The sequence below is a fragment of the Schistocerca cancellata genome, chromosome 9 (assembly GCF_023864275.1).
Source record: "Schistocerca cancellata isolate TAMUIC-IGC-003103 chromosome 9, iqSchCanc2.1, whole genome shotgun sequence".
Classification (NCBI taxonomy): domain Eukaryota; kingdom Metazoa; phylum Arthropoda; class Insecta; order Orthoptera; family Acrididae; genus Schistocerca; species Schistocerca cancellata.
In genome coordinates, this window is record NC_064634.1 from 170,694,582 (window position 1) to 170,766,670 (window position 72,089).

A 72,089-nucleotide genomic window follows, 5' to 3' on the forward strand; every position below is an offset into this window, starting at 1 on the left:
TTTTTTCAAAGATGTATTTTTCACGTGAATGCATAGATTACCTTGGAGTACGTTTTAAATATGTCACAAATGTTCACTTTATCCTAGACTGAACGCACGACAAACAACCAGATAATAGTCAATAGTCACACTCGTCCTAAGCTTTTGCAGGTATGTTTAGAGATACTGTACTCAGTGCTATTGTTACGTGACATCGCGGTTTACTCAAAGTTCGTCACAAATATTTTAGCATATAACCACTAATATTATTAACTTAATCCAAAGCTCCGGGTTTCGTGAGTCAAGCTCCCTTTCTCTGGCTGTCTAAGTCAATCCTACACAAAATGCACTTCAAAAGAAGGTTTTATTTGTTTTTATATTTTGACCTTGATCACTTTTAAAGCGCATTTTATGTAGGATTAACTTGCCAGATGATGGCAGCTTGACTCCCAAAATGTGTCGCTGTGAATTATGTTTCTAATATTAGTGGTTGTATGTTAAAATATTACCTTCATACTCGCAATCCCTGTTCCTTAAGATGGCCACTGTTAGACTTACTCAGAGTTGTTGGAAGGAGACACACAAAGACAGTCTACAACACAACTACTATAAAAATCATATGAAACTGTGGATCAGTTAACTTTGCAGTTCGATGGTGCAGTACGTGATCCGTGCGTTCCTAGCGGCCGACCCATCGTTCACGCAGCTCGCTCGCCACGCGAATGTAAGTGAATATCACTGGTTGAAGCGGAGGTCGCATAGTGCCATTTGTTGCTGGTTGCTGTGTTATCGCTATCTCGACTCAACTCATACTGGGTAATGAATGAGCGAGCGAGTCATCGATCAATCGAGCGAGAAAGGTAGCTGCACCACGGACAGCCTTTACCGCAGCCACATGAATCAGCAACTTATAACTGGCGCTCATTGTTAATAAAGGCTCTTGCATGGAGGTGTCACAGCGGTGGTGGTGTATCCTGTTTGAAACATGAATTTTTCGGCAAGTTGTCTCAGTTGTTACTAAGGCCGGATTTCCACCATGTCAAGGTATGTGATACCTACCTCTTCCATTAAAAAAGACTGTCCAGCGTATACTGTTTCTTGGCAAATGGCACAAAACACATGAAGCTTTGAAGTGTATATGTCGTGATCGTCTATGCTAATGTTGCCGTTCACACAGTCCTACGGTTCAAAAAATGGCTCTGAGCACTATGGGACTCAACTTCTGAGGTCATTAGTCCCCTAGAACTTAGAACTAGTTAAACCTAACTAACCTAAAGACATCACAAACATCCATGCCCGAGGCAGGATTCGAACCTGCGACCGTAGCGGTCTCGCGGTGCCAGACTGCAGCGCCTTTAACCGCACGGCCACTTCGGCCGGCACACAGTCCTACGTTTTGTCGGTCCACATATGCATTTAAATGACACACAGCGTCTTAACTCTAAAGGATATTATCTTGGATCTCTAGGCTCTAGAAAGAAATTACAACAGCCTTCATGCGGTGTTTGCCAACATCATGAAGAGCTTGTAGCAGTTCAATCTTGTGTAGTTTTCAACAAAAACATCGCTGAAAAACACGCCATATAGATATCTGGTGGACGAGCTCTACCACTTAAATCAGCACTCGGGAGCGATCTGTGGATTTCCCACTGAATTGACATTCAGAGCCGGCCGTTGTGGCCAAGCGGTTCTAGGCGCTTCAGTCCGGAACCGCGTGACTGCTACGCAGGTTCGAATCCTGCCTCGGGCATGGATGTGTGTGATGTCCTTGGGTTAGTTAAGTTTAAGTAGTTCTAAGTCCTAGGGGACTGATGACCTCGGATGTTAAGTCCCATAGTGCTCAGAGCCATTTGAACCATTTGACATCCAGACTCTTGAAACTGCTGTCGTCGTCATGGTATTCTTTGACCTTTAAGAGGTGCAATAACCGCTGTCGTCGTCATACAATTCTTTGTCTTCTAAGAGGTGCAGTAACGTACTCTCGACGAAAATCACGCCGCATAGTTGCAACTGAATTGCGCTTGTGGAAACGGAGAACACCAACACGCTTTGTTGATAAGTTGTTGCCACCCTCTGCTCAACGCACATTGTGTGATGAACAAACGAGCGAATTACTTGCACCAGGAACACCACTATGCAACCACAAGAACCTGCAGCTTACAGTTGGAATCAACGAAACTTTAAGTTTCGAATCGTTAGTTAAAATTTACGTCAAGTATTCGTCTTCATTTATGTGTACGATTAAGATACCATCTTCATATGGTAAGGCTACTGATCTTCTTCAGTGCTGATCATTGCTCAAACTCTTACGGGAATCGGTAGATTGACTACTGTGAGTAAAGAGTATAGTGGGCAGGGGCATTAAAAATGTAGTGTGTGGACAGTAAGTTGGAAATGTGGGTCTCGCGGGGAGCGTACCAGAGATAACTCCCTGCAGTCGCACTATCCTCTGTGTTCTCGATGGCTCAGTCGGATAGAGCGTCTGCCATGAAAGCAGGACATCCCGCGTTGGAGTCCCGGTCGGGGCACACATTTTCATCCGTCCCCACTGGTATTTATTAACGCCTGTAAGCAGCTGATGGTCTGGATTTCATTGTAATTTGATTCAAGATATAATATTGTGGAATCGGATGAATCTCTTTGAAACACCCTCTGTCATAGCAATAAAAGTTGAAACGACGTAACTATAAAATATTACCTTCAACTTTCATTAACTGACAAAAGTAACCGTAGTAGTTGTGTCAACAGTGACAGCGGAAGAATATCTCGTAACGACAAGCAGTATGAACGTTTGGTTGTTAAAGGTGCAGTGTACTACTAAAGCTTGATACCTTAATTCCAAGCCGACTTCGGCAGTGGCTGTTTCTACAAGACTACCAAAAATTACCTTTATTCTTCCACTTAGTTTTCTCATACATCTGTAGCTTCTATACTTCCCCACATTTGCTATACGAGTATGCTGGGTGTTTCTCTACTATAGGTAGAAGCTAAACGGACGAGCAGAGGATAATGAAGCAGGAAAATAATCCTAATAAACCTAGGTCTGGCAACCAAGGGTTTGCCCCTTACATCATATGTACAAATGCAGTCGGGTCAACGTTACAATCCTGATAGTGTCTAATGTTATGAGTATTTCGTAAAAGTGCAAATGAAGCGTAAATTACAAAACGATATGATTTATATCATAGCTCCAGATACCTATATAAGGGTTAATAACGTTTCGAAAATAAGTGTGTTACTCGTCGCTTGCCAATACCACGGACTCCCACATCCCACGACTTGAACCCGCCGGGTTGTTTTCTCGTGGAAATTTAAAAGCTGTGGTGGATGCCAGCTCTCACTGAACTACGGAAAGCAGTGTAGACGGATATTTGATATAAATTTCAACTTTATACCTGTATTATTCCCTGAGAAAAAGGGGTCGTCACAGACTGACAGACACAGAAAACGAACGGCAAATAAAAAATTTTGTGTGATATAGCTATAAATTAACAATTTACCCATTTTTCCTTTACTTTTACCGTGAAACTTTGCTTTTTCCGAAAGTTCATGATTATAGTTCAGCTTTTTGATAACTCGGTTTTCCAGTATCAAAATATGTGACATATATGTGGTATCGTACAAAAATCGCGGTGCTGTAACAAAGTCGGCACCTCGCGTCGATCCCACAGAAGATAACGATGTGTTGCTACGTACTGAAACAACGAATGGGAGGCGCAGACGGAGCCACGCTCTCGCTTACAGCTCTGCAGCGCCACCGCACAGAGGTTGATATACAGACGAGCAGCGGAAAACTCATGCCTGGTCGTGAACTTGGATCTAGCAAAAAATATCGTCTAGTTAGTTACTCACAGCTTAGACTGAACTGTCATTCTGAACTTTGTGACCTCTGTAAATCAAGAGAACAGTTGAGTAAATGTGTGCATCAAGTGACGCTTTAATATTCAAAGACAGTCGTTAATATTCGGCACATTCTTGTGGCAATGGACTGTATAAAGCTAAGTAAATTTTTTTGTCATTCTTATAATAAAGTAAAACAATATTTCATAGTTGCACTCCACCACCTCCCAGAGCAATCAGAGAATCCACAGTTATACCAGACGATTGTAGTTTCGTCAGGTCGACAACAAAGTCATATTTTTGATTGCATTAACTTAGACGCTTAAACGTTTTACGCCTGCAAGGCACCATAGACCTTAGTATTTGACATAAATTTCGACGTGATAAGTTTTCCCCTACCATTACCAGACACAGGTGAACAAAAAAGTGATCCTGTAAAGGTTCCGTGCTTACTGACTGAGTTATTGAATGCTAAAAGGGGGATATATCACAAATGGGTCAGGTATGTAAATGGTCCTCATAGGAATGATAAAGGACATATCCTAACAAGGTCAGCTACGTACAAAGTGCCTATGTTAGTGTATGTATGGGGAAGGTGATGTAGAAGCTATCCTGGTTTGACCCTGATCATATTTTTTATAATGTGCGATTGTAATGTTTATCTCACTTGAATCATGCAACAGAAAAATCAGCATACAATATCTACATTTATTCATGAAAATATATATTACTGTTTTATTGATGCATTAAGGATTTTATAGAACTGTAACACGAAAGACACAGTCTTGTTTTACACATTCTATTGAAATAATTTATTTCCAAGGTATGATTGATTTGACTGAACCTATTAAAAAAATATATACTTTATAACACGCCGTAAATGCATGGTCCTCACTTTCAATAAAGAATTAAATTTACCAACGCACAGCATGGAATACTTAAGCCTCTATGGACAGTACGTTCAAGTGCAAAGGCCAATGTGGAGTGGGTAGCTCATTTGTCAAAGAAATAGAAACAAAAGTGAGTCTCAACTACTGATAATCACTATCAAGCGTAATTGCATAATCAGCAGAGAAGTTATGGCTGAACCCAGACCGCGCACTGACCTGTGGAAAATGCTTTTAATTACACATCACAAAAGAAAATTAATCTACACCACTAGGTATTCGTCGTACTTCGCAAGTTTGGACGTATTCTATGGTTACAAAAGAAATAACTGTTGATGTACTATGGTTACATGTGGTGAATGTACCCACTGTGCAGACAAAGGAAACCTACTTGTCCTCAAAAAATCTACTTAAATTCGGAAATGTACACAAATATCACCTAAATGTTGTAGGCGCAATTGTTTACCAAAGATTAATGAAGAAATGTACTGTATGCCTACCATTGGTCATATGAAGCCATGGCCAAACGAAGCCATCAACCTTCAGCTTCGTAAAGAACATGAAAAATCCAAAAATTCAGACCGTGTTCTGCACAACTATACCTCATAAATTTATCTTATACGCTAAAATCAGTTCCATCTTTCTACTAGAACGAAGTTTCTTTGTACTCTGCTCTACGTGGAACCCAAGCAACTCACATACGAAGTACTTCCTGCCAAAAACATATGCACACGAAATTATCCGTGCAGTAACTAGGATGATTTTCCCTTGATGTCCAAACAGCTGAAATAAAGGTAAATGAGAACAAATATCACACACTTAGTACATCCAAATACCTCAGTCCACAGAGCACCCGCAAGACATACCTGTTGCTACCAAGTCTCCGATGAAGACTCTACCAAGTCTCAAAAGAAGAGTGTCCCATACCACACGTACAGTGACTGCTCTCGGTTTTTAAAGAAGGAGAAGGTAGCCACCAAAGAGGACCACGGTATCTCCTGGCAACATCACTGAATCTACCAGAGCATGTATCTGTCCTGACGGTACAGTTGCGTCACATTGCCTTTCCGCCTACGCTACTACTAGTTAGCAAAACTGCAGCAGCAGCTTATGGATACCATCCAACCTTTGAAACTCACATTCATTCACCTCAGTTATGCACACAATGTTAAATTTTATCAAAAGAATATGTATGTATGTATGTTAACCGGGGGCCTAGAAACGACGGAGAGGCTCCATCCCCGCCTCAGCCGCAGTGGTCCACAACCCCACGACGACTGCCGCAGTCCACTTTTCACCCCTCTGCCGCACCACACAGAATCACTCTTTCATGGTTATTGAGCGGTTCGGCCGCCAGTGGACCCCTAGGGGACGTATCACACCAGACGAGTGTAACCCCTATGTTTGCGTGGTAGAGTAATGGTGCACGCGTACGTGGAGAACTTGTTTGCGCAGCAATCGCCGACATAGTGTAGCTGAGGCGGAATAAGGGAAACCAGCCCACATTCGCCGAGGCAGATGGAAAACCGCCTAAAAGCCATCCACAGATTGGCCGGCTCACCGGACCTCGACACAAGTCCGCCGGGCGGATTCGTGCCGCGGACCAGGCGCTCCTTCCCAATCTGGGAAGCCATGCGTTAGATCGCACGGCTAACCGGACGGGCATCAAAAGGATATAGGGTAGGAATGACTTGACACAGCATCGAAACATATTAAATGGATAACTATGCATCCGTCTCAATGACACGGAGGTCAAGTGTAATAAACATTTGTTGTAATGAGTTTGTCTCCAAATGCATGTCCACTGTTTGCATCCTCAGGGATTCTGTAACAAGGTCTTCACATACTCAGTCAGTAAATCGTGGTTAGCGTTGCTGACTCTCGATCACCGGGCCCCTAGGTCGATTTCTGGGCGGGTCAGGGATTTTTTCAGCTCGAGACTTCGTGTGTATGTTGTCATCATCATTATCGACGCGCAAGTCGCGGAAGTGGCGTGAAATAAAAGATTTGCACGAGGAAGAGGACTTCCGACCAAAAATGCCATAAGTAACCTTTTTTTCACGTACGCAGTCGTAATACGCCGTATCGGTCAAACCATAGAAAACAACCTGTAGACAAACGGAAACACAAACATCGTAAGCCGGCCGCGGTGGTCTAGTGGTTCTAGGCGCACAGTCCGGAACCGCGGGACTGCTACGGTCGCAGGTTCGAATCCTGCCTCGGGCATGGATGTGTGTGATGTCTTTAGGTTAGTTAGGTTTAAGTAGTTCTAAGTTCTAGGGGACTGATGACCACAGAAGTCCCATAGTGCTCAGAGCCATTTGAACCATTTTGAACCATAAACATCGTATTTCCACTTAATGGTCGCCGATGCTCCTTTCGACCAGAGGGGACGTTGGCAGCGCTGTTGCCAAGGCCATATTTAGTCAGCGCTCTGATAGCAACGTGACTGAAGCAGTCCGCTCCTCTGCGTGCGGGGTCTGTGCCGGTGGTCACCGCTTCGAACCCTGGCGCCGCTGCATGCGCTGCTGCAGCCAGAACTGTTGGGGCCGCCTCCACCCAAGCTATCAACTGAAAAACTAAATAAAATGTATGGCGTCCAATTAAGCTGTCTTCCTCCGTCAGGCATCGCCTGATACAACCCACCCTAGTCACCCACTTGACTTGATCGATAACCTTGTAGTCTACTGATAACGATCATGGCCCTAATGATCGAATCGTATCCTTACTTATGTCTGCCCATCGGTACTGGACGGATGCGAGCGCATTACCGAACATTACTTACATTATTTTCCTCGTCAAGGAAGAAGGCGGTTAATAGGGAGCTAGTTGTGTGGAGGCAGCCATTACAGAGGGTGGCGCTGGCAATAAAACAAGGAAGACGTATTCTATATAGGCCGGTATGAATGATGGAAAACGTACTAATCACCAAGGATACGATTGACTTATTCAAAAACCGATCGATGACAATAGATCTCGTGTCATGTTAAACTGTGTGATAGATCAGTAAATACGAGCAACAGAATAACACAGTTTATTACCATCTGGCACACCACTCCATGGAGGGACAGTTAGACGCTTCAGTAGTATGCTGGATGTTTAAACGACTGTGGTTAACAAATCCTAAAGGATATTTCTTTTTCTTCCATTTCAAGCAGTGGGTGTTGACCCTTTCCGGAACCAAAGGAATTTAACAAAGCTATTGTCTACATTTCTTCATTGGCTGTCCTATATTCCGTTTTATAGCCTTGTAGGAATGTCATGGAAGGCTCTTTAGTGGCATCCTTTTGATGCCATCAAACCATTTTCAGGATTCTGTACCACAGTCGACAGAAACGGAACTCTCTTAAAATAGGATCGGTTTGTTGTCCATCTGTCTGTCTGTGTGTCCCACTGTTAAGACCTATTTTTGTCAGTAACGGGAGGAGGTATCCAGTTGAAATTTATATTACATTCTAAGGCCTGTGGTCCCTTTGCAGTGTAAAAGAATTTAAGATTTTAAGTGAGTGCAATACGGCCATATATTTCACATCTTTTGAAACTGGAAGACTCATCAAAATCTGTTTAATTTGCATGTCTGAAGGAGCAGACATTGCTGACGATTCACACCTGTATGAAAAATTACGAAACTTATTCGTAGATTGTGGATTCATTTGACGTCAGCTGGACTAGGAACCGATATAATCTATCGGCGACACATGAAATTTTGTGGCAGACTGAGACTCGATCCTATATTTCCCGCTTATCACTAGCAGCCACCTTCACCACTTCAGCTCGCTGCCCTCTCTGGTCCAAATTTCCGATCAAAACTTATATATGAACTAAATATATACATGTTGAGCCTGGTGGTCTAGCCATAAGGGCGGCCTGGAATGCGAGAGGTTGTGGGATCCAATTTTGGTCCTAATTTTAACCTAGGCTTCACCTCTCAACGACTTGAGGAGTCACCATGAATAACACACGTTTCAGACTGCACGTTAAACTGTAGGTGCCCTTTCCCCGGTTGCATAAATGGGGTAGGTTACGAACACACAAGTCGACGACGTGGCGTCCAATAGAAGGACCCACTAGACCATTGAGCCCCACTAAATTATTGTTATCTACGTATAACTTTGTACTGGACCCTCAGAGCGCTTGACATATGTTTTTTTTAATGTCTAATCTATTCTGTCATTGTTGTTTTTAAGTCAGTTGGCGCCTTACATCTTCACCCCACACCCCACACCTTGTCTCTTAGCGTTAGTCCAACAAGTGACCTCAGAAACCTCATCTCAGTTGCATCAATTTTTCGTTCATCGGCTCTTATTAGGATCCAGTTTCCATTACCACAAATAAGAGTAGGCTTAGACATCACGTTGTGTAGTCTTAGTGTTATAAATTTCCTCATAGTTCTACCGAAATACCTCCTTATAAATTCTTTATAGCATTATATTTCTGTACATTTTGAACCACACCCGAATTAGTTGTATATTGGTATCCGTTCCGAGATATTTAAGCGAATTTACCAGATTGATTATTTTATGGTTTACCACTATTTTTGCTCTTCTTTTCAAAAATGGTTCTGAGCACTATGGGACTTAACTGCTGAGGTCATCAGTCCCGTAGAACTTAGAACTACTTAAACCTAACCTTAGGACATCACACACATCCATGCCCGAAGCAGGATTCGAACCTGCGACCGTAGCGGTCGCGCGGTTCCAGACTGTAGCGCCTAGAACCTCTCGGCCACTCAGGCTGGCCCGCTCTTCTTTTGTGTTTCCCTTTCACTGCCATTGCTTTTGTTTTATTTATAGATATAACCATTTGATATGTTCTTAAAACGGTATTCAGTTAAAGTTCATTTACTTGTAAAGCGCTTTCACTGTCTCTTAGGGAGAACTTGGTCGTCTGCAAATAAAACAGTGTTAGCAAATTTGTTCTCCATATTGGTGTATAGTTGAGTTGTGTTTTTGCTAAACAATAAAACCCGTTTACTGCTGTCGTATGTTTTATGTCTGTTCGCCTATTCATCACTTTTACATATAAGTTGCAGAACTGCATGTTTCAATAAGAGGACCATACTTCACATCTGGTAAACGGCCAAAAAAGTATCCCAGTGATGTTTGGTTCTCTCTATTAACATCGTGCGTCGTAAACGTCACATCGCCAAAGTTGAAACTAGTCAGTTTTTGGGAACTACATACTAGCAAACGGAAAAGAGACATAAAGTGGTGATGGATGGGGGATGGGGTGTGGAAGGGGGCAGAGCATCAATGGTCCGTTACCAGTCCCACATGACGTTCTGACACACCTATCCAAATTTATGGGATTGCTTAAAAGATGCTTTTTACGGCTTAGTAGTAACCGAATCACTTAAAATTAAATGTGCGTGTATCAGATCAGAGTAGATACGATCTGCTACAGTTGCCTAGAACACAAGTCTTATCTTTAATGTAGCAATCCGGTGATGATAAATTACCGCTGAACGAAGAGGACAAATTCCTGTCGATGGAGGGTACGCAGCCGCGCGGGATTAGCCGAGCGGTCTCGGACGCTGCAGTCATGGACTGTGCGGCATGTCCCGGTGGAGGTTCGAGTCCTCCCTCGGGTTAGGAGAATTTAGGTTAAGTAGTGTGTAAGCTTAGGGACTGATGACCTTAGCAGTTAAGTCCCATAAGATTTTACACACATTTGAACATTTGAGGGTACGCAGTGAATATGCCGGTAGCCGACTGCCTTGCGGAGATCCCGGCTTCCACTTCTTTCGTGCCAAGGTATTTTCTTCTGGAGGACAGAAAAAGAGTCCAGTGTGCCTGTTGGTGACAAGAGAGGAGATAATGGGAGGAGAAGTAGCGGTTTCGAGTCCGAAAACCGACACTGATCGTTGGAAGAACAGAGAAAAGTGTGTCCTACCAGTTCCACTTGGTTCAAATGGCTCTGAGCATTATGGGACTTAACATCTATGGTCATCAGTCCCCTAGAACTTAGAACTACTTAAACGTAACTAACCTAACCGGGAGCGGGAAGTGAGAACGCTACCGCACGGCCGCGAGCTGCGGACACCAGTTCCACTGTGCGGTGATTCTTTGGGCAGAAGATAAATCAGCGATCTGGAGATAGCTTCGCCTTGAGTTCAGTGGTTGGCAACGGAATTTAGTTTTACCTAAAAATTCGGTTCAGTGATTAATGAGTGCAAGTGGAGATGACCAGTTTTCCTTCATTAGGCAATTATTAGCGGTTTTGTACAGATACCTCCGTAGATCATCCGCGTACACAGTAATAACTAACTTGCGAAGAAAAACCCGTGCAGATGCGGTTATGCATGAATACGTATCTAGGCGGGTATTCGCCGTAATAATTACCTTACGGCTAAAACTTACAGCATAATGTCAGATTATTATTTTTGACACAATTCAGTAATGGCTATAACTTGTAACGTCTTAAATTCCCGAAATGGGTTTCAGCAATTGTGACAGAAAACAGTAATTTATGGGACATATCGAGAATACGACCACGCTATGTCGTTTTCAAATGTGATCATGTTCGACGTCTACACTTTTAGCCAATGGAGTATAAACTACGAGGTACAACTTCGGCAGGCGAAAACTCATGCCGAGCGCAACCCTACCTGCAGCGCCCCGGCGCGTCGAACAGACTAAAGTTGCCTATAATCAAAAGATGCTGATGCGGGTAAAAGACTTGCTGATGCATTAGGAGGCGTAACTGGATGCGGTGCGGATGTGAGAACCATTTTTCTCATCCGTGAACACCGCTAACCGTTGTTGCTTTGCTATTCTTCACGTTTTCTGCGGCGTGAATGATAAATCCTTGTACGGCTGTTCGACGGTTCCGCTGTGCGTGCGAGATCCGACTTACCGGTACTGGCCGCTCCTTCCTCTCCCACTCTGGTGTCCAGTGCCATTAGCGTCCGAGTGGCGGACCGAGCAGTCCTTATGGGGAGCGCTACGCACGCTCCTGCGCTTCTGCCAACACTGCAGTACTTAAAAGGACCTCCACAGCGAGCCGGCGTTACGCGCCATACTGGCTCTCCAGCACAATACACGCTCTTAGATCTGTCTATTACGTTCTACCAGTTCTTCCTGCATAGCCTTCGATTTGTGTATTCTGCTTATTATCACAATTTAAATACACTGCTTTCCAAAATTATAGCATCAAACCGAAGTTTGCCACAAAACACTTTGATGAGGTGATAGTAAATTAGAAACAATGTAAAGAATATAGAATGTAAACACCTGCAACATGCGTAACGGTGGACAAAAATCTTCTCCATTTTTCCAACTTAACTGATTTGCACACACAATCCGACAACTGGATAATACAGGGTGATTCGAAAAGAATACCACAACTTTAGGAATTTAAAATTCTGCAACGACAAAAGGCAGAGCTAAGCACTATCTGTCGGCGAATTAAGGGAGCTCTAAAGTTTCATTTAGTTGTACATTTGTTCGCTTGAGGCGCTGTTGACTAGGCGTCAGCGTCAGTTGATGCTAAGATGGCGACCGCTCAACAGAAAGCTTTTTGTGTTATTGAGTACGGCAGAAGTGAATCGACAGTGCATTTCGAACGAAGTATGGGGCACTGAGAATCCGCGGGAAACAGCTCAGTAGGAACGTGACTCGCCTAAGGTGAACGTTTTCTGTGCCATTTCAGCCAATAAAGTTTTTGGTCCCTTTTTCTTCGAAGGTGCTATTGTAACTGGACTACAGTATCTGGAGATGTTAGAGAATTGGATGTTCCCTCAGCTCGAACAAGAAGCACAACAATTCATATTTCAGCAGGATGGTGCGCCACCACATTGGCACTTATCTGTCCGTAACTACCTGAACGTCAACTACCCGAGGCAATGGATCGGCCGCCAGGCAGCCCGTGACAGAGCACTTCATCACTGGCCTCCAAGAAGCCCTGATCTTACCCCCTGCGATTTTTTCTTATGGGGGTATGTTAAGGATATGGTGTTTCGGCCACCTCTCCCAGCCACCATTGATGATTTGAAACGAGAAATAACAGCAGCTATCCAAACTGTTACGCCTGATATGCTACAGAGAGTGTGGAACGAGTTGGAGTATCGGGTTGATATTGCTCGAGTGTCTGGAGGGGGCCATATTGAACATCTCTGAACTTGTTTTTGAGTGAAAAAAAACCTTTTTAAACACTCTTTGTAATGATGTATAACAGAAGGTTATATTATGTTTCTTTCATTAAATACACATTTTTAAAGTTGTGGTATTCTTTTTGAATCACCCTGTATACTGAGCATGGGATGACCACTTCTGGCAGCAATAGAGGCCTGACAACGATGATGCAAACTGTGAACGATGTCATCAATCTCATATATTTTATCCATAGTGGATGCTGTTGAACTCCGCGGCTGTTCCTTTATAGGGTGTAGAAAAATTTCCGCTACCACTCACAATAAAAGGTTATTTATTTGCACACGACCGGTTTCGGGCTTGCGCCCATCTTCAGGTGTATACATTCATGTACATGTTTATATGCTGGAGATCACTGTATAAAAACAAAAAAAAATTATTTGCTGTTGACTAAACAGATACAAGTGGGATAATTGTAAGTGGCAAGGCAGCATTTGTCGAAAATATATCTGTACTTACATAAAGCTGAAGCATAATTATTATAGTTACGCTGTGGTGACAGTTTTTCAACTTAGTTACACACTTATTATTATTTTCAAGTCCATATTTCAGTTTTATAAACTTAAGCTGCATATTTCACTATTACGATGTTCACTCGTGTAATAGACTGTGTTTACATACAAACATGTGGGCTGTGGTCAAAGGACTTAGACGTAGCAGGTGTAAAGATGTTGCTCATACAGAAACATGTAGGTTATGGTCAAAGAACTTAGCAACAGGAAGTTCAAGCGTGTTGCACATATAGATACTTAAAAAGCTATTGTAGACTCCAAAGTTTTTTCATACAAATTATGAAATTTTTTAATCCGCATTTTTGACGCAGAACTTAGATCTAGGAAGTACAATGATGTTATATATATGAAACTACTAAAAGCTATTACAAATTAAAAAATGACAACTAGAACCGTTTTGAGTCACACTGTTGTCAGAGAATTTAGATCTAGGAAGTGCAATGATGTTACACACATGAAATTTAGAAAGCGATTACAAATTATACAATGACAGTTACAGCTTGTGTTTACAATATGACTATTACAAATTACATAACGGCACTTGAACTGTTGTATGACTGCTGCATCGAATTTCCGCAGAATATTACTTTGTTATTATATCAGAGCATAATTAGTTTTTGTTTTTGAATATTTCATTAAATATGTGTAGATAAGATTTGTTTGCAAGCTCCACATGTTCGTTGAGATTAAAGTCTGGTGAATTAGAGCTGTGGATATAAATTTCTAACTCTTCGAGAAGATTCATTTTCTTTCCTTTTTTCACAGTGTGTAGTATTTGTAGGTTGTCTGTAATGGCCGTGGCTGAGTGACCACGGTCTTTTAGATGCATTGCAAAGATGGATTTATCAGACTTATTTAGCCGGAAGGCCGTCCGTATGCTCACGGTATCTTATAGTGAAACTCCTTCCAGTTTGGCCTGTGTAGAACTGTTGGTTGGTTGTTTTGGGGAAGACCAGACAGCGAGGTCATCGGTCTCAATCGGATAAGGGAAGGACAGGGAAGGAAGTCGGCCGTGCCCTTTGAAAGGAACCATCCCGGCATTTGCCTGGAGCGATTTAGGGAAATCACGGAAAACCTAAATCAGGATGGCCGGACGCGGGATTGAACCGTCGTCCTTCCGAATGCGAGTCCAGTGTGTAGAACTGTTCACGAGTGCACATAGTAATAGTGAAATATGCAGCTTAACTTTATAAAACTGAAATATGGAGCTGAAAATGTTAATGAGTGTGCAGCTAAGTGGAAAAACTGTCACCACAGCGTAACTATAATAATGATACTTCAGCTTTATGTAAGTACAGATAAATTTTCGACAAATGCTGCCTAGCCACTTACAATTGTTCCACTTGTATCTGTTCAGCCTCTAGCAAAAAACAATTTTTTTTATTTATACATTGATCTCCAGCGTATAAAAATGTACATGAATGTATAAACACCTGAAGATGGGCGCAAGCCCGAAACCGGTCGTGTGACATATAAATAACCCTTTATTGTGACTGGTAGAAGAAATTTTTCTACACCCCATCAGTCTCATATTTCAGCGTGACGCCCATTCTTCCCACAGAGCTGCTCGTGGTCTTGAAGAGCGATTGGTGGATGCTGACATGATGCAATCCGTCTCCCTAGTGCATCCCAGACATGCTCTATGGGATTCAAGTCGGGAGAGGGAGCAGACCAGTCCATGAGTGCAGTATCTTCCGTTTCCAAGAAAACATCAATCATCCATGCTTTATGAACTCGAGCATTATCGCCCATCACTACGAAGCGTGGACCCACAGCACATCGCAACAACCGTAAATGAGGTCCCAAGATATCCTTACGATGCCTGACAGCAGTTAAACATTGCCGATTTAACCGTACAGTTTCATGAAGTGGTATTCGAGTGGTCAACTGCCCACATCATTAGAGATCCTCCTCGCGGTCTTGGAGAGTGCTTGGTGGATGTTGACATGATCCAATCCGACCGCTTTGGTCCCGAAACTGTCTTACACATTCCCTCCAGATGCGAATTAATCGAGAATCACTCTCCAGACTAAACCGGGACTCATCTGTGAAAACAACATTGGCCCACCGTTCGACCGCCCAGGGGGCTATTGATGGCTCCACTATAGACGTTCCCCTCTGTGAAGACACGTCAGAGGTAGACATACAGCAGGTCTACGACAGTAAAGGCCACTCTGCCGAAGCCTTCTCCAAACCGTTTGCCTCAGTATGCCACGTCCAGTGGATGCTGCGACCTCACATGCCAGTGGCCGACCAGTAGTAAGCCGCTACCGTCGTACCCTTACAGTCGAATAACTGTCCACTCTTCTGAAGTCATACTTGGTCGGCCCTACCCTAGTCTTCCGGATACAATTTCTGTCTCCATACACTGTCACCACATCCGATAAACAACAGATCGATTCACGTTAAGCCATTGGACCGCATCAGTTTGCGACTGTCCTGCTTCCTTTCTTTCTCTGGCCCTCCGCAGCAGAGGGTCTGATAGGCATCTTCTCTGTGTCATACTGCATCGTCTGTGTACGCAGCGACTGTGGATGCTTGGTTACCCGGCAAACTAGTACCTCGTTTCGTAGATATCCTGACGTCATCGTCATCATGGTTGTCCGTTGACCAGAATGCCATCTTCCATGCAGAACGCGATCGTGCGGGCATCTGGTTGAAAGTCTTTATGATTATATTGCGAATTAGACGCAGGACGGAAAAATAGCTGTTTCTTGGTTTAACTTTGGACACCAGTATAAGCTGCATATTGGTTAAGGTCCCATTACCAAACAGTGTGCAACACTTCTCAAGTGAATCTGTAGCACCTTACAGTACCTTACATAACACATATTTACGTACCCATTACTTAAAAGCGGACAAGTATAAGTAGTACTTGCGCCCTGAGGGTTCCGTTGGTTGGTTGACTTGGGGGAGGGATCCAAATAGCGAGTCATCGGTCCCAACGGATTATGGGAGGACGGGGAAGGAAATCGGCTGTCCCTTTCAAACGAGCCCTTCTGTCATTTGCCTGAAGCGATTTAGGGAAATCACGGGGAACCTAAATCAGGACAGACGGACGCGGGTTTGAACCGTCGTCCTCCCGAATGCGAGCCCAGTGAGGGATCCGTACAAACGTAATTATATATATGTAGACAGTTCATCCACCCCACGAATCGAGAATCTCGACGATTTTTACTTGTTATCGATACTGATACTGGCAGGATATCGCTTCCGGGAATTCGTAGATTATCGAGACCGTTTTAATTGTAAGTTTAAATTTCTTGTGTAATTTCGCATGCACTACTGTAATTTCTTATACATTTTATTAATACTGAGTTATATTAACATGCTTCTCTAACTGGGAATTGCAAATTAGTTGATTTAATCCGATCTCGTCCCTGTAGCAATTAGTGGTAAGACTTGACTGAGGTCTCCAGAGACGGAAATGCTACAGTCGGCCATAGGGCTATTGCTGTTATACAGATGTCGAAATTTTCCGTGGAACATTTAAACGCAAATTTTATGCGATACCGAAACCTCATCATAAACAATGGAAATGCAATTTTCCATCATTTGCCAGTACTACTAAGGTTTCAGACATTACGGATGCTGTAGGCGTCGTAGGCATTGACTGTCAGGAGGTTGTTTGTACGTAGAATGAGCAGTTATATAAACGACCTGCATCGCTAGCGCTGACGTTGCACGGTTGTCAGGCGGCCTTAAGCCTACCAATGTCAGATGGCAAAGGCATCGTTTTCATAGCAGCAGGGGACTTCATTTCGTCGTGGTTCAGCCAATTAGCACGAAATATTTGAAAGGCATTCCCCGCGAGTCACTCTATATGTTACTAAAAACCAGTTCACAATCACTACCTCCTACGATTTTTGACATGTTACGAATACAATGTAAGTTTTTAATAACAAAAAAAATATTTTTCATGTGATATGTTTAGAAATCGAGAAACTTCGGATTTCATCCTGTACTTGTTCTGTGAAAGCTTGCTTCTTACTAAATTTTACGAATCTACAGTACCGGAAGTACTCTATATGTTATGATGAGTGGCTTTGCGAGTATCAAAAATGGCAGCATATGTTGATTTCATTGACTCAGAAGCTTAATATACCGCTAACGTGCCGTAGACCTTAGTTTCTGACGTAAATTTCTATTCGATACCTCTACCCTTTCCAGAAAAAATGAGATTTAACAGCCGGCAGATAGACACACAGACTCGGACAACAAAGTGATCCTGTAAGGTTTTCTATATTCACAGTCTGGCGTACCTACACCGGAAATAAACATTGTAATCTCTACAAACGTCTCCGTAATAAAATTTTATTATTATAACCTCTTCGAGAAAAATAATAGTCTCATCGTTAAAAGAACATACCGGTCGATTCGGAGCGCCGTAGCTGGAGTAGAACCGGTACCAAGCGCATTGTATGGATTAACTATCCACTATGGTATTTCCATATTCAAAACACCCTCAAACCTAGTTATTAGGACTCTGTGAAGGACGCTTAAATTATGAACGTAGGTTGAAACGTAACCATCCTGACGGTTTATCTGTGAGAAAATGGGGAAATTTTGAAAATTTGCACCGCCCAGTGTTTGGCTCCGTTAGTTTAATTCCCTCAAGGGAATCTGAAGTGCTGGACTTTCGTTTTGTCTCCTTGTAAATGTAGGTTAACCTTATTAAATTTAGTGAACAGATGTGTTAAACAAGCACAGACTAGATTCTACCTGATTAAATCTTATTTCGAAATTGGATGTTTAGCATCCATAACCTCTAAAGCAGTCTCTAAAAGTGGAAAAAAAAATGTTGTCAGAATAAACCTTTTGATGCCAGCGTTCTTCAGTGCGAAGAAGCAATCGATCAAAGTTCTTGTTATTTTCTTCACATAAATGCGCAAACAACCTAGGATTGGACACTTTGCTTCCAATTTTGTTTACGGTGCTAATGGCAAATTGAAGAGATTTGTGTAATCTGTGAATCAGATTTTTAGCAACTAAATTTTGGCGATGGTTGATGCATTGTATTGCACATACCCCGGGTACATTTTGTTTTAAATGCACTATAGTGCCCAAACTTGAGAGGTCTTCCATCTCATGCCACCGATATCATATAAGCGGCGATCAAAAAGTTTCCGATAGACGACGTTGCTGCAGCACATATGCAACGTAGCGCGACTCCGATGCGGGTCTGTACCTTCATGCAGGCAAGGGATTAGTGTGGCATTAGTTCCTTTCCGACGAGCGTTCCGTAAATGCGGGAACGTGGACTTCGGCGACGTTCTTACCAAATGCTTCCAAAGAGAACCATAATGCTGTTATTCGTTCCTTGTCTGCGGAAGGACCAATACCAGTAGACATCCACTGTAGAACAAAGAGCGTTTAAGGTGCAGCATGTCTGTCGAAAACCACGGTTTTGGAACGGTGCACCAAGCTCAGGTCGATACAAGACGCCGGTCGATCTGAGAGTCAGCCTCATCCATTACGTAGTAGTGGGAGACCCTCGGGCACCTACCGTATAGTCCTGATCTCTCCCAGTGCGGTTACCACGCCTTTGATCCCTTGCAAGAAGCCTTTAAGAGTCGACCAATCCTGTCGGATGAGGATGTGCGGCAGGCAGTCACGAACTTGTATGAATGCATGGTGTCTATTCTTTCATATAACTGACTCGACCAGATGGGCAATGGGTCCACCTTCTTGAGGGTGGACACTTCGTTGCATGAAAGACACATGGGTAGTTGTTTGACCGATAATGCTGGAATGAAGCCAAACTTCAAAGAACCAAAACTGTACTGTGTTCATTTCTTTTTGGATTCGGTCATATTTAGTATTAGTTATAACTGAACAAAAATTAAGTTATTGACGTAAATACACTCCTGAAAATTGAAATAAGAACACCGTGAATTCATTGTCCCAGGAAGGGGAAACTTTATTGACACATTCCTGGGGTCAGATACATCACATGATCACACTGACAGAACCACATGCACATAGACACAGGCAACAGAGCATGCACAATGTCGGCACTAGTACAGTGTATATCCACCTTTCGCAGTAATGCAGGCTGCTATTCTCCCATGGAGACGATCGTAGAGATGCTGGATGTAGTCCTGTGGAACGGCTTGCCATGCCATTTCCACCTGGCGCCTCAGTTGGACCAGCGTTCGTGCTGGACGTGCAGACCGCGTGAGACGACGCTTCATCCAGTCCCAAACATGCTCAATGGGGGACAGATCCGGAGATCTTGCTGGCCAGGGTAGTTGACTTACACCTTCTAGAGCACGTTGGGTGGCACGGGATACATGCGGACGTGCATTGTCCTGTTGGAACAGCACGTTCCCTTGCCGGTCTAGGAATGGTAGAACGATGGGTTCGATGACGGTTTGGATGTACCGTGCACTATTCAGTGTCCCCTCGACGATCACCAGTGGTGTACGGCCAGTGTAGGAGATCGCTCCCCACACCATGATGCCGGGTGTTGGCCCCGTGTGCCTCGGTCGTATGCAGTCCTGATTGTGGCGCTCACCTGCACGGCGCCAAACACGCATACGACCATCATTGGCACCAAGGCAGAAGCGACTCTCATCGCTGAAGACGACACGTCTCCATTCGTCCCTCCATTCACGCCTGTCGCGACACCACTGGAGGCGGGCTGCACGATGTTGGGGCGTGAGCGGAAGACGGCCTAACGGTGTGCGGGACCGTAGCCCAGCTTCATGGAGACGGTTGCGAATGGTCCTCGCCGATACCCCAGGAGCAACAGTGTCCCTAATTTGCTGGGAAGTGGCGGTGCGGTCCCCTACGGCACTGCGTAGGATCCTATGGTCTTGGCGTGCATCCGTGCGTCGCTGCGGTCCGGTCCCAGGTCGACGGGCACGTGCACCTTCCGCCGACCACTGGCGACAACATCGATGTACTGTGGAGACCTCACGCCCCACGTGTTGAGCAATTCGGCGGTACGTCCACCCGGCCTCCCGCATGCCCACTATACGGCCTCGCTCAAAGTCCGTCAGCTGCACTTACGGTTCACGTCCACGCTGTCGCGGCATGCTACCAGTGTTAAAGACTGCGATGGGGCTCCGTATGCCACGGCAAACTGGCTGACACTGACGGCGGCGGTGCACAAATGCTGCGCAGCTAGCGCCATTCGACGGCCAACACCGCGGTTCCTGGTGTGTCCGCTGCGCCGTGCGTGTGATCATTGCTTGTACAGCCCTCTCGCAGTGTCCGGAGCAAGTATGGTGGGTCTGACACACCGGTGTCAATGTGTTCTTTTTTCCATTTCCAGGAGTGTATGATAAGACGTACCAATCACAATCAACCGTCTCATCCTCAAGTCATGAGCGGTGCGAGCCTACGCAATCGTAGGAACTACAAATAGAAAACATGATTTTTTAAAAAATTACTCACTTTCCTCCGGCACTCTCAAACAACACATCATCAATTCAGTGTAACTTGTGTGGTACTTTACTATGTTCACAAACTGATGAAAAGTGCTCCATTATTTTGGATCAGCAAAAGTGGGTAGAAGTCAGTCGACTTCTACCTATTCGTGTTTTGTCCGGCCGCTGCCAACTTCAGCTATGTAACTCAGAACCTTGCGTATGTAGCCACTGTGAAGTGATTGTTGTACCGTGTTGCTACATTTCGCAAATTAATACATCTCTCAATCAGTGGCGAAGCAGTTCTTGGCCTGTCACGGGCAATGCCAGATACTGTTTCGATACCTCGGAGAAGGGCAGGGGGTAAAACATTACAGAATGGAACTAGAAAAAATAATAACTAAAATGTTGCTCAATGTTGCGAGAAGTGAGCGAAAATAGGGAGCTGTTCCACGCTCTCTCTTAGCCGATGAGACGAACAATGACATACACGGGAAAAAGCTTCAGCTCTGCGAAAGAATTCGTAATTTTGGTTGCGGCCTGGCTAATTGGAATCCACCCTTTTGTACCCCATTTACATTTAATGCGTCCTCACTTTTTTCCTCTGACATGGACACCTTTGCAAGTTCGAGTCGATATAGACCAGTTTGGGAATCCTTGTTTTAGATTTTATTGTTATGGAAGTAGAATGGTGTGAAGCATTTAGTGATCAAAGCACCGTGGGGTTCCAGAAATCCAGTGCAACCTTCATAAATATGCTAATGGTGGGAAAGTAATAAGAGAAATGACACTAACGTTCTTCAGTACATGCAAGTGGTACTTCGGAAAGGCCGAAATGGTATTTTACATCTGTGCACGTAACCGTTGCACATCGCATGAAGCCGACCTGGACAGTCCCACACTTACTGGCAGTGATTACTAATGTTCGAAAGCCTCTGCACCAGACTTGCCTGCAGTTATACTAACGAAAGCACCGTAAGCCAGTGCTGGCTGGGTGTGACCCCGCAATTACTGAGAACTCTAGGTCGCGTTTTCGGCAACCTGACCTTTCACAACGGACGCGACCTCTTCTCCAAATACGTAGGTCGCGGTGTGTAGAATCGGCAAGAACGAGGAACCAGTCGGCAACGGTATCGACAGCCCACGGCCGGTGCGTGTGACCCACAGGGCAGCAGACGCTTACCTAACTACGAGATAACGGACTCGTCTTCGTTTGGCATATGTGTGTGGAAAGAGCAAGGACTGTCCGTTAGAAAGAACACCTAATGATATTATTCCAGGACGTAATAGGCTAATAAAGTCTGTCGAAAGAACACCTAATGATATCATTCCAGGACGTAATAGGCTAATAAAGTCTACTCTGACAGCACCCAGAAGTCCCATAAATACGATATGTCGAAGGAGAACAGGACAGATGGAGAGCAAAGGAAAGAAATGAAGATTAGAGTTTAATGTTTCAACGACGGCAAGGTCCTGTTAATGAAGTAGAAATTCGGATAGGACAAAGATGGGCTAGGAAATCGACTGGGCCCGTTTCAAAGGAACCATCCCAACATTTGCCACTTGTAAAAACCACGCGCTAAATCAGGTATTTATAAAAACAACGGTGGAACATACTCAAAATCTATGCAATCAGGACGGAAGACCCTGCAATACCAGTTACACTACGTGATCAAAAGTATCCGGATACCTGGCTGAAAATGACATACAAATTCGTGGCGTCCTCCATCATCGGTAATGCTGGAATTCAATAAGGTGTTGGCCCACCCTTAGCCCTGATGACAGCTCCCACTCTCGCAGGCACACGTTCAGTCAGGAGCTGGAAGGTTTCTTGGGGAATGACAGCCCATTCTTCACGGAGTATCGATGTCGGCCGGTGAGACATGGCATGAAGTCGGCGTTCAGAAACATCCTAAAGGCGTTCTATAGGACACAGGTCAGGACTCTGTGCAGGCCGGTCCGTTACTGGGGTGTTATTGTAGTGTAACCACTCCGCCACAGGCCGTGCATTATGAACATATGCTCGACCGTGTTGAAAAACGCAATCGCCATCCCCGAATTGCTCTTCAACAGTGGGAAGCAAGAAGGTGCTTAAAACATCAATGTAGACTTGTGCTGTGATAGTGCCACACAAAACAACAAGGGGTGCAAGCCCCCTGCGTGAAAAAGACGCCTCCGAATTTTGCTGTTGACACTACACACGCTGGCAGATGACGTTCACCGGGCATTCGCCATACCCACACCCTGCCATCAGATCGCCACCTTGTGTACCGTGATTCGTCACTCCACACAACGTTTTTGCACTGTTCAGTCGTCCAAAGTTTACCCTCCTTACACCAAGCAAGGTGTAGTTTGGCATTTACCGGCGTGATGTGTGGATTACAAGCAGCAGCTCTATCATGAAATCCAAGTTTTCTCACCTCCCGCCCAACTGTCAAAGTACCTGCAGTTTGGAATTCCTGTGTGATGGTCTGAATAGATGTCTGCCTATTACACATTACGACCCTCTTCAGCTGTCGGCGGTCTCTGTCAGTCAACTACGAGGTTGGCCTGTGCGTTTTTGTGCTGCACGTATCCCTTCACGTTTCCACTTCACTATCACATCGGGAACAGTGGACCTAGGAATGTTCACGAGTGTGGAAATCTCATGTACAGACGTATGACACTGGTGACACACAGTCACGTGACCACGTTCGAAGTCCGCGAGTTCCGCGGAGCGCCCCATTGTGCGCTTTCACGATGTCTAATGACAACTGAGGTCGCTGATATGGAGTGCCTGGCAGTAAGTGGCAGCACAATGCACCTAATACGAAAAACATATGTTTTTGGGGATGCCAGGATATTTTTGATCACATAGTGTAGGTTCCTCTCGGAGTATGCTGATGTAATAGTTCCATATTTAGGAATCATATAAACTGCTAGCTGGACAAAAAGTCCATACCTAAAGAATGGAAAGTGTCGTAGGCCGCAGAAGTAAACAAGAAAGGAAACGGAGGTAATCAAGTAAATTATAGCCTCATAACACTGATATTAATTTTCAGTAGGATTTTGAAACGTATATGGGCCCTACTGTGTTCCAACACTTTGAAATACATGGAAGAAAACGATTTGTTGACACACAGTACGTATTTAGAAAACAATGTTCTTGTTCAACAGTACTGTCTCTTCATTCACACGAAGTAATGAGTACTATTGACAGGGAACCTCCAGTTGATTCCATAGTTTTGGGTTTCCAGAAGACTGAAAGTTTCTTATATATTTAAACTGTTGTTCGTAAGTGTCAAGTTGGTATCTGAGAAATGTGTAAAACTTATTTTTGATATCGAAATATGTAAATCTCAGAGCAGGCCAACAGCACTATGCGAAAATTTATTTTTGAACAGAAATATGTGGAGCTCATGCTAAACGAAGCGAATTCCAGACTAGCCGGAACTTCAAACAATTCGTCTGCGAGAATATAAAAGTTAATGCATAAATTTCTGATAAAACTGATTAAAAAGTCACAAGAAAGCACTTTACTGAAATCTTTTACTGGTATTAGGCCTCTAAAATGAAACTGATATTATTTTCACAAATAAACGCTGCCAATCACTGTGCTTTGCAATGGAAGTGAACTATGATGATAATTTAATTTATTGACCTACCTCTGCGCTCGGAACACTCGTTGAGTAGAACCACGTACTGACACATGAGAACCCGGCAGTTTTCTTTGAACTTCCAATGCGCATCTGGTGCCGATGTTTACATTTTTCGCGTTTTTCGTGCCGCTTTTTGAATATCTTACACAATGAGTGTCAAGGGGTCCGAAAGCGTGATGTTCAAATTTTTAGAACTGTACGATAAGCACGATTGTGTTTGGGAGCATCGTTTAGATAATTATATAAATAAAGATGCGCAGGAAATTGCTTTGAAATACATTATAAAAGAAATGGACATTTCTGGTTTAACCATTTTTGACGTAAAAAACAAAATTAAGACAGGACGAGGCACAAGAAAGAACATTCATTAGTGTGCAAGTCCAAAAAGTGAAATGGGTATGTGTCAGATCAGTTTTGGTATGAAAGAGCAGATACATTTCTGGTTTAACCATTGCTGACGTAAAAAACAAAGTTAAGACAGGACGAGGCACAATAAAGAACAATCATTGGTGTGCAAGTCCAAAAAGTGGAATGGGAAAGGATATGTGCCAAATCAGTTTTGGCAGGAAGGAGCAGATACATTTCTGAACGGTGTTACAAATGCAAGACACACGCCATTAAATCTTGGTTTGGTTTTTATATTTTGACTAAAGTTCAGTCTTGATCACATCATTTATGTTTTTATGATATACAGTAGGTAACCGGTTTCGGTTCTTTTTACAAAACCATCATCAGACCCATGGCTCCCTTAGGATGGTAGGCGGAGATCAGTTGACTGCGTAGCAGCGAGGAGAGCTCCGCCTACCATACTAAGGGAGCCATGGGTCTGATTACGGTTTTGTAAAAAGAACCGAAACCGGTTACCTACATCATTAAAACATAAATGATGTGATCAAGACTGAACTTTAGTCAAAATATAACAATTAATTGATCACTCTTTTCCAAAAATGTTTACCAAAATTGTACTTGGTTTGGTTTTTTTTTTTTTTTTTTTTTTTTTTAGGGCGTAAAAACAACTAGAGACATGCGCGCCCATGTCAAAATTGTAGAACACGAAGACAACGAGAGCAATTAAAAACGACTTCACGTTAAGCCTAATCGACGGAAGAGAAGAGAGCTAAAAATAGGAACTTGGAGAAAGGTCTATAAAATACACCATAGAGAAATGGAGGTACTGGACTAAATATTACATGTTCTTCGCCATATTGCTTTGGCGGATAAAAAGTAAAACACGGTCGACAGTCCGCACGTCGTTCGCTAAAACGGCGGGTAACTCAGACGGTAAATACAAATGAGAACGTAAGTGATTGAAAAAGGGCATCCCGTCAGGAAATGGTGGACCGTCAAAGGTTGAGGGAAATGAGCACAAAGTGTTGGGGAAGCACCACTTAACAAAGGGCGATGGCTAAAAAGACAGTGCCCGATAGGCAGCCTAGCTAAAACGACTTCCTCACGGCGAGAGAGCCGAGAGGAGGTCGTCCAAGCCACTGGGAGAGGCTTAATAACCCGGAGCTTGTTCCCATGAAGGGAGGACCAGTGGTGATACAAAGTGACACCAATTGCTGACAGACGGCAACGCAGAGATGATCGTAGGGAATGGAAGAACTAGCGAGCTGAGGTACGTGGACTGCAGTCTTGGCAGCAGCGTCAACGGCCTCGTTTCCTGTCAGACCGACGAGACCAGGAACCCACAGAAACATCACAGTGGCTCTGTCAAGGGTGGCCACGCATGGCAGACAAACGTCATCTAAAGCTACTGACGAGAAAGTCACGGCGGTAGGACAGCGGTCAACATACACTCTCAACCGTGATAATTTAATAGGCTCTATGGCCAAACAGATGCCACGGTGGTGGATAGTATTGAAACTGCATAAGAGGGATGGACGTGCAGACGCATAAACGAAACACCCATAGTCTACTTTCGAGCGGACAAGGGATCGTCACAAACGGAAGGGGTTTGTCCGATCTGCTCCCTAGGAGGTACCACTGAGGAGCTGTGTGACATTGAGGGGCAGCATACATCAGGCCGCCAGATAAGATACGTGGGAGGACCAAGAAACTTTTCTATCGATCATGAGCCCCAGGAATTTCGTAGTTTCAACGAATGGAAGAGCAGCAGACTCAAGACGTAAAGACGGTGGAACAAACCAATTGCGCCGCCAGAAATTCATACAAATGGTTTTGTCCGTGAAAAACGAAAGCGATTGTCGATACTCCGTGGGTAAATACGACCGAGACATCACTGAAGACGCCATTCAATGAGACAGATCCGTGGAGAACTGCAACAGATGGCAAAATCAAAATCAAATAGTTCAAATGGCTCTAGGCACTATGGAACTTAACATCTGAGGTCATCAGTCCCCTAGACTTAGAACTACTTAAACCTAACTAACTTAAGGACATCACACACATCAATGCTCGAGGCAAGATTCGAACCAGTGACCGTAGCAACAGCGCGGTTCCGGACTGAAACGCCTAGAAACGCTCGGCCACAGCGGCCAGCGATGGCAAAATCGTCAACGAAAATTCAGCCAGATACGCCTGGCGGGATACAGGCCATTATAGGGTTGTATTGTATTGTATGAAACTGGGGACCTAGAAACGACGAAGAGCCCTCGTCCCCGCCGTAGCCCTCAGTGGTTCACAACCCCACAATAGGGTACAGCAGTCCACTCACCCCACCGCCGCCCCACACCGAACACAGGGTTATTGTGCGGTTCAACCCTGAGTGCACCCTCCCCCCTCCCCCGCCCCCCAGGAGCGTGTCACACCAGACGAGTGTAACCCCAATGTCTGCGTGGTAGAGTAATTATGGCGTACGCGTACTTGGAGAAAGTGTTTGCACAGGAATCGCTGACATACTGTAACTGAGGCTGAATAAGGGCGAACCAGCCTACATTCGCCGAGGCAGATGGATAACCGCCTTAAAAACCATCCACAGACTGGCTGGCACACCGGACGCCAACACTAACCCGCCGGGCGGATTCGCGCGGGGACTAGCACGCCTTCCCACCTGGCAAGCAGTCCGAAAGACAGATACCAAATTCATATAAGTATATTCATGACATGGGTGGACAAAGTGACGAAATGATCACCTGCAGAACAGCGCGCTCGAAATTCACACTGAGCGGTGGTTCGTAAATTGCGAGACTCTAGGCACAATAGCAGCCGGGCATGAATCATACGTTCAGTCATCTTGAAAACACAGCTGGTTAGAGAAATGGGGTGATAGCTAGAAGGAAGGTGTTTGTCCTTATCAGGCGTAGGTATGTGTTTGACAATGGCTCCATGTCAGCGTCTGGGAGATGTGCCCTCTGCCCATATGTAGTTGTACGTACGAAGGAGAAAGGGCTTGCCAGCAAGACAAAAGTACTGCAGCATCTGAATGTGAACATCGTCTGGCCCTGGGGCGGAGGATCGGGATGAAGTGAGAGCAGGATCTAGCTCCCTCATAGTAAAGGTGGCACTGTAGCACTCACCATTCTGAGAAGAGAACGGTATCGCCCGAGCGTCCTCCGTTGGTTTCCGACGGAGGAAGGCGGGGTGTTAGTGGGAGGAGCTGGCAGTCTGCGGAAAATAGTGGGTCAAAATGTTGGTGACAAAAATAGAGTCCACTAGGACATCGTCTGCAACTGTCAGGCATGAAGTTGGAGAATGGACCTTGGTCCCAGAGAGCCGTCAGAGGTTGGCCCACATGACGAAACAGGGAACTGAACTGTTAAAAGAACTAGTAAATGAAATCCAGCTAGCTTTTTTGCTATCCCGAAGAACGCGATGACAGTGTGCACGTACATGTTTATAATGAACGCAGTTTTCCATCGTAGGATGACGGTTAAAAACGTGGAGAGCACGTCTCCGCACGCGAGTGGCGTCGCAGCACGCCATAGTCCTCCAAGGGACAGGGACATGGCGTGGTAAAGAAGAAGAGCGAGGAATGGAATGTTCTGCAGCGATAAGGATAATGTTTGTAAGACTTTGGTTCAAATGGCTCTGAGCACTATGCGACTTAACTTCTGAGGTCATCAGTCGCCTAGAACTTAGAACTAATTAAACCTAACTAACCTAAGGACATCACACACATCCATGACCGAGGTAGGATTCGAACCTGCGACCGCAGCGGTCGGTCGGCTCCAGACTGTAGCGCCTAGAACCGCACGGCCACTACGGCCGGCTGTAAGACTTTCGACCTGGTCATCGCGACTGGGGAAATGTTGTTCGCTGAAGGTCACCAGGGAGGTATAAGGCCTCCAGTCGGCCTTAGAAAGCCGCTGTTTGGGTGTACGTATGGATGAGGTAAGAGTCAGCAATCGGATGGTAAATTGGAAATGATCGCTCGAGTATGTGTCAGAGAGAACGGACCACTCAAGATGATGGGCAAGCAGGGCAGTGCATAAGAAGAGGTCCAAATGCGAATAGGTTTGTGTGGAGTCTGAAAGGAATTTGGGTGTTAAGGCAGATGAATGAGGTTAAGGCGATTGAGAAGGTCAGAAAAGAGGGCACCTCTCTGACAGGTTCTGGGTGAGCCCCAAAGGGGCTGGTGCGCATTACGTCACCAAGCGGAAGAAAGGGATGAAGGAGTTGCCCAGCAAGTCGGAGGAAGTCTGTCCTGGTGACATCCAATGATGGGGGGGAGGGGGGGGATGTAAACGGTACAAAGGGAAAAGGTCAAGTGAGGAAGGAAAACGCGGACTGCAACAATTTGGAGCGGATAGTCATGGAGATGGGTTGACTATGAAGATCATCCTGGATGAGCAGTATGACTCCTACATGAGATGGAATGCCCTCTTTGGAGGGGGGGGGGGGGAAATGTCGAAACAGACCGGGAAGAAAAAAGAGATCTCAATGCGGTCGTGAGGATGCAATTTTGTTTCCTGGAGGCAGAGTACAAGCGGACGCTACGATGCTAACAGCAGCCGTTTAAGTCCTCTTGGTTGGATCAAAGGCCACGAACGTTCCATTGGAGAAGAGTCATAACGAGGAAAAAATGAAGCGGTGCCAGCCTTCGAAGGCTCGCTGCTACAGGAAAAACAGTTAGGAAAATCATACTCCATGAGGTCTACAGAGGCGTCGGCATTCTCCTTCTGTCGGTCTGCAGAGCCCAGGGCAGAAAAATGTTTGGTGGTGCGCACAGGCGACACCGAGGTGGGCGGGCGGGGGTAACACGTGACGACGTTGTCGAAGAGAAGACACCGTCGAAGAGGATCTCCAAGTCGACGAAGTCAAATCTGCTCAGTACTCTCTTTATTTTTTAAAATAACTCAACATTAACTTGTAATAATAATCACTTATCATCATGTCTCATGTCGAGCTGCCACGGCACTGCACCTTCTCCTGAAAAATATTCTGCGTATTTCATCACACACAGTAGACACCGATTTAGAGTAGCTACGACTGCATAAATAAACGTAAACATTAACTAAACCAGGCATTTGAATATTCTGTTTTCTCTAAGAACCTGGTGCAGTGCAGCACGTATTAAGACCATCAGTATCAAGGGAGCCTGTAGGTGTGTATGCTTCACGCCAACTCATTTTTAAGCAGGTATCTAATGCTAGTGCTGCTTTGACAATTCACTGAAGTAATTCAAACGGCGACAGGTCGTTCGAAAACTCTCAATTCAGAAACCATAACTCCGAAAGCACTTTCAGCTACGTGACGAGCTCTTGACAGACGGTAGTCGAAAATTTTTTGTTTTGTCGATAAGTTAGTACATGTCCCAAATCGTTTCAAAATGTTTTTTCGTAAAGGAATAGTACTTTTTGGAAAATTTTACCTGTTACTGAAATCTTATAACGCTGAATTCAAAGATGATTTTACAGAAACGGCAGCGTCATTTGCCCGTCCATTTGTATCTACCTCAAAATAGCGGAAAACGTAGTTTACTTCTCTGCTCCCATCAAAATACCGCTGTATGTACCTTTGTAATTGAAATACTCTAATCCACTGAGAGGGGAATTTCATATAACGATATGCTTTCCATCTGTAGCATTACAACAGTTGGGATAATTTCATCGGAAGTTGTATTCCTTTTGAATAGATTTCCATTCTTATTCAGTTTATGGCACCTATAACAAAAAAGTAACCTACTTCGTACAAATTTGAGACAATGAAATTGTTACACATTGTCGTAAAGTGCGACTTGTCGCACACTTCCTCGCAAAAACCTTTTTTATGTTAAACGTTTTTACGATACAACTTTCAATGATCTTGTATCTGAACAAATTTCCTTTATCATTGAGAATGTACTGCAAGATAAAGCAGCCGAATGCGAACTGCACGAAAATACGCAAAAAACCACACCTGCATCTATTACGACCGCAAATGCTGAAGCTCAGAAAGAAATATGGAAAACACAGAATCTGCCAACAGGTCCACTCCGAAACAATCAACACCGAAAGATGCGTTTCGAGCTTCTCAAAGTCGCAAACGGAAAATGGTTCATTATATAAGCGCTACGATTGATAAACTTGATAAATAGTGCAAAGTAGTAACAAAAATGATATTAAAAGGTAATTTGATATACTTACTAGATAAGTTACTGTGTAACTAAAGCAGATGCCTCTTTACGACGCTATCATCAGCCAAGAACAAATCCAAACTGCATTGAGACAAAAATGATTGGAACTTACAACGAAACAGTGGCAGTACATAAGTACATCACCAGTTTTCTCACCTCCTGCAAGTACTACTCCTTCACCAAATTGTTCAAACAGTGAGGATGGAAAATATGGGTCATGCTCATTTGCAGTTGATTCTGAGAACCAACAACAACGCGAAGAAGATACGGAGCAGCCATCTGATGTTCTTGCCACAACAGTAAGTAGTATTCTACAGTACAATATAAAATAAAATGCTGTAAGGCATCTTAAATTAATGCTTCTGTAAAAACATATTGTACCTAATTCAACAAACGGACGAACTTCCTTAAGAAAAGTTTGAGATACTGTTTTAAGGTGCACGGTATATGGAAGCAAGAGCTGAAAATGAATCTCCTGTAGTTAATTGTCTTACTGTTGCAGCTTTAGTTTTGGTGAAATAGCTTGTCGTTTCACTTTGTCACATTTCCTTATGCGGCACTGAATTTTCAGTAGCAGTTCCTCAAATTTTTCTTCCGACATTCTCAAATTATTTAACTATCCTTCGCTATCCTCTAACGATAGTTCCTTTAGCAATGTCTCCGAAGCTTCCATTCGGTTTCTTCCCAAGATCCACTGTCTCGCCCAAAAACGACGCTTTCGACGATTGTTACTTGATAGAACTATTCGCAATTCTTCTCGTAACATAGTTATTATGGTATCGACTACTTCGCGCACCGCTACTCTCAGAACCATTTTACACTGAACTGATCGATTTCAATTGAAATGTAATAACGAAAACTGATTCAAGTCTCATTCAACTTTTGCTGAGCAAGTAAACTTGCACAACTGAACTTGACTCGTGAGAACAAACCTTTTGCTTTATTACAAAATTTCTGAAGCAAACTTCAACCACACATGTTGTTCTAACAGTGAGAAGCTACACAGTTACACATATAAAAGAAACTGGATTAGCTTAAAATCTGGCTTTTATCATTCTCCCATTAATATAGTCTCTTTTGCTCAATATGTTTCCTCAAAACATGTTACTACAAAAACGTTTTTAAATAATTCTGACACCAGTACACAGTTGGCCTGTTTCCATCACTTTTAAACCAAGTACACTGCCAGACTGTCCAAAACATTCTGCTACTGCTACCCTCTGGCATACTCTGACACCAAGCGAGAAGCGAGGTGGCGCAGTGGTTAGACACTGGACTCGCATTCGGGAGGACGACGGTTCAATCTCGCGTCCGGCCATCCTGATTTAGGTCTTCCGTGGTTTCCCTAAATCGCTCCAGGCAAATGCCGGGATGGTTCCTTTGAAAGGGCACGGCCGACTTCCTTCCCTAATCCAATGAGACCGATGACCTTGCTGTCTGGTCTCCTTCCCCGAACAACCCAACCCAACCCCATACTCTGACAAAGCAAAGTTAACCTCTCCGACCAACATATCTGGTCTCAAACACAGTCTTAACAAAGGATATGATTACATCGATATTACAGAAATTGTGTACATTTACCAAAATCGCAACTTCAGTCACATTTACGGCCAAAACCTCCTAAAAATCGTCATGACAAATAGGACAGCCAACTTTTAACTTTTGACACTGTTCCTCAAAAGCGGCTGCTAATGAAATTGGCTCCCTATGAAGTATTGTCTTCCCAGTGCTACAGGATTCGTGAGTTCCTGTCAGAAATGTCACAGCTGGTAGTAACTTATGGAAATTCGCCGAGTGAAATGGAAGTGATATGTGGCGTTCCCCATGTAAGTTTTCCAGCCTTTCCGCTTTTCCTATTCTATATAAATGACTAGCAAATCCACAAAAAATATGCAAGAAGCAAACCGCCACGTTACCACGGCCGCCATTCAAGACCAACACAATGATAACTCCCCCCCCCCTCCCCAGTCCTCCGCGAACTCCTCTATCAGAAAAACCGAGCAAAGCTAACGTGGGAGGGCACCAGTGACCCTAGACAATGCACAGAAACAAACCGAGTGAAGCGCGAACTAGAGAAACGAATGATGCGCTAAGGTTTGGGAGGACAAAATGGAGCTCTTCAAACTCCAAGAGAGGGACGAATGGCAGATATTAAAACGCCTCAAGGGTACTCCAACAGCAAATACGGCTTTAGCAGGGAACCAGGACCTCTTGACATCTTAGTGGTCAATTCCACATTACATGAGGATGTCCGAATAGTTTTGGTCAGACAGAGTGTGTTGGAGGAAGTGGTACGTTTCTCATCTCGCGTTGGGACGTGGGCTCTCTGAATTTTACAAGACTACCCGCGCTGCACAATGCCTTTCTGGTGACTTATCCCATCACTTTTGTTGAACATCATGGTGACAGTCTCTCGATGGTTAAAGAAAACCGTGACGAAGCTCTCCTGCATTAATCCTACTGCCTAACAGTGTCAGAGTGTTGGAGGAGTGTCAATAATTGGTCGAACGGGGGTTCTGTAAGGGAGCTTTTTGTCTGTGATTTAACGTTCTTTCATGTTCATCCATTACTTCTCCTACACCGAACTAATACAGCCATTAGACTTTTATTCACTCCAGGCAAATAATGCTATAAACATTCCGGTTGTGTTCGATCCTATATGAGCCGTTACTGCAACGGCTGCTCCTATCGGTCCCAGAGACATCTCGTGAGCAGTTCTGGGACCGATAAGAAACCTCTCTGATCAACTGCTAAGTGAACAGTGCGCAGCGAGTTCGAATAAGCAGTCAGCTAAATGCCAACTAGGGATCAACAGTGTGGAATGAGAAGATAGACGTTATTCCGTGCTTGCCATAAAGCATTGGCATTGGCTGACACCTCTCTCTCTCTCTGTTAAGGTGTAAAGTCAGCGCCGGTATACCAGTCGGGATCGACACAGAAGTGATGGCTGTGGGAAGAGGTCAGCTAAGCACACGCTGACTGACCTACCTCCAGGACAACAACGCGACAGCAGCGGCCCCTAGGCGAAGACGAGGTAAGCGGCGCGCCCGACTGGTGGCAGCTTCGATAGCCGATACATTGTAGCCTCTTCATTAGCAATCCCTAATACAGTTAGAGATCAGCAGTCACTGCACTTCAGATGACAGACTGTTGTTGGTGGCGGTTGCTGGGACCAGAGGTGTTGCTTGTGTTTGTCTATTCTGAAGAGTATTGATTATTTTGTATGTCGTCCTTTGCTTGCGACACATCTGTGTAATTGCAGCTGTGGATGACCGTGTATAAAGGACTACAAGAAATCTCAGATCAAAGTTAAGTATTCGTACTTGTTGTAATAAAACTCATTATACGAGTTGTTTGATTGTTTGACTAGCGAACAAGTATGCAGGATTCCTAGACGCCACACACTCTCCCCCTCCCTCCCTCCCTCCCCCCCTCTCTCACTCTCTCACTCTCTCTCTCTCTCTCTCTCTCTCTCTCTCTCTCTCTCCATCTGTCTATCTATCTACCTCTCTCTCTACTGCTGGAGTGTGTACTGAGGACGGTGCGCTGGCGTGAGGTACGTCGGTGACTTTGGATACGGGCCCCGCATCGAACATGTGACGTCACAGTAGGCGTCCCGTCCTCCATACTTCGCGAACGTTCGGGTCCTAACAGGGCCCACAGGAAATCAATACGTCAATGAAAAGGTAACCACTAAAGGTCTTAACTTTGTCGTGTGCTGTCGAGTGATTCTATGCATTTAAAAGCGCAGTGAAGAATTATTAAACTCATCTCAAACAGTTAATTACTCCACACCGTAGACAGCTCGTGGCGTTCGTAAGACCTGCAGTGTCAAATGCTGCGACGTACGCGCACAGCCTTTCTTTCTCGTGGGCCTCGCTTGAGTGACGTTGAATGTGGAAGTAAGAGCTAGGCACTAGCTTGAGTAGCTGTGGTTTGAAGAAGACATAGACGATAGTAGAGGCCAACGTGAACTTTCTCTTAAGTGAATGGCTCTGCAGACTTCAAATCTCACTAAAGGCCGTTAAATATGTTTTCCTTTTTGTTGTGTTGAGAGACAAAAATGTGTTGAAGCAGTATTTGAATGGTGTTGTTTTTCAGATATTTTGGTTTGGTCAAGACGTCGTCCTCTGCTTGCTGACAATGTAGTATTATCCCTAACAGAGCTGACGCATTTTCCATATCACACATTACCAAGAAGGGAGGGGAGGAGGGGGGATCATTATACCCAACTTAAAAAAAGTTTTAAAAAAATTCTTTAACTGTTGTTCATATACATTAACAAGATCCTTTTTAAAGAATTACTGTGTAAGTAGAGTCAAGAAACTGAAAATATCTTTTACCACACTCTCAGTAATACCAATTACTTTTCAATAATGAGTACTACCAAGCTGGCAATCCTTTATGACCACCACAAAAAATAAAGAAAATTTTGTTCATTTCTGCTGATAATTTACTCATAAAACAGAGAGATCTTAATGTGTAAGTAAGGTTCTGACTCCCCACCCCCACTTGCTACTGCAAGGATTAAGACTTTCCATTTAATTGGTTATTTATGTCGATACCATATAAATTTTAGTATAATATTTAATCGAGGGTATAGTTTTATTAAAGGTGTCCACATATAACTGTGCCAAAGCATTTGGACCACAGTTGGAGCCCCATATTACGTTAATTGAAATTTTGTCTTTTATTCATGTTGTTTAAGAAAACAAGTTTCCTTTTTTTAAGTATGTAATTGAGGGTAGTGTTATTCGGGCTTAACTTATGTATATTCAACCCCATGTGATTATTGAATCCTCGTGGTCGTGCGGTAGCGTTCTCGCTTCCCACGCCCGGGTTCCCGGGTTCGATTCCCGGCGGGGTCAGGGATTTTCTCTGCCTCGTGATGGCTGGGTGTTGTGTGCTGTCCTTAGGTTAGTTAGGTTTAAGTAGTTCTAAGTTCTAGGGGACTTATGACCACAGCAGTTGAGTCCCATAGTGCTCAGAGCCATTTGAACCATTTTTGATTATTGAATGTCTCCTGAGCAACACGAATTGCGTTTGTCATTTGCGTATTTCTCCGAATGGTTAACTTGTGCTACCTCAATTACCGTGAAGTGGGTCTTGGAGCAAGGCTAAAACTTTAGATCTGGTTCTTATTAATAAACTATTTAAAGCATTATATGACAGAGCTTATTCCAGCACGTTCCAAAGCCAATCCCCATGCTCACTACCATTTGAGTACAGTCGAGCGATATCGTGTATATTGTTCTACCTACGTGCAACACATTACATTTCTTTACGCTGAAAGTCAATAGTTAATCATTCCATTTACTCTTCTATGTGTTGATCATCTTCAAGTCTTCCTGCTTGTCGTAACAACGACTTCGCTTCTGTATATAGAACTGTATAGTTTGTGAAGAGCCTCAGAGAGCAACAGACGTCGTCCACCATCCCCGTAGAAACTTAACGTCTGAGATAATTAACAACCAATGGATTCTGTAATGCGCCATTAAAGTGTGTGTACATGTGTCATCATAAAGAAACTATCATAGCGTCTCTATTCTGCATCGTTAGGCTCACACGTCTAGAGTTGTAATTTCACACCCAACCGTACATATTTTATACGCTCGGTGAGTCATACCCAGAAGGTACACGTATAACGCTGAACATCTACAGCAGTCGTTAATAATCCCAAACACTGCCCGCATCTTACGAATGCGAAGTTTCTAATAAGGCAACTGTCTCACTTCGTACACAGCTGACAAGTTAATGCAAATTTTCAGCAGCATCGTGTATTTTTTCATCATAACCGAGCGGCAAGTTTCGCATAAAATCGAGAAATATCGATTACAGACACTTGAACGAAAGCAACGTTATTCTGATAGAAGCTTTTCACGAAATTATTTTTCAGTCGAACTGTAAAAAGTAATGTAACGTACATTTGAGCATAGCGTCGCTGAAATTTGGATTTGTTTGCTCTCGCACTGAAGGATCTAAGGAGCCAATTTCACTCATTCTTCCTCTTCTGTGGAACTGAATGAGCAGCTGATACACGTGCTAAACCAAACTTCGCCAAACGGTTCAGAGTGAATGAGGCCGCTAATTGCCAGATTTTTCATGAACTGATTAACTGGTGGTACAACTTTTCCGTTAAATGACTGTCCTGTTGGTTCTCGATAGAATATTTTACACTTTATGAGTGAAAAAAATACACGATACTAGTGGAATATTCTACAATATTATTTTACAAATTTGGTTTCACATTTTACACCATTTGAAGAAAATGATGTTTTCTGATCGGGGAATAGTCAGTTAATAGAATGTGATCCTGTACAGAGAAGAAAATGAGAAGCGTTAGGGAAATGCGAAAGCATCCTGTGTATGTTTCTCGATTGACTAGAGATTTATATTTTACGCTGTTTAAGTGTGGCAACGGCCTTGTCGCATTGGATACACTGGTTCCCGTGAGAGCACCGAAGTTAAGAGCTGTTGGGCGTGGCAAGCGCTTGGATGGGTGACCATCCAGCCGCCATGCTCTGTTGCCATTTTTCGGGGTGCACTCAGCCTCGTGATGCCAATTGAGGAGCTACTCGACCGAATAGTAGCGGCTTCGGTCAAGGATACCATCATAACGGCCGGGAGAGCGGTGTGCTGACCCCAAGCACCTCCTATCTGCATCCTCCTCTGAGAATGACACGGTGGTCGGATGGTCCTGGTAGGCCACTCGTGGCCTGAAGACGGAGTGAGTGCTGTTTAAGTGTATATGTGCAGATGATTCTAAGTTTTTCAGTTATCTTCGAATGTTGAAATCCTCGTTTTATGGGTTTCTCGACTATTTATGCCAAGAATCAACAAAGAATTAAAGTGCTTACGCCACTCTTGGAGGCTATAATTTATGTTCAGTTATTAACAAACATACCACAATTACGTCAGACTCTAAAGACCATCACTATCGAAATCTACAATTATTTTGGTTAAAAACTTGAGAAAGGGGCACTCAAACCATACATTAGCCTACTGGATAAAAAACGTAAAACTCTCTACAGTATCGTAGCCTACCTATACTGCAGGAGCCGGAGCCTCGAAGAAACCTGCGTGCGCCGCGTGCGGGACTTTGAATGTCGCCACCAATGGAGGACCCTCAGGCAGCAACCTTGGCGTCAGTCTTCTAGTCAAGATTACTTACATGTCGCTAGTTAGTGCCAACGATACACCGAGTTGTTGAGAGCCAGCCCTGCCGGAAAACATTCAGTGAACATATCTTCACGCCCGTGTAGGGCCTCTGATAATAACTTGTGACGGCTGTCACTAGTTGTCAACAGTGTAGCAGTTCCTTCGCAAAAGTTGAATAAACTGTATTTATTTAAATTGAACTTTTGTCAACTAATGTTTTGCCTACATGTCTATATTTCCTTTGTCTATAAGATGCCTCTGGCCACATTCTACCCATCTTCGGAGCAGAACGGTTATCGACTCGCATCATAACACTTGTATCAAACCGAAGGCTTGGTTCAACCCCACAGCGCTGTAGTAGACACTACAGTCTTAGAGTGCTGTGCTTTTTTCCTTCCTCCGATTTATCGAGATTACTCACCCAGCCTACGATGTAACGCCGGCTCAGAACGAGGGTACAACACGGCATTTTTCTCATTAACAAGTCGGGATACCAAGAAAGCACACAGAAAGGGGTAAATGCTCTGGACAGGAACTGCTCTGATGTACATTTGACAGTTTCTACTAGCGTTTGTAATTTAAATATTCCAGTGACTGTCTTAATTTTTATACACAATGGCGTGCCAAACTTAAGGACGAGAGTACTTTTCATATGGCGTGTCACAGTATAATAATGTAACTTCATTAAACTTTCACTCCGTCCTGAGGCCACAAGTGGCCCATCGGGACCATCCGACCGCCGTATCATCCTCAGCTAAGGATGCGGATAGGAGGGGCGTGTGGTCAGCACACCACTTTCCCGGTCGTTATGACGGTTTTCGGTGACCGCAGCCGCTACTATTCGGTCCAGTAGCTCCTCAATTGGCATCACGAGGCTGAGTGCACCCCGAAAAATGGCAACAGAGCATGGCGGCCAGGATGGTCACCCACCCAAGTGCCGTCCACACCCGACAGCGCTTAACTTCAGTGATCTGACAAGAACCGGTGTATCCACTGCGGCAAGGCCGTTGCCCACCATTAAACTTGAACTATACATAAAAAGAACTGCTACAAATTGCACAGAGGGTAACTGAAAGAAATACGCAATGGGGTGAACAAAAATGACAATGTTATTCAAAGATGATAATTACACTGAAATCTCCGTGATTTAAGACGGCCACTTGCACGTTAAAAAAGGCAAGATTTGGAGGTCATTACGCCCATAAAATATCATGCCTTCCCACACCATAACACGTGAACTACCGAAGAAATGTTATTAGACAATGTTCTTGAATGTATTACATGTTGCCATCTTTCACCATATGAGGGTATGGTGAACTTTGTCGAACATGATCGTTTTGGTGGTCTGGGTGTTATGGTGTGGGGGAGGCATAAAGTTACATGGGCATACTGACCTCCAAATTTTTGAACATAGTACACTAACCACGCAACAATATTTTGAGACTGTACTCCTTCCTCATGTGTCTCTTGTTATGGATGTATTCGGCCCTCTCTTCATTTTTATGGATGACACTGCGCGACCGCATTGAACAGCGCAGGCAAAGTCCACAGGCACTGTTGACCATCCCGCAGCCGTCGACCACCCTGGTAGAAGAATGGAAGGCCCTACCCTAAGAACGCCTTCCCAACCCTGTGGCCAGCATGGGAACACGTTGCAGGGCATGAACTGCTGCCCGTGGGGTCACACACCCTATTAAGAACTATTCCCTCATTTTGTAATGTCCAGGGACCATCACAAATCCCGGCGACTTCAGAGTAACTATAGTCTCTGAATAAAACCGTTGTTCTGTTCGTCTCATTGCATATTTCATTCAGTTTCCTTCTGTATCAAACTGTAGCAGATCTTTCTATGCAAAGTCCAAGTTTCATGTAGATATGTTACTCATCAGTGACACATGATGCGAAAATTACTTTCGCCCCTAAGTTTTGCCCACTACTGTACAATTACAGAACATGTGCCAATAGCTAATACAAGTAAATATATTATTTCTTTCATCTTCTCTTATTACACCTGACTACAGTTACATACTGTTAGTTTTATAATTACAGCGAAGGCTGTATAGTCTGTGATTACGAGTGTTCACATGCTGCAACACAGTACATTACAGCTGAAACCTGTAACTGTAAAACCAAAAATCAGTAACTGGTTTAATAAGAGAAGAAGAAAAAAAAATCATATTTCAGTCACGAGCTCTCCGACTCGAAATTTTTGTCGTCTTGCACAGAAATAAGCTTGTTTCCACACTTTAAGCAGACTCTGTTCCATTTCTTGTGTAATATTATTTTGGGAGAAAGAAGTAATCGGGCAGCGACAGGTAATCTGTTAGCTTTATGTGAAAGAGAAATGTGGTGATCTAAATTGACTCTACGATTTAAACTGACTCTAAGTAACAAATGGCTTGTAGCCAAGGGCGCAACAGGGCTGGGGAATCGAGACATTGCCCCACAGCTAAGGGGCTCCTGGTTCCTAAGAGAAAGAAGCGAAGAAAAAGCAAGGGAAAATTAAAATGGGAAAGACTGGAAAAGTTATTAAAATTAAGTAACTAAATTAGTTGCAAAAATTAGAAAAACATCAATAACACTCCTACATGTTCAAATACAAATTTCGTTTTCATTTTTTGAAACATAAATCTTGCCAACACTTTTCAAAAATAATTCAAAAACACACTGAATTTCCGCTACGCTTTCCCGCCATACACTCGGCTAAATCAGACAGCAATAGCGACATTCGCTACTTCCCTCTCCGAATACTACTTTTTATTGACCCCCCCCCCCCCCCCACCACCACCACCACCATATCCCTCTATTGTATTTGAAGAGGCCCCAGGTATTATATTCCTAAACTGATTCACTACGAGATACTTGTAACCAACCTCATCTAATTCCTTGCAACTCATCCACCCATCTGAGGCAACGGCCTTGCCGCAGTGGATACACCGGTTCCCGTGAGATCACCGAAGTTAAGTGCTGTCGGGCGTGGTCGGCACTTGGATGGGTGACCACCCAGGCCACCATGCGCTGTTGCCATTTTTCGGGGTGCACTCAGCCTCGTGATGCCAGTTGAGGAGCTACTCGACCGAATAGTGGCGGCTTCGGTCAAGAATACCATCATAACGACCGGGAGAGCGGGGTGCTGACCCCACGCCGCTCCTAACCGCATCCTCCCCTGAGGATGACACGGCGGTCGGATGGTCCCGGTAGGCCACTCGTGGCCTGAAGACGGAGTGCATCCACCCATCTGACATTGTGATGGACCCACAGGCTATATCCTTTCCTATTAGGTAAGGCTATCCTATTTTGTACTGATTTGAATACAATGTCAAGACAAGGATCACCATCAGAAACAACTGCGCCCCTCTCCACAGCCAACATCAGTATCCCAGAACATCATGCTCTTTCTCACTCTTCTTTTTTCAAAAGGAGACACGTCTATTTCAAGAATGATGCTTGCTCTCCCGCCGCTATTTTGCCACTTTTCCTTATAAAATGAGAACTAATTTCCCTTCAGAATAAAAACCGGCTATAAATGTTTTCCACCTATCTGTGTTTCATGAACAGCAAACCAAACTGTAGGCCTTAGACAAAAAAAGTTACCCAGAAATAGAAATTTGTTCATAGTTACAGTTGCCCTGATATCTCAAACCAAGTGCCTCGACGAATAGAACGCCACAAACGATCCTTGCTTCAGCGTCATGTATTTAGTTCCCCAATACGTTTATTGAGAACCTTAGACTTCATGTCAATGCTGCATGCACTCTGTTTACACTGATTAGCTATGAGGTTCAACTTCCTCACAAACTTCATGGTGTTGCTTGCATCCGTAAGTCCATCCACCCATTTCACAAAACCGCTTCAACATTCGCACTATCTTCGAAGTTATTTACTACATCAGGCGCAGAACTTGGATTAACATAGGTATCCACACTTTGCTACTGAAAGGACTAATAAATGAGGAACTGATACGACTCTCGCGTATAATAAACAGACAGTATTTTGTTTCTCATAAATATCAAAGATTAAGAAATTAGTTTCTCTCTAAATGAACGAGATTACGACAGAAAATAATGCTATAAAGAAGTATAGCTCAAAATAAGCACTAGAAGGTGACGTCATAGCAACCATTAACATAACATCAGTGGTCAAAGCCGGAGGCTAGAATGCAACATTGCTCTGGACTCACGTGTGTTTCAAGGCACGACGGTGATACCCTCTATTTGTCAAACAGTGTCTATTCGAGAGATTACAGGAATCGCTTTGCACGTAAACGTGATAAAACTGCAGTTACTGTATAATTTGTAATATAACGAATTTGGTTGGTTGGTTGGGGTAGGAGACCAGATAGCGTGGTCATCGATCTCATCGGATTAGGGAAGGATGGGGAAGGACGTCGGCATGCCCTTTCAGAGGAACCATCCCAGCATTTGCCTGGAGTGATTTAGGGAAATCACGGAAAACCCAAATCAGGATGGCCGGACGCGGGATTGAACCGTTGTCCTCCCGAATGTGAGTCCAGTGTCTAACCACTGCGCCACCTCGCTCGGTATATAACGAATTTCCTAAGATTTGTAAAATTCATATTTCTCCAACATAAACTAACTCAGATCAGCCTTGATAAAGTCTGGATAATGCTTTCAAAAATCAGATTACCCTGAATGTAACTCCAGTGTCCAAGACCAGTATTTTCATTAAACATACATATCTCTGAGAATTTATGTCATGCATCTGCAGAAAGGTGCACTCGATTTGATGCCTGTATTTTGACTGCCATGTATTGGTGGGGCTCAGATGGCTTACCTTCTGCCTGCTGTCGTTGCTTCGTGCTCTGACTGCACGCCATGGTTTTTTTCTGAACGGGGACGGACGCGATCATGTCGCTCGCCGGGCTCCTCGTCTCAGACTGGCGCTAAGCAACGTCGTGGCCCGCCACAGGGGACCACTGCATTGTTGAGAACCGCAGCACGACGCGACATGTTTGTTGTTTACTCTAAGAAGATAAGCGGAAAATATAATGACCCAGTGGCGGATACAGATAAACCTCAAGAAGGGAACGCCAAAGATATCTTGATCTACCTTTACTTTTACCGTGATAAAAAATAATCAAGTCACATGTAAAGTTTAAGGAAGTTTTATTTAAACTGATTATACACATACATAATACAATGCCATATTGTGATACAAAAAATTACAATTGTGGTTCTCTTCCTTAAATGACGAATTCTGTGCGCCTCTTCTTCCAAACTAGTTAATTACATCGTCAATAGGACAATCAACGTTAGGGTGAGAGTTCGACAGAGCTAAGCCATTAAGTCGATCCTCCTTCATTGTCGACTTCCTATTCGGCGAATAGTTCGTATTTACAACGCTACGTATCGAAGATTCTCTATATAAGAAAAGAGTAGAATATTCTCGACTTTTCTAGAACAAATGTGAGACAGAATAACGTATCGAGATCACTAGAATGGCCGCGACCTTTCTCGTAGGTATCTATGTGCCAGACCGAAACGTATAATATACGATCACGCGGACGTGCGTGCTACATAGGAAAGTACAGCTACTCGATAACTCGATTCAGTCGAGTCGACTGACGAACGAACAGCATGTGGGCCGATTGGCGGGGGAGGCGCGGGTGGCAATGCGGGTGGCCGCGCAAGGTGGGGGAGGGGAAGGAGGGGGGCGCCCCGCGCCCTCTCCCTATACAGGGTGGTCCCGAATTCATGGTACAAACTTTAATGGTAGGTACAGGACATTGTAACAAGGATTTATTGTATAGGAATGTATAGTCGCAGGTGACGCGGTGAGGCGTAAACAGGGGAAAGAGAAATGGAGTGATCGGTTGGTGTCACTGCCGGTAGAGGGCAGTAGATGAACATGATGTATCGCAGTAGGGACAAGCGCCATTCACAATTGTGCTGCCGTAGACGATGGGTGACTTTACGTATGCAGAAAAAGCAGACATGCATTACATGTACGGCCGTGCAAATGGTAACGCCAGAGCTGCGTTACGAATGTATCGCGCGGAGTATCCTAATCGACGAATGCCGGATCATAGAATTTTTCAACGGTTACATCGTCAACTTTGTGAAACAGGTACGTTCGACGTCAACAGACATGACGCTGGTCGATTAAGAGCTGTACGCACTCCAAGACTGGAAGAACGCATCTTGAACATAGTGGCTGATAGACCCGAGTCAAGCACAAGAACTGTTGCGCGTGACGTACATGTGAGTCATCAGACTGTATGCAGAGTGTTAAATGAAAATCGCTTACACCCCTTCCATTTTCAAAAAGTACAAGCATTGAATCCGGCAGATTATCCTCTTCGCGTGAACTTCTGCCAGTGGTTGTTGCAGCAATGTGCGTTGCAGCCGGATTTCGTAGGTCATGTGCTATTTACAGATGAAGCGACATTTTCACGCGAGGGTGTCTTTAATGCGCACAATTCCCATGTGTGGGCAACAGATAATCCACATGCAACGCGTCCACATGCGTATCAACAACGTTTCGGTATTAATGTGTGGGCTGGTATTGTGAACGACTTTTTGATTGGGCCATACTTACTACCCACGCGACTCTGTGGCGAAAGCTATCGTATTTTTCTGCAAGAAGTGTTACCAGAACTGCTGCAAGATGTTCCGCTCGCCATTCGTAACCGCATGTGGTTTCAGCACGATGGAGCGCCAGCACACTTCAGCACTGCTGTACGGAATTACCTGAATGCCACGTTTGGTGCTAGATGGATTGGGCGTGGTGGACCAGTCCCTTGGCCACCCCGATCTCCTGATTTCTCTTGCCTCGATTACTTTTTATGGGGACATCTTAAGAGTCTTGTTTATGAGACTCCAGTTGACTCAGATGAGGATCTCGTTGCTCGCATATCTGTAGCTGCTGCAGGTGTGCGTGAAATACCAGGCATCTTTGAACGTGTACGCCAATCGCTGCACCGACGCTGTCAAGCATGTATCGCTCATGGTGGACGCAATTTTGAACACTTACTGTAAACATGACACTTGTCAACAACGATTTCAATAAAATCTTTCGTTTTCCTTTCGGCCGTTATTTCCCCTGTTTACGCCTCACCGCGTCACCTGGGACTATACATTCCTATACAATATATCCTTGTTACAATGTCCTGCACCTACCATTAAAGTTTGTACCATGAATTCGGGACCACCCTGTATATATCCGCCACTGTAATGGCCTCGGCTGTAAACAATGGTAAGAGACAAGTGGGTTGTTTTGAGAAATTATACACTAAAATTTGGGAAGAATGTGCTATTTTAGGGCGATAGGCACGCCCCCCACCCTCACACTTTTACGTTTTCTTGGTTTTGGTCCGGTAACCGCCGCGTACACCACAGAACAGGGTCTTTTACGACTAAATAAGTATATAGTCGACATAAGGTGGCATAACTGTTTGATATTGGTTTTATTAGATGACTGTGGTTCATTTACATGAGGCTGCCACATAGTTGTACTTCTTATATTAAGTGGTTCTGTTAAGACCAAAACCCATAGGCTCATACGCTATGTGTATTTTATTGCTATGTTTTTTAATGTAAGACCAGACGGATATGTAGTTGTGTAACCCTGCAGTGTTTTTAAATTGATATTTGACTTTTGATAGGTTTTATATACGACCAGAAAGATGTGTATTTGTGTAACTCGGCAGTCTCAGAATTATGTAGAAGCCCTAATGACGTAGTGTTACCACACACGCAGAGCCTGTTATGACGCGAGCTGTGACATTCATTGGCACCTCTTCTGCTAGCGCCATCTCGCAACGCGGGCTGTAGTGTAAGAACAGAGCCGGAGTTGCGGTAGTACCTTGTTTGGGCTTGCGTGTGATGGAGACACTTAACATTTATAATGTCATCTCTCTTGGACGCCTATGTGCTACGTATGAAAATTTTGTAAGGCCTGCCTATTAAAATCACCATTGTCTGCCTTGATGTTGTAAACTGTATGTGTCCTTAGGTATGTACCTAAATTTATGTGTACATGTCATATAAGTGGAATCCAAGCCCACTTTTGTAGTGTTTTCTGTCCTCCCTAGATCGGATGATGGCGGCTTTAGTTTCGCCGAAACCGGTAATCACGGAATAAAAAGAATTCCTGCGATCTTGGCTAGCAGTTTATTGTTGTACAACCATCTAGATCGCTCCCACATGAGCACAATGCGCTCCTTACACTAAAATTTCAATAAACTATCGTAAGACATTTCAAGTAAGTGCAATGAAATTTTTTTTATTCTGATAAGTCATTGTTTTGGAACTACTCTGTCCAGTCACACTAATGTGAGCACCAGCCAAAAGTCTGAATAAATGCCTTTTGCGGCGTGAACCGCTGCGAGATGTACAGGAAGACAGTCAATGTGGTTCTGGAAGTTACAGGAAGGTACGGGATATGGACTCATGTCGACTCCAGTGCCTCTGCCATCTGCGCTAGATTCATCGGCTGAGGATCCATGCAGCGAACAGTCTGATCCACGTGGTTCCACGGATTTTTGATTCAGTTGTAAGCTACCGCTTCTGTTTTGCTCTTTTCTGTTGATGGTTAAGCCTGAGAGCCGAACCTATAAGTGAAAAACTTTGCACAACGGATTTTATAACGAGAATTTGTCGCCCTGACACTTATACGCTCTCCAGAACGGTAAGCTTATCCTTTGCTCTATATGTGACGTTAACTAGTCGTATGTAAATCTGATTAGTTTATAACCATATCCTCAGTATACATTAGAATGTTCAGATGTGCTGACCTACAAACACTGCCTCCACCAGGTGGTAGCAAACATGAAATACATAAATAAGGACATAATAAATGACAAAGGAAAGTACTAGCTATCAAATGATACACTCAGTAGTGTTAAATTCTTTACTCTTCTGCAATTCACTCTATTCAAGATTGCACAGTACGAGCAACATTATAGTTCTGCCTATTCACATTTGGTAATCGCTCTATCTGGCACTGTCCTGTGATATATAATTGCGGTCGTTAATTCAAGCGCGGAATACTGACATCAGCTATGGCAATTGCAATTATATTTAGAACTACACTCGCGACTAGCAACGTGAAGCCCCAGCATAGAACGAAAAAGACACGTGATCAGCAATTTACTTTACTTCCCTAACCGCCATAGCGAACGCACGACCACTACAGTGATCTGACGCTTATCGCTGCAAAGGTTCTCGGCTCAGCGAGATAACGTAAATACTACTTCACCAAAAGCTTCCGTGGGCACCTCCACGGCTGCCGTGGAACACCAGACGATCCTCAGGCTCTCGCTACAAGTCCTCTGTCCCAGTAACGAGGTCGCACACCTCGCCAGGACCAACCTCTCTCCTCGACGCTCCAGGTACAAGTATTTCTCAGTCGCTACGCTTTTTCGTAGCTCCTGTTCTTTTTTCTTTCCCATTTTAATGTGTGTGGCCCATCATGTTGCTGGAAGGCGTTCGTTTCCGAGCGCCGACCAATCTTATTTTTGCAACCGACTGAAGCTTCTAGAAGCTTTCAGACTGTTCCAGAAACTTCCGCTCCGGCCGTTGGGAAAACCACCTACACGACGCCACGCGTTTTGTCTTCTCCTTGTCCTCGGCCACAGGGCTCCCGTTAAGCAGCGCTCCACCCGCCTAGGGTTTCCAGAGTAGCTTACGGGCGCTGTTGTCTTCAGCTATCAGGCCTGCCTGCCACGCTTGTGTCTTTCCCGTTCTCCTGCCAGCCTCCCGTCTCCGTCCGCTTCACTATCGCCCAACGTGCAGATATTCTGCTACAAATTAAGATCCCTAGCCGATGTCACTATCGTTAATGGTTTCCTGTCTCGATGTTTATACTTCCGGAGTGGTAGTTGTAATGTCGCTCAAAATGATGCCACCTTACACAGTTTAAATTAGGGTATTTTAGTGGCCAGGGGAGTACGGTAAACTCATCCTATTGCTCTACGACCCACGCATGTATACTGCGAGCTGTGTGACACGTTGCATTGTTCTGCTGGTAGATACCATCATGCCGAGGGAAGACGTAGTGCATGTAGTGATGGCCATGTTTTCGAGGATAGATGCGCATTTCTGTTGGTCGATTGTGCCTTCCAGAATGCCACGAAAACGTACCCCAGATCATAACGCTCCCTCCTCTGGCCTGGACCCTTCCGACGATTGTTGAAGGGTGTTCGCTTTCAGAAGTTCCACGCTGCACATGCCAACGCCCATCTGTCGTCTGAAAAGACCACCAGTCGCCTCTCACAGACGTCCAGTTGCAGTACTGGGGTGCAAGTATCAGCCTTCGTTTCAGCCTTACTACGCAAAATAGCTCTGAGCACTATGCGACTTAACTTCTGAGGTCATCAGTCGCCTAGAACTTAGAACTACTTAAACCTAACTAACCCAAGGACAACACACACATCCATGCCCGAGGCAGGATTCGAACCTGCGACCGTAGCGGTGGCTCGGCTCCAGACTGCAGCGCATAGAACCGCACGGCCACTCGGGCCGGCCTTACTACGCAACCTCTCGAAACTACAAATTTAAAAAATTGGAGATTGTTTCAGTTTTGGACGCTCAGATTTGCAGTAGCAGTTGTTTCAGTATAAAATATAACACCCTCAAAAATTAATCAATAATTCAGTATAAGATTAAATTAATCGTACCAAATTACAGCTCGTAAAAAAAAATAAGGATGTTCTTAACATCTCTATTATCTCCCTGTTACGTAAATTCACGTAAATTGTGGTAAGGGACACAATATTGTTTGCTCGTTTAAATAAATATTCACACATTAGCAAAAACTTTTGAAGCGCATTTGCATTTAGGAACATATTCAGGAACGTTAACTGAAGCTTAGTTATCCACATCATCCTCAGATTCGTACACATCGTCCCGGAAAAGCGTTTTGTTGACACATGCGTTACTATACACCGACTAAAATTACTTGATAGCTGGCGCTTCGCGTGTTGTAGCTGGTTTCCTCCATTCAGAGAGCTCGACGTCACTTCTAAATCGTTTGCTATTGGCCAACTGCCACAAGAATTAGTTCACTTTCACTCACTTGTCAGGCTCTCTTTCTTAATGTGTTGGAATACCGAATCCTGAATCTCATCCTTTTACTTCGTATTTCAACACATATTATAATCACACCAAAAGCATTGTAACGAAATGCACATGTTTCATACGCAACACTAATGAAACACTACTGAATCCTTTCGAACAAGACGCGATTCAGCGTCACTTGTGGACCTATGATACTGAGAGAAATCCGTTACATTACATAAGTTTTGTACGATGTTGCGTGCAGTCGAATTTGTAAAGGGTGTCAACTAATCGTTGTGACTGGGGCACAACAGCCTCTCCGCAGTGTAATGACAGAGTAAAGTGGTTAGCGTGTACACATAAGTGCAGAGACTTGAAGATTTAAATTTCGTCAAATTCAGTAATTTCTAAAGTTTAACTAAATCTAATAAAAAGACTTTGGTTATTGTTTTCGTTCAATTATTTGATTTAATTTTTTTTTTTTTTTTTTTTACACACACATCAAACAGAAGTTTTACATCACCTCGGTTTCGAGAGTTCCGGAACCTGTACAGAAAATTGGAATAGAGATCAACATAAATATCATTTCCGCCCTTTTTATTGCTCATGGAAGCCACACATTGTAGGTTGTACCACCATACAGCGAGATCTTCAGAGGTGGTACAGGTTACAGTACACACCGGTACCTCTAATAGCCAGCAGCACGTCCTCTTGCATTTATGGATGCCTGTATTCGTCGTGGCATACTATTCACAAGTTCATAAAGGCTCTGTTGGACCAAATCGTCCCACTGCTCAACGGCGATTCGGCGTAGATCCCGCACAGTGGTTGGTGGGTCATCGGAGAAGTGTTTGGGGGCCACCCGGTGAAGCCGAACGTTTTAGAAACGCTGACCAGCGAGTGCAGCAAGATGGAGATTCCCTGCTGTTTTGGGGTGACATTATGTGGGGCCAGCGTAAGCCGCTGGTGTTCGATAGGATTCTAGAACATGCTGGCCACTCTAGTAGAGCGATGTCGTTTTCCTGAAGGAAGTCATTCACAAAATGTGCACGATGGGGGCGCGAATTGTCGTCCATGAAGACGAATACCTCGCCAATATGCTGCCGATATCGTTTTCACTATCAATCTAAGGAAGGCATTCACGTATCGTACAACCATTACGGCGCCCTCCATGACACCAGCGGCTTACGCTGGCCCCACATAATGTCACCCCAAAACAGCAGGGAATCTCCATCTTGCTGCACTCGCTGGTCAGCGTTTCTAAAACGTTCGGCTTCACCGGGTGGCCCCCAAACACTTCTCCGATGATTGTCTGGTTGAAGACATATGCGACACTCATAGTTGAAGAGAACGTGATGCCAATCCAGAGCGGTCCATTCGGCCTGTTGTTAGGCCCATCTGTACCGCGCTGCATGGTGTCGTGGTTGCAAAGATGGACCTCGCCATGGACGTCGGGAGTGAAGTTACTCATCATGCAGCCTATTGCGCACAGTTTTAGTCGTAACACGGCGTCCTGTGGCTGCACGAAAAGCATTATTCAACATGGTGGCCTTTTTGTCAAGGTTCCTCAGAGCCATTATCCATAGGTAGCGGTCATGCACTGCATCCTTGGGCGCCCTTAGCGAGGCATGTCATCGACAGTTTCTGTCTCACTGTATCTCCTTCATGTCCGAAAAACATCACTTTCGTTCACTCCGAGACGCCTGGACACTTCCTGGCACAAAGTAACAATGCGGACGCGATCGAAACGCGGTATTGACGGCCTAGGCATGGTTGAACTACAGACAACACGGGCCGTGTACCTCCTTCCTGGTGGAATGACTGGAACTGATCGGCTGTCGGACCCCCTCCGTCTAATAGGCGCTGCTCATGCATGGTTGTTTACATCTTTGGGCGGGTTTAGTGACATCTCTGAGCAGTCAAAGGGACTGTGTCTGTGATACAATATCCACAGACAACGTCTATCTTCAGGAGCTTTAGGATCTGGAGTGATGCAAAACTTTTTTGATGTGTGTACTTTGCCGCGTTATTTTCATCATCGTACTGACTTTTCTGTTTGCTATAATTTGCCTTCGTATCATTCGTTTCTCATTTGGAATTTGCCTTTGTCGACTAGAATCAGCAACCAAGTGCCAACCAGAACTGCTCAAGGTTGGTAACGCAGCAACCCCTGCTGCCAGTGTCAGAATAGTTTCAGGCAACCTATGACAGCAAGAAAATAGTTTGCTTTTACCGCTAATACTGAAATTTTGCTGGAGAAGATGGCTATGCAAACAAGCACATTATGAAATTTTTCTGTCTTAAGTTTAGTCACAGAAGCTGACCTTAACCGCCATGAACAAAGCGATTGTGATTTTACTTCTGCCCCAGGTTGTTAATCGCACTTTTCTTGGATAGATTGTACACCACGAGGTTGTGGTTAGATTGGACATGAGTTTAAATTCAGGGCTACAAAACCCGTCGTCTGCCGCAGTTCAGTCATTAGTCACTTAAAATCAGCTGTCTGACAGATTATCTCCCACTTCCGTCATATCTCGCGGCGGCCGCTCCCAACATTCCTCCGCATTCAATATTAACGGCATCTGTGAAGTGACCCGCCGTGTTATTGCGTCGCCTATAATCGACTGGTAGCCGACAGCCGATGTAGTAATACTGTAGCGGCAAGTGACAGACGTCAGCTACCAAGTAACTTTAATCGGACTACACTTCTGGCAGCTCAGTCTTTGACACCGCTGCTAACTTGCACACATCCTCACGGAGCTCCCATTAGTGAGAATCACTCCATTTACCGTGGAACTATCAACTAATATGGATAAAACACGTCATTTGTCATGTTTTACATTGAATAACTGTCATTGACTGTCCCTTACCATAGCTTACAATCGAAGTCTTCTTACCTCCACATGGTTAAGGAGACTGTCCATCGATATTAATAGGGGGTATAACTAGGCTGGTACGCTCATGGCATTGCTCTCTGAGCATATATATCTCAGCAAAAATTAAAAATGGAAGGAAAAGTCAAAAAATTAGTAAAACAGATCAGTCAAGAGAAGTCTTTTCCTGTGTTAAAAAAATGAAATATTATTTTGTAAAGATATGTGAATCGTTTATCTACAGCACCTAGCTGAAAGATCAGTCTGCATTAGGATATGAACATCAGTTAACTCAGAGTAAGAAATGAAATGGACTAGATGCGAGGAAGGGTTTCGGCCAAAGGTACGACAGAACACCCTCCCACGAACCATGAACCTTGCCGTTGGAGAGGACGTTTGCGTGCCTCAGTGACACAGATAGCCATACCGAAGGCGCAACCACAACAGAGGGGTATCCGATGAGAGGCCAGACAAACATGTGGTTCCTGAAGAGGGTCAGCAGTCATTTCAATAGCTGCAGGAGCATCAGTCTGGACGATTGACTGATCTAGCCTTCTAAAATCAACCAATAGGGATTTGCTGTGCTGGTACTGCAAACGGCTGAAAGCAACGAGAATTCACAGCTGTAAATTTTCCCGAGGGCATGCAGCTGCGGCTCTACTGTATGCTTAACCGATGATAATATCCTGCGGGGTAACATATTTCAGAGACAAACTAGCCCTCATTCGGATCTCCAGGCATGGACTACTCAGGAGGATATCGTGATCAGCAGAAACAAAACAGATGTTCTAAAGATCGGAGGATGGAATGTTAAATCCCTTAATTGAGCAGGTAGGTTAGAAAATTTAAAAGGGAAACGGATGTAGTAGGAATTAGTGAAGTTCGGTAGCAGGAGGAGCACGACTTCTGGTCAGTTGAATACAGAGTTATAAATAAAATATCACATAGTGATTACGCAGGAGTAGGTTTAATGATGAATAAGAGAATATGAAAGTGGGTAAGCTATTATGAACAGCACAATGAATGTGTTGTTATACCAGGATAGACACTAAGCCCACATCCAACACAGTAGCAAAAGTTTATATGCCAGCTAGCTCCGCAGATGGTAAAGAGACTGAAGAAATCTATGATGAGATAAAAGAAATTATTCATATAGTTAAGGGAGACGAATATTCAATAGTGGTGGTGGACTGGAATTCGGCAGTAGGAAAAGGGAGAGAAGGTAGTGGCTGAATATGAATATCGGGAAAGGAATGAAAGAGGAAGCCATCTGGTAGAATTTTGCACAGAGCATAATTTAATCATCGCTAACACTTGGTATAACAATCATGAAAGAAGATCGTGCACGTGAAAGAGACTGGAGACACCGGAAGGTTTCAGATTGATTATATAACGGTAAGACAGAGATTTCGCAATCAGCTTTAAAATTGTAAGACATTTCCAGGGGCAGATGTGAACTCTGGCCCCAATTTATCGCTTATGAACTCAAGATTAAAACTGAAGAAATAGCAAACGCGTAGGAAATTAAGGATAAGGGACCCGAATAAGTTGAAAGAACTAGAAGTTGTTGAGAGTTTCAGAGAAAACATTAGGCAGCGATTGACAAGAACAAGAAAAAGGAATACAGTAGAAGACGGCTGGTCAACTTTGAGAGATGAAATAATGAAATCAGCAGAGGATGACATAGGTAAAACGATAAAGCCTACTAGAAATCCTTGGATAACGCAGGAGATATTGAATTTAATTGATGAAGGAGAAAATCAAAAACTGTAGTGAAGGAAGCGACCAAAAGGGAACACAAACGTTTAAAAAAAATTAGACTGCCAGGAAGTGCAAAACAGCTAAGCAGAAATGGCTAGTGGATAAATGTAAGGATGAAGAAGTAAATTTCACTAGGGGAAATATAGATACCGCCTACAGAAAAATTAATGCAGTCTTTAGAAAAAAGAGAAGCAGCTCTATAAATATCTAGAGCTCAGATTGAAAACTAGTCCTAAGTAAAGAAGGGCTTTCCCTTGAAGACGGGAGGAGTATGAAGAAATTTATTAATATAATATTAATATTATAGAAATGGAAGAGGACGCAGATGAAGATGGATTGGGACATATGATACTGCGAGAAGAATTTGACAGAGCACTGAAAGACCTAAGTCGAAACAAGGTCCCGGGAGTAGGCGACATTCCGTTCAAATGGTTCAAATGGCTCTGAGCACTATGGGACTTAAACATCTGTGGTCATCAGTCCCCTAGAACTTAGAACTACTTAAATCTAACTAACCTAAGGACAGCACACACATCCATGCCCGAGGCAGGATTCGAACCTACGACCGTAGGAGTCGCGCGGTTCCGGACTGAGCGCCTAGAACCGCTAGACCACCGCGGCCGGCGACATTCCGTCAGAAACACTGATAGCCTTAGAAGAACCATACTTGACATAACTCTTCCATCTGGTGAGCAAGTTTCATGAGACACAGTAAATACCCTCTTTAAGAAGAATGTAATAATTCCAATTCCAAAGAACTCAGGTCCTGACAGATGTGAAATTACTGAACTATCAGTTTAATAAGTCACTAACATGAATTTTTTACAGAAGAATGGAAGAAATCGTAGAAGCCAGGCTCGTGGAAGATAAGTTTGGATACCAGTGAAATGTAGGAACACGCGAGGCAATACTGATCCTACGACCTCTCACAGAAGATAGGTTAAGGAAAAACAAACCTATATGTATACCATTTGTAGACTTCGAGAAAGCTTTTGACAATGTTGACTGGAATACTCTGTTTGTAATTCTGAAGATAGCAGAAAAAAACAGAGGGAGAATAAGGCTGTTTACAACTTGTACAGAAACCAGACGGCAGTTATAAGAGTCGAGGTGCATAAAAGGGAGATAGCGGCTGAAAAGGGAGTGAGACAAGGTTCAGTTGAACAAAATGGTCACTGTCTTGAAAGGAGGATATGAGATGAACATCAGCAATAGCACAACAAGGATAATGGAACATAGTCGAATTAGATCAGGAGATACTGAGGGAATTAGAGTAGGAAACCAGGCACTTAAGGTAGTAAATGAGTTTTGCTATTTGGACAGAAAAACATCTGATGATGGCTTAAGTAGAGAGGATGTAAAAAAGTAGACTGGCAATGGCAAGAAAAGTGTTTTCGAAGAAGAGAAATCTGTTAATGTCGAATATAGATTTAAGTGTTAGCATGTTTTTTCTGTGAGTATTTGTATGGAAGTGAAACATGGACGATAAACAGTTTAGACAAGAAGAGAATAGATGTTATTGAAATGTGGTGCTACAGTTGAAGATTAGATGGGAAGAATACATAGGTAATGATGAGGTACTAAATAGAATTGGGGAGAAAAGAAATATATGGCACGGCCTGACTAGAACAAGGGATCGTTCTGAGACATCAAGGGATCACTAACTTAGTGCTGGAAGGAAGTGTGAGGGGTAAAGACGGTAGAGGGTGACCAAGAGGTGAATACAGCAGCAACAGATTCAGAAGGATGCGGGGTGCAGTAGTTACTTGGAGATGAACAGGCGTGCACAGGGTAGAGCAGCATGTAGAGCTGAATTACACCAATCTTGGAACCGAAGACGACAATAACACTACGTAGACAGTTCATAGAGACAAGTTCCCCGTGTGAATGAGCATTGTCCTGTGAAAAAATTTCACCACGATACAGTTAAGTGTATTGTTGTGCCGTCAGAGTTCCCTCAGTTACTACCAACTATGACCTGAACTCATACCTGATGTCTCTCCAAACCATGAAGCCACGTGGAATACAGTTGTGCCTCTCCAAAAGATTGGAATAAAGGGACGGTCCTCCGGGGTTACCTACGCAGTCATCGACGCCTTTATCCACGGTAATACAGAACCACGATCGTTCGTTGAACACAGTGCGATTCCATTCATCACCTGTCTGTGCTTAATTATGATATTTAAATATAAATGTTAAGTAAATGTTTTGTGACTATAAAAAAATTGCCATATCGAGGCTGTTATGTTCCAATAAACCACACACTGGATATTTTAACAGTGGTGTCACGTGATGAGCAAGAGTGCCATCAAATCGTTATAGTTTAGCAAAAAACAGGATTGCATTATTCAAATGTGCGAGAAGTCATTCTCAAAACATAGATGAAAGACAATGTGTTCATCACATATAACACATGGTTCTTCCTGGAACAGAACCGTCAGGAATAAAGGAATCACTAACCACAGTTAACTAAAACTGTGTTCACTGAAGTTGTGCATTCAAACGACGAGATATATCGTTCACAAATAATACAGAAAAGACAGGGACAGAAATTCCTGCATGCATTTGCTGTGAAGATGTTGTTTTGTAGAATTAAAATAAAAATGAAAACTTCCCAAAACTAAATCAAATAGGTATCAATTACAATACCTTGTAAACAAATAATCGTATGTCCTGACTGTTAGATGAATTTTACTTTCGAACCAGATCAGACAAAAACATTGTCGTCTCTAGCTACCATGAATCCATGAAATTAGTAGTACACTCTAAGACATAAAAAAAAACTATGTACCACGAAGGAATTATCCGAATCGGATGGAAACTGATAGATGTGGTGGACGTGTAGAGAAAAACAAATGATTACAATTTCAGAAAAAATGGATGGTTAGTTCAAGGGAAATACCTTCATAAACTGAGCAAGTTAGTAACACGTTAAACCGCTTTTGTTCTTATGCAAGCATTTACTCGGCTTGGCATTGATTGACAGAGTTGTCAGTGTGCTGGCATACGCTGTCGCCATCACACCGGTCGGCAAAGATGTGTCAAGAAGATCAGTAGTAGGCGCCGGATCAAGTGCGCATATCAGGAGAGAGGCCAAAGACAGACTCGAAAGCAACACGCCGCCAACGCCCCCTCGACCGCAAGTGTTTAGATCGCCGCCGCTGACTGGAGGGCCTCAGGCTCAGTCAGTCTCACTTACTAGCTCAGTCTGTCACTAGCACAGTCGCTCAGTTCATTGGGGTACTAACTCGCATTCTAGCTTGGCGTCTGTTGATTTTCTCATAGTGGCCCTTGTACTTCACTAGGAGTGAGGCTAGCATGGACTTCAAGTGAAGAGCTTGTACCACAATACATGGACTCTTAAAGTTAAGCAGCAGGTACCTGTTTAATTAAGTAAAGTACCATGTTAATACTTGTGTGCAGCTTTGTCGTCGAAAGAGAGCACCAGCCACCAAACAACGTCCCTTTCCTTGATTCCATGGTACAAGACTCAACAGTGTCGATGTGGACACAAAAGTCGGGTGTGCTCCAGAGGAATATTATGTCAAATTGCATTCAGTTGGGGCGTTAGATCGTCAAAATCCTGAAATGCTTGGTGAGTCTCGTACATAGTGAGATCCGGCAAGCACGAAGACAAGCTGTAGAAATTCTTAGCGTGTAGGTGGGCATTATCTTGCTGAAATGTAAGTGCAGGATGGTTTACTATGAAGAGCACTAAAGTGGGGCATAGAATATCCTCGACATACCACTGTGCTGTAAGTATGCTGCAGATGACAACCAAAGGGCTCCTGCTATAAAAAGAAATGACGCCTTCAGACCATTACTCCTGGTTGTTAGGCTGTATGACAGGCGACTGTCAAGTTGGTATCCCACCACTGTCCGGGCCCTCTCCAGACACGCCTGTTCCTGGAAGCACATTGACTGGAGTAGAATTGTCTTCAGTGTTGGTCCCACTTCGAACTGAGCTCCATGGACCAGCGAAGACAGGTTTGAAGAAGCCCGGACAGCGACGGAATACCAACCTGACTGTCGCCCAACAACCAAGAGCGATGAGCTGAGGTGCGATTTCCTTTCACAGCAAAATACCTTTAGCTGTCATTCACAGCAACTGCAGGGTACGTCGACGAATTTCTATGCCCCGCGTTGCTTCTCTTCGTGGCAAGCCAACCTGGGCTTACATATCAGCAGGCTAATGGCAGCACGCACACGCCGAGGGTTTCTTTTGCTTGCCAAGCCCCACTTTGGCCAGCAAGGTCACCGGATCTTTCCCCAACTCAGAACGTTTGGAGAATTATGGGCGGGGAGCTCCAACCAGCTCTGGATTTTGACTATGTAATGCGCCAGTTGGATGGAATTTGACACAATATTCCTTAGGAACACATCCAACGACTCTCTCAATCAATGCCAAGCTGAATAACTGCTCTCAGTCATTTATTTTCTATACGTCCGGTTTTATAACAAATACTAGTCTCTCAAGACTATCTTATACTCTCTCCTTTCCGTCGTAGTAAACGTATATAATAAAAGGTTATTCCTTACAACGTTAATTTCGATTAGTTGAATTACATTTGTATTTTTGCGTTACTCCTCTTCCTCATCTAACAATTTTTTAATGTTTTTCAAGCTAATATTCGTTGTGGGTCGTCTTAATACGATAGAGCAATGAATCGGCCGCCGTTGTCGCAATGTTAAATGCTCATAGCATGTTACAGAAGAAACCTATCTTCATTCAGTTGTATGCTAACGACATCCGATGCCGATTTATAACCGTCATTTTATTGCAACGTTAATTCTGGCGCACAAAACTGATCATTCATCTTCCTACAGTCATTCACCACCGTGTTAAAGACAGGCCGACAACAGAGGTTTTACCGATTTTCATCATTATAGTCGCCCTTATAGTGCCACATGTGGACCAAAGCGTTATGAACTTGTTCAGTTTGTGAAGCTCCTTCTCTTGGAGAAATCCATTTTTTTTTTTTTAGGGGAGCGGGGAAGTTAACCACTGATAATCGCAGAAATACGTTCAAGCAGCGGTAAATTGTCAAATTTAAATTATTTTCCAAAATTAATAGCGATGACCAAAATGGGAAGATATACAGGGTGTTACAAAAAGGTACGGCCAAACTTTCAGGAAACATTCCTCACACACAAAGAGAGAAAATATGTTATGTGGACATGTGTGCGGAAACGCTTACTTTCCGTGTTGGAGCTCATTTTATTACTTCTCTTCCAATCACATTAATCATGAAATGGAAACACACAGCAACATAACGTACCAGCGTGACTTCAAATACTTTGTTACAGGAAATGTTCAAAATGTCCTCCGTTAGCGAGGATACATGCATCCAACCTCCGTCGCATGGAACCCCTGATGCGTTGATGCAGCCCTGGAGAATGGCGTATTGTATCACAGCCGTCCAATATACGAGCACGAAGAGTCTCTACATTTGGTATCGGGGTTGCGTAGACAAGAGCTTTCAAATGCCCTCATAAATGAAAGTCAAGAGGGTTGAGGTCAGGAGAGCGTGGAGGCCATGGAATTGGTCCGCCTCTACCAATCCATCGGTCACCGAATCTGTTGTTGACAAGTGTACGAACACTTCGACTGAAATGTGCAGGAGCTCCATCGTGCATGAACCACATGTTGTGTCGTACTTGTAAAGGCACATGTTCTAGCAACACAGGTAGAGTATCCCGCATGATATCATTATAACGTGCTCCATTGAGCGTAGGTGGAAGAACATGGGGCCCAATCAAAGACATCACCAACAATGCCTGCCCAAACGTTCACAGAAAATATGTGTTGATGACGTGAGTGCATAATTGCGTGCGGATTCTCGTCAGCCCACACATGTTGATTGTGAAAATTTACAGTTTGATCACGTTGGAATGAAGCCTCATCCGTGAAGAGAACATTTGCACTGAAATGAAGATTGACACATTGTTGGATGAACCATTCGCAGAAGTGTACCCGTGGAGACCAATCAGCTGCTGATAGTGCCTGCACACGCTGTACATGGTACGGAAACAACTGGTTCTCCCGTAGCACTCTCCGTACAGTGACTTGGTCAACGTTACCTTGTACAGCAGCAACTTCTCTGACGCTGACATTAGGGTTATTGTCAACTGCACGAAGAATTGCCTCGTCCATTTCAGGTGTCCTCGTCGTTCTAGGTCTTCCCCAGTCGCGAGTCACAGGCTGGAATGTTCCGTGCTCCCTAAGACGCCGATCAATTGCTTCGAACGTCTTCCTGTCGGGACACCTTCGTTCTGGAAATCTGTCTCGATACAAACGTACCGCGCCACGGCTATTGCCCCGTGCTAATCCATACATCAAATGGGCATCTGCCAACTCCACATTTGTAAACATTGCACTGACTGCAAAACCACGTTCGTGATGAACACTAACCTGTTGATGCTACGTACTGATGTGCTTGATGCTAATACTGTAGAGCAATGAGTCTCATGTCAACACAAGCACCGAAGTCAACATTACCTTCCTTCAATTGGGCCAACTGGCGGTGAATCGAGGAAGTACAGTACGTACTGACGAAACTAAAATGAGCTCTAACATGGAAATTAAGCGTTTCCGGACACATGTCCAGATAACATCTTTTCTTTTTTTGTGTGTGAGGAATGTTTCCTGAAAGTTTGGCCGTACCTTTTTGTAACACCCTGTATATAAACCAAGCAAGTGTAAGGAAAATCTCGCTTTTGCGTACGCGAGCATTGTAAGACACATGCATTGTAACCCCAGCGGTGACGAAGTCTGTGGCAGGTACCGTCCTAGCAAACACCCGAGAAAAAGCCTCTCCCTCGGCAGACAGCATACCGAATCGACAACGTACCGACAAGACCGGCAAATCAGAGACCTCCAGAGAGGTTGACACAGAACTGTTCCACAAAGTGCAGAGGTAATACTACTCTCTGGCATGAAGCTTACAGACAAGTAAGAGTGCCATTTAAACCGGAGTGCAAGGGATATTCATCCCTGGTTGGACCCTTTCATCCTTCGTGGTGGTCAGACACGGTCGACCCGAATGTTGACAAATGTACGCCTGCTCTCACTATCTTGCTACTGTCGCATCTGAATGTCCCACAAAACCATACATTGCACGATTCGGCCAGCCGGCTAACTGGAGACACATAATGAGGCCCATATTTCGAACTCCACCACGTAATGATATCTATGTTTCAGACAAGTAATGGACATATCCGTGTCCTTCAGTGATCTAACGCTTTTCGAATCTCTCACAGACACTACCAGGCCTGGTAACAAAATTAAATCTGAACAACAACATTGCACTACCTATCTACCTATCGAAATTAGGATTCATCTCACCAGGCCACGGATTTCCAGCAGTGTAGGGTCCACCTGATAAGATCACGAGCCCAGAAGAGGCGTTGCAGGCGATGTCGTGCCGTCAGCAAAGTCACTCGCGTCGGTCGGCAGTTGCTACAGCCCATTAACGCCAAATTGCGCTGCACTGTCTTACCGGATGCGTTCGTCGTATGTCCCACATTGATTTCGGCTGTTATTTCATGCAGTGTTGCCGGCCTGTGTGGCCGTGCGGTTCTAGGCGCTTCAGTCTGAAACCGCGTGACCGCTGCGGTCGCAGGTTCGAATCCTGCCTCGGGCATGGATGTGTGTGATGTCCTTAGGTTAGTTAGGTTTAAGTAGTTCTAAGTGCTAGGGGACTGATGACCATAGATGTTAAGTCCCATAGTGCTCAAAGCCATTTTTTGCAGTGTTGCTTGTCTGCTAGCACTGACAACTCTACCCAAACGCTGCTGCTCTTGGTCGTTAAGTGAAGGATGTCGGCCAATGCCTTGTCCATGGTGAGCGGTAATGGTTGAAATTTGGTACTGCAGGCACAGTCTTGGCACTGCGAATCTCAGACTATTGAATTCCCTAAAAATTCCCGAAATGGAATTTTCCATGCGTCTGGCTCCAACTACCATTCTGCGATCAGAGTCTGTTAATTTCCGTCATGCGACCATAATCACGTCGGAAACCTTTTCGCATGAATTACTTGACTACGAATGACAGCTCCACCAATGTATTACCCTTTTATACCATGTGAACTCGAACTACACCATTTGTATTCGTGTGTATTGCTATCCCATGACTTTTGTCACCGCAGCGTATATGCGGAGTGCTTAGGAAAGTATACCGTAATTTGAACGTGTTTAGTATGGACCAAAGCAAGATGAAAGTATTTAGCAAATATGGATTCTAAAATGTATGAGCACTTGTTTACCTTCGCTACCGTGAAACGCCTGACGGCACACCGTCATAAATCTCTTAAGCTTTGCCCTTAAGAATATTCAGTGTGTTATTCGCCATGTACTACAGTATTGATATATTTATTGTTATTTATTTATTTATTTATTTATTTATGGATTATAGACCTGCGACTGATATGATATGCCCCGCCATGATTTCTTCTCCTGTTCCATCCTTTCCACCCATTGCATTTTCGTCTTCAATCATTTGTTGGATGCATTCTGATATCTGTCGCCCCTGCGATTTTTACTTTCTGCAGTTCCCTTTAGCACCGCGGAAGTTGTTCCCTGATGTCTTAACATGTGTTCTATTAACCACTCACTTCTCGATGTCAGTGTTTTCCATACGTTGCTCCTTTCACCGATTGTTCAAAGAAAATCTTCACTACTTATCATTCCACCTAATTTTCAACAGCCTCCCAGAGCACCGCTTCTCAAACGCTTCGATTCTCTTCTTTTCTGGTTTGCCACCGTCCCTGATCACTACCTGATGACGTACTCTAAATTCACATTTTCAGAAATTTATTTATCAAATTAAGGCCAACGTTTGATGTTCTTTCCCGACTTTCGTCTGTTTCCAAAAGTTGAAGAGGACCTTCGAGGATTTCACTTTGATAATGATGAAGCAGTGCAAGCGGAAGTGTGGTCAACAAACTTAAATCGGTCTACTGTGAAAGTATCAACAAAGTGGTCTCTCGTTGGGAGCAATGTGTCCGACGGCAGGGTGATTATGATAAAGTAATAAATATATAGCTATGAAGAATAAAGATATATTCTCTTAATACGTTTTTTGTAATTAAAAAGCTTTAAGAGTTTTCACATAAGAAATTCGGTGGCTTTACTTTTCATCGCAACCTCGTATTCTTTCCATTCATCCGGTCTCTCCTCCACTTTTAACAGCGGAATGCCTCCTGCACTCTTCAGGTTAATACCTTTGCTTTTAATTTTACCAAAGGCTGTGTTTATTTTCCTATAAGCTGAGCCAGTCCTTCTGATGACCATTCCGTTTCTGATTTCTTCACATTTTTCCTGCAGCCATTTTGCCTTAGCTTCTTTGCACTTTCTGTTTTTGTCTTAGCTTCTTTTCACTTTATATTTATTTTTATTTCTAAGTGATGTATCTTGACATACTCCTTTGTCCTACATATCCATCCACATCTTACTCTGGAAGGCATCTACGGTGTTTGGCGGAGGGTATCAGGGTACCGCTAACTGATCCCCCCCCCCTTTCCTGTTACACTCGATGATGGCGTGCGGGAAAAATGATTTTTTACTTTCTTTTTTTTTTTTTTTTTAGATCTATTGAAGTATTTCTTCTGCTACCTAAGGTTTCTTACAAGTTAGGTTCCTTGTGCCTGTATTTGTCTTCTGTCCATTTTCCGTGGTTGTTCATTTACAAATGAACTGCTTACTGCGGTATTGCAGCATCTAAAAGAACTTCAAACGTACGTCATTATTCCTCAGTACTTCAGATTACCACATTTCCCACGTTGATTCTTCCTCACAATTTTCTTAAGTATCAACCTTCTCTTCATCATTATTAAATTGTGGATCAGCCTACATCTGCTCCTACGTATCTGATTTCGAAATCTCTGTCTCACCATGATGTAATCCACGTGGAATCTTCCCGTGATTCCATGCCTTTTGCAACTATGCCTTCTACTCTTGTGATTTTTGAATTGTGTGCGCCCTGTTATTAACTTAAAATCACTACACGACTCAATTAGTCTTTGTCCTCTGTCATACTGCCAAGTTCACCTTCGCGAAACACGGATTTCAGCTCCTTCCTCTACCACAGCTTAGCACTCCCCCATTATTACTATATTATCATCTCCTATCACTTACCGAATTACCCATTCGAAATCAGTATATATTTTCTCTAACTCTTCATCTTCTCCTTGTGACGTCTTGGTTAACTATCGATTCCTATGAGAATAATCCTGTCATTAAATTGTCAAAATGCTATCTCTGACCTACTTTCCCATTCATACTCCGGTTACACTATTTTCCACAACTGTTGATGTTACCTTATTTTTGTCTCAAAAAATCTTTTTTTCTTCTTTCCATCTCAATCGAGAATGTGCAGCCGGCCTTTGTGGCCGAGCTGCTCTAGGCTCTTCAGTCTGGAACCGCGCCACCGCTACGGCTGCAGGTTCGAATGCTTCCTCAGGCATGGATGTGTGTGATGTCCTTAGGTTAGTTAGGTTTAAGTAGTTCTAGGGGACTGATGACCTCAGATGTTAAGTCCCATAGTGCTCAGAGCCATTTGACCCATTTGAGACCTTGCATTTCCCGTTTCAGATTTTCTAGCTTCCCTTCCACACTGACTTCTGACATTCCAGGCTCCACCTCGCAGAATGTTATCCTTTGTTGGTTATTCAATCTTTTTATCATGGTTACGTCCTCCTTGACAATCCATTCTCCGAGAGTCGAATGGGGTTCTAATGAGAAATCTGTTGGCAGTGGAGGGATTGTTATGATACTCTTTCTGTTACAGGCCACATATCCCGACGGTTAACAAAATAAATGTCTTTACGTCAGTGATTTCCATAGGTTTTGCATCATCATGCCGTTGACCAACACTGATTTTCCGACTTTTAAGAGCACTTTCCCATTTCAAGGGCAGGAGGGACGGCGTATCAAGTTCAGGTTTATGTCACTTTCTAAGATCTGTGGTTCCTTGGCGGGATAAAACTGTAATCTTCTAACTCAATGCAGCCAAAACATACGGCCATTTACGTCGCATATTTTGATACTCGAAAACTATAGGGTGCTTCCCCTTGCCCTAGAATCACTAAATTTGCCAAAAAGCAAGATTTCATAATAAAAGTACAGAGAAAAAATCCGAAAATTGTTAATTTGCAATTACATCACACGGAATATATATATATATATATATATATATATATATATATATATATATATATTTAACCACTTGTCTGTCTGTTCGTCGGTTAAGACCCTATTTCTCTGGAACACTGCCATATCAAGTTGAAATTTATGTCACATACTAAAGTCTATAGTCCGTTGACGTTGCAAAAAATTTAAGCTTCTAAATCAAGGCAGTCAAGAGATTCGCTCATTTGTGTCACATATTTTGATCCTCGAAACTCGCTCATCAGGACCTATAGAGTACTTCTCGCTGACCTAGAATCATGAAATTTGGCAACAAGCAATGTTTCGTAGTACAAGTAAAGTAAAAAGTCTAAAACTTTTAAACTGTAATTATTTCACATGAAAAACACATTTTGCTGTCTATAGACATCCGTCAGAAGCATAATGGACGAACATTACTGCATGCAAACATAAAATATAAGATGTAGTCATGTTTCAGTAAGTAAATAAAAATGCTTTATTAAATGTTTTCTAGATATGTACTCGTAAACTGAAGTCCCTCGCTCGCTTCTTTTTGTATGTCCGAGCTAGTCTGAGGAACTACAGTAGAGATTTTGAAACCGACTTCAAATTCTCAAGACCAATAATCTTGACGGTATCAATAAACAGCCAAAAATCATTGAGACTTTCGATTCCCATATGTATATGAATATGTCTATATACATATGTACACAATTAATTATGTACGGAACCACCAGTGCGCGAGTCCTACCCGCACCTGACCATTTTTTTCCTCCGATCTCCTCTTCAGCAGGGTTTGGGCTCACCTATTTCAGCCAGGTTCCTTCAGCTTTACTCGTTGTTTCTTTCCATGACATCTTCTTTGAAATTAATGAAAATTCACTTTTGTTCTTCTTAAACCAAAAAATTCTCCTTCTTATACGTTATTTATTTCTTATTTCAGAGCATTTTAGAGAATACAAAGTAATATTTTCCTCCTTGATAGGGAGTTAGGGAACTAAAACCATTTTTCCGATATGACACTTACTCTCTCTTTCTGTTTTGCAAAACGTCTTCCTCGCAGCATTCTCAGCAGGTGCTTTTTCCTTTCTCTGGGTTCTGCCATGGCCTTCACTGCTACCGTAGTGGCCATGGGGTGCTCGTAGTCCCTACCTTACTGCCCCCAGGCAGGAATGCCAACTTCTGGTCGACAACTAATTATATGCATCCTCTGGTTATTAATACGCTGGCAAGACTTCATTGCGACAGTATTTAAAAGAAAAATAAAAGTTAAGGATAGTGAGAAAAAAATAAAATTTTTAAATGAAAATGAAATTTTTTTCCTTTGAAACTTATTTATTTTGAATTGTCTGATTTTTTTCCTTTTACGTTACGGCTTATTAACATTAATTCATTATATTTGTATGATTGCTGTTGTTATCTTATGCCCATTCTTTCGAAAACCGTTTTTCGTGGTCTGAGTACTTAATAATTCTGTCAAATCAGCACGTATGTACAGGATGTCCGACCCAGCTTTACCATCTCATATATTTTCGAACTAAAACAAAATATGGATAATGCAATTGGCTGGGGATGCACCTATGTCAAGAATGCACAGCCCCTACAAGTAAAACATCACTTCCAACAAAAAGTTACATTTTTATTGGCCCATGTACGTTTATTTCTACCAAAATCAAAACTAGAGTACAATTAGTGATTGCCGATTTGGTTACATTGCTGTAAACCTTATACTTTATGGACTGCTTAGACTTTACCCTTTTCACGGTTAAAATTTATTTTGCATATATTTAAAAAATTGAAGGTAAAAACTAGCTTCCTTTCTGACAAATAATACTCATTCACTATCAAAAACGGTTTATGCTGACCGATTTTGAAAACTCGTAAAGTGGCTCACATGTGCCCCACGAACCGTACTAGATCCATGTTTTCGTGTAAACCTAGAATTTTCAGGTTGAAATTTTTAAATTTTTAATGATTTTATCAGGATGCCAGTTATGGAAAAGAGTATAACAGATAGTAGCAAAAGACATTTATTCTCCCGACAATGAAAAACATGAAAATCGCTCACGAGTTTTCAACATAAGATTTAAAGTCTGCTCTGACATGCCACACACCAATGTTGTCTACACTCTATGAAGTTTTCTAGAGAATATACGTCCCATTCCATACAAATTGTTTACAAACCAGTAGAATTACTCAGGTGTATAGTAATGTTTTAAATTAATATCTATGATACATAAGAAAACACAATCAGTTACTCCAGACATTCTTGGAGTGAAGAAGATGGCTATTTGATCTGATTTTCGTGGAACAAACACACTGTAAACACACGTCGCTCACAGCCTTCTCTACATCCGTCCCATGGTCCATAATATTTTTCTCTAAGTTTCGGATGCATCTTACTACATGCTAGCACTAGGCAGATATGTGATACAGACATCCCACCCCTAAAAACTGCTTATTGCTTTACTGAGACATATGTATCCCATCAACCGTGAAAGGGTTAAAATAATGGAAACGGTGCCACAATTGCTCCCGTAATGCTGTAATGCAGTAATACGGTTGTCTGCACTGTCCTGAAGTCAGTTACAGGCAACCCTTGCTCTGAGCAGTACGGCACAAACTGTGACGCCGTTGCGAGCCTTTAAAAGACTATGTATTTGAGAAGGCATGAGGTTTAGAACAGTGAAAACAAGTTTGCCGTCATAATTGTAACTCTGATTTTCATTTCGGCAGAAAAACATACATGTGTCATTTAAAAAACCTAACTTTTGGTAGAAAGTGATGTTTGTTGACATTTGCGCCCAGCCTTACGTTTGAATGCTGACTATGTTTCTTATCATACCATACCATACCATACCATACGACTGTGTTTAACACGACCCAATACCATATGATACCATGTCCATGTTGATATTGTTCCATACAGTATCCCATTAAACATTTGCATATTTCATTTCTATTTTGTTTCTCCCCATTGTGTGAATCCCTGCCATAGGTGCATCTCTGACCAATTACATTTCTCACATTTTGTTTCATTTAGGAAATATATGAGTTCGCAGTTAGGTGGGACAGCCTGAATATGGCGACTTCAGTTGTGATATCATTTCCCAGGTGATTAATGAAGTAGCTCATTACTTCGCTATTAACCAAAGGAGGTATTGTTTCTTTGTTTTAGGACGGTGTAGAGTCTGCGTAGTGTTGTTGAATAAAAAATTATCTATCATGGATCTTGTAGGAAAAGTTAATTGGTGTCTGAGCCGCTACCAGTTTTGTATACTGCCAGCGCATGTAAATCTCTATCGACAAAATTACAAGTCAGACAAAGTTTTTCTTGCTAATCCCGACTGCGCCCAGCCTTACGTTTGAATGCTGACTATGTTTCTTACCATACCATACCATACCATACCATACGACTGTGTTTAACACGACCCAATACCATATGATACCATGTCCATGTTGATATTGTTCCATACAGTATCCCATTAAACATTTGCATATTTCATTTCTATTTTGTTTCTCCCTTCATGTTTCTTTCTGTGCAACATAAGTTATCTGGCTATTATGTGTCGCAAAGTACTTATATCGTTGCTGGGGTAACTTCTTTCCATTTCCTCACATGGGGGAAAACGTGGTTTATTTTTTACGCCTCTGCCTATGTTTGAAAACTTTCTGGATAGGCAGTTTCAAATAATTTAGAAATAATACTGTCTGCATTTTTTGAGAGTAGCAGTGGCCCTTTTTATATTAAGTGTACAGGCCGTGTTTTTATATCGACTAAACACAAACACCCATTTTTGGGCTCTAGGGTGGCAGTTCTTGTGTTCACTCTGTACATTTCTCCTTTTCACGCGTAGTTGTCACCGGTTGACATAATACCACGGTGCAATTTACAGTACATAAGCCAAGCGGGATTAGCCGAGCGGTCTGCGGCGCTGCAGTCATGGAGTGTGCGGCTGATCCCGGCGGAGGTTCGAGTCGTCCCTCGGACATGTGTGTGTGTATTTGTCCTTAGGATAATTTAGGTTAAGTAGTATGTAAGGTTAGGGACTGATGACCTTAGCAATTAAGTCCCATAAGATTTCACACACATTTGAACATTTTTTGAACAGTACATAAATACGAAATATGCACATCCGGAAAATGTTCCAGGTGACACTTTTTTTGTGAAAAATAGAATTCTACGTCTCCAAAAGTATCCTACTGTCACAATTCGAGTGAGTCATCAGAATGTCGCCCCACACTGTCTTCGCAGACCCTTAAGTGTTTCCTTGGCATTACAAGTAACTCTCAGGTTTTCCCTTTCTCCTTGTCCGAGCCACAGAAATGCCTTTGAGGCACACTACGGATCGTTACCTGGAGAGATACTGCTCCTTCGGAATGCGGCAGCTGTGTTTTTAACTCCAAGGCTGCGTGCGAATCCCAGAGGCCTCTGCGACATGTTGCTAGTCTAACCAAGTAGCACTCACACCTTTGCCTGTAGTTAACAGGTAGCTATTTACACAACAGAATTTGCCTTTGTGATTTCTCGCTTTCTTTGACGCAACTGGCGAGAATAGTAGTCCCAGATTGAGTTATAAACGTACACTGAAGCTTCAGCAACAACTGAGAACTTAGGCGCCCAATGTAAGGTAAAATACGTCTTAAATGAAGACATTCAGTGTTTCGAAAGTTCGACGTCGAGGTGATTCAGGATGGACTATTAGATCAAATGGCAACGGTCATGGAAAGACCAGCCATTGTGTTCATAGGAATCTTAACGGCCATAGTCTGAAGCTTTGTTGGGACTATGCTCCTCCGGAAAATGAGTCTGTTTCCATATCTCTCGATAAGTTCAATTGGTCTAAGAAAAAAATTGTTATTTAGACAATTATTTGCTTGTTCGGCGTATTATATTTGTCATATTTACGACAGGTCTATGTGGAGTGGAATCTATAAGTACATTTAAAGTTTCTGGATCAAAATATGGATACTTGATCATCATTCTCATAACTTAATTTTTACTTTGAACTCAGTCTACAGTAAAAGGTAAAAAATGCAGCCCAACTATACACTCATATAATGCTGTAACAAAAACCCGCAGGATCGCGGTTTGTGGGCGGAAGACGCATCTTGGCGCTCGGTACCTATTTGAGCTACGTACATGGTGTAAGAAGTGTTTGGTTAAGCCCGGAACAGTGGCCAGTTGTACAACCATTCGAACATCTGTCGTACCATAGATAAGTTACTGTATACTAAGCAAGTTTTGAACGACGAACGGGAGCTGGCGCCCAGGAAAATTGTGCGAATCGAGTAATTCATTCTGCAAAAGATTTTAATTGAGTTGAAATTAATACTCAGCTAACGGAACCATTAGTATCTGCACCTTTCGAATTTTACGTGAAAAAACATTCATCCTTAAATAAGTTGCAAGCTACATTTATGGTTTAAATGTGGTCCATCGGTGTATCGGACCTTGATCTAAGTCAAGTTTTAACCGTTTGAAAAAATATTGCTTCGTTCGGATTTACACGAAGAAAAAAACATTTTTCTCGGAGACTTTTGAAGCGCGCCTCTTATATACTTTAAACTTGTACGAATAGGTTCAAACTTTGCATGAAAGTAGATAAATGGATAAACTAGCAACGAAATTCTTATATCCAACAATCTTTATCCGTTGTCGTGATAAGATGGTTTAAAGCCGAGTTAAGTAAAGCACGTAAAATTTGTTCTTGGGTGAACTGAATGCGTGAACACGGTTTAAAGTGAATCAAATAAGTAAAAAATGTATTCTTATCATAAAATTGAAAACTCGCTTTTAAGATTCTAACTTCATCAGGATTTTACGTGAAAAAGCGCGTGCTTTTTTATTTTTTATTTATTTGTATTTTACGTGCGCCTCTCGATGATTTAAATTCGTGCGAATCGGTTCAAAGTTCCTAAGATGGTACACAAACACTTATAATTATCTAAATTCCCTGATCCTATGCCCAAAATGCAGAAGATTCGCGAGCCATACTGAACGTGATATGATGGCATGTGTTATGTTATGCGACATGACGTCATACATCAAAAAAGTTTTGCATCACCTCGGCTCCGAGAGTTCCGGAACCTGTACAGAAAATTGGAACAGACATCAACATAAACATTATTTCCGCCCATTTCATTGCTCATGAAAACCATACATTGCATGTTGTTCCACCATACAGCGAGAGCTTCAGAGGTGGTCGTCCATATTGCTGTACACACCGGTACCTCTAATGCCCAGTAGCACGTCCTCTTGCATTGATGCATGCCTGTATTCCTCGTGGCATAATATCCAATAGTTCATAAAGGCACTGTTGGTCCAGATCGTCCCATTCCTCAACAATGATTCGGCGCAGATGCCTTAGAGTAGTTGGAGGATCACGTCGTCCATAAACAGCACTTTTCTATCTATCCCAGGCATGTTCGATACGTTTCATGTCTGGAGAACATGCTGGCCACTCTAGTCGAGTAATGTCGTTATCCTGAAGGATGTCACTCACAAGATGTGCACGATGGAGGCGCGAATTGCCTCGCCAATATGCTGCCGATATGGTGGCACTATCGGTCTGAGGATGGCATTCACGTATTGTATAGCCGTTACGGCGCCTTCCATGACCACCAGCGGCGTACGTCGGCCCCACATAATGCCACCCCAAAACAGCAGGGAACATCCACCTTGCTGCACTCGCTGGACAGTGTGTCTAAGGCGTTCAGCCTGAACAGATTGCCTCCAAACATGTCTCCGACGATTGTCTGGTTGAAGGCATATGTGACACTAATCGGTGGAGAGAACGTGATGCCAATCCTGAGCGGTCCATTCGGCATGTTGTTGGGCCCAGCTGTACCGCGCTGAATGGTGTCGTGGTTGTAAAGATGGACCTCGCCATGGACGTCGGGAGTAAAGTTGCGCATCATGCAGCCTATTGCGCGCAGTTTGTGTCGTAACACGACTTCCTGTAGCACGAAAAGCATTATTCAACACGGTGGCGTTGCTATCAGGGTTCCTCCGAGCCATAGTTCGTAGGCATCAGTCACCCACTGCATTAGTAGCCCTTGGGCTGCCTGAGCGAGGCATGCCATCGATCTTGTCTCTCTCTATCTCCTCCATATCCGAACAACATCGCTTTGGTTCACTCCGAGACGTCTGGACATTTCCCTTGTTGAGAGCCCTTCCTGGCACAAAGTAAAAATGCGGAGGCGATCGTACCGCGGTATTGACCGTCAAGGCATGG

At 43.5% G+C, this 72,089-nt stretch overlaps 2 pseudogenes; both read left to right on the forward strand.

The window, feature by feature from the left end:
* The first annotated feature begins 24,528 nt into the window (after nucleotides 1-24,528).
* LOC126101266 (uncharacterized) lies at nucleotides 24,529-35,045 on the forward strand (annotated as a pseudogene).
* A 5,918-nt stretch (nucleotides 35,046-40,963) lies between these two features.
* On the forward strand, nucleotides 40,964-41,081 carry LOC126102199 (5S ribosomal RNA; annotated as a pseudogene).
* Nucleotides 41,082-72,089: the final 31,008 nt, after the last annotated feature.